The sequence below is a fragment of the Mytilus galloprovincialis genome, chromosome 7 (assembly GCF_965363235.1).
Source record: "Mytilus galloprovincialis chromosome 7, xbMytGall1.hap1.1, whole genome shotgun sequence".
NCBI classification, from domain to species: Eukaryota; Metazoa; Mollusca; class Bivalvia; order Mytilida; family Mytilidae; genus Mytilus; species Mytilus galloprovincialis.
Window position 1 is genome coordinate 9,105,965 of NC_134844.1, and position 71,257 is coordinate 9,177,221.

The 71,257-nt window shown below is 31.9% G+C and overlaps 1 protein-coding gene across 3 annotated transcripts; it reads right to left on the bottom strand.

Moving 5' to 3' along the window:
* Positions 1-1,798: 1,798 nt before the first annotated feature.
* Positions 1,799-46,916, bottom strand: LOC143082263 (uncharacterized). Of its 3 annotated transcripts, XM_076257862.1 has the most exons (17): positions 46,819-46,916; positions 37,390-37,696; positions 36,828-36,851; positions 35,054-35,137; positions 33,720-33,818; positions 32,704-32,802; positions 30,861-30,968; positions 29,717-29,794; positions 25,065-25,110; positions 24,332-24,628; positions 14,732-15,295; positions 13,886-14,058; positions 11,441-12,658; positions 8,862-8,942; positions 7,940-8,020; positions 6,667-7,150; positions 1,799-2,192 (listed from the first exon to the last, which is right to left on the bottom strand). In XM_076257862.1, the coding sequence occupies exons 3-17, from the start codon at positions 36,846-36,848 to the stop codon at positions 2,149-2,151; spliced, it is 3,477 nt and encodes a 1,158-aa protein (XP_076113977.1). In that variant the 5' UTR covers positions 36,849-36,851; positions 37,390-37,696; positions 46,819-46,916; the 3' UTR covers positions 1,799-2,148. The 3 variants fall into 3 exon arrangements, with proteins under 3 accessions (XP_076113977.1, XP_076113978.1, XP_076113979.1); XM_076257863.1 differs by lacking the exons at positions 25,065-25,110; positions 30,861-30,968; positions 32,704-32,802; ... (3 more) ...; positions 37,390-37,696; positions 46,819-46,916 and having other exon boundaries at positions 29,717-30,163; XM_076257864.1 differs by lacking the exons at positions 1,799-2,192; positions 6,667-7,150; positions 7,940-8,020; ... (3 more) ...; positions 14,732-15,295; positions 25,065-25,110 and having other exon boundaries at positions 24,484-24,628.
* Between the last annotated feature and the right edge of the window lie 24,341 nt (positions 46,917-71,257).

A 71,257-nucleotide genomic window follows, 5' to 3' on the forward strand; every position in this document is an offset into this window, starting at 1 on the left:
ATTTATCTGTGTCTTTTCTGTCGCATTAATGTATACCTTTATCTCCTTTTATTCAAAACCATTATTTGCTTGGGTTTAGAAATATTTACATCTCTAGACCTCTCCCGTTCCACAGTATACCCTTGCTAAATGGGTGCGTTCGTTTGGCTTATTGGTTATAAAAATACGCAGCTTTGTCCGATCAAAATATAATAGTAATGTATATCAGATGCCTGGTGCAGTGAGAATTCCAAGCTATCTTAACCTTAAAAAAACATTAGAGGAAAAGATGATCTACACACGACTTGAATGATTGAAATGTGTAAACAACAAGAAAAGTCAGCTTAATATTTTTAAATAATTATAAGTCGCATGGCTGATTTTAACAACATTTTTGTGACTTTTGTTAGAACATTAGTAGATGAAAAAAGGATATAACAAAACCGATTACCAAGACAATATTAAAAAAATGAAACGCTCAAAATAAGTTGAATCTTTTTTATAAATTGTTGTCAACCTTTTTTTTTATCATTTTCCCCCCTTTTATGACAACTATTATACCAGTCTGAGATATAAATAAACTTCAAACAGCAAATGTTGTCACCTAGACGAGGGAGCTTCCATATATGAGTTATTGCTACTAAATGAAGATTGTTTTTCTGATGTAGTCCCTCCCCTGTTAGTTTTGCTGGAAATTATACAAGGTAACCCCTGATGTGTACTACGACAACGGTTTTTTTAATATTAAAAAAAAAGATTAAATGCAAAGAGAAAAATGATGAAAGAAATGCTAAGATTTACGCATAAAAATTCAAATGAAAATAAAAAATGAAATATATAAGAATTGGAAAACTGTTTGAGACTATAATCACCGAGGACAAATTATTATAAATCACTAAATGAAGCTGATTAATTTATTTCTCCTTTGTGTCCAGTAGCAAACATGTCATGCATATTCACGACTAGATTCAAAGTGGATCAATTTGAAGCAAATGTTCACAAATTTAGAGTGGCACTTTTTACAATAAGGCAGAGCGTTCGCTAGAGGTAAAACGTATGCCGTAATAGAATAGATTTGAACAATAATGATCGAACTCGTAAGTTATAAAGCCCCCCTTCCTTTTTTTTTCTCAACGATAGACGAATGTCATATACAAAACGTCATGAATTTACAAACAATAACGGCCACTATAAGTAAATGAGATATGGACTTTTTTATAAATTAATTCCTATTGCAGCCAACATTACAGGTTATTTATTTCCACAAAATACCGCCTGATTATTGATCGAAGATATTTAAGCAACCAAAAGCACTTTGAATCAAACAAATTCTTGAAATGGTAAATTAAGGTATTTTGCTGGGTGTTTTTCCCAATCCTATTTCGGGCCCCCTGATTTTAAGAGGGCGTATCTAATTAGTCATGCCCGATTAACTTTTATTGAATTGAACTTCAACTTAAAGACCTACATCGGGTAAGTAAGTTCGACGTACAATAAGTAGACAATAGAAATCCTTTGTGAAATAAGATCGTCCCAGGTATCTTAGAAAATAAATTTGCGTTGAATAACAATGAAAAATGCACGAGCAGGTTTGTAATAGTTATCAAAGGTACCAGGTTTATATCTTTTTACGCCAGACTCGCGTTTCGTCTACACGAGACTCATCGGTGACGCTCAGATCAAAATAGTTAGAAAAGCCAAACAAAGTTGAGGAGCATTAATGAACCAAAATTCAAAAAAGCTGTGCAAAACACTGATAAGGTTATCTATGTCTGGGATAAGAAAATCCTTAGTATTTCCAAAAAAAATAACGCATTACTTTTGTATATAACACAACAATCGTTATTATACAGATACATGTAATCATAAAATCGACATTACACATGTTACAGTTCTTGACATATGTTATGTTAAAACTGGTAAAATAATACTGATATAAGTACTGACGAATTCCAATATTCATGAAATGTACACTTTAAAACTGATCCCGTTTTTTTGTATTTCCATATTCTTATAACTATAAAAAAATTCCGTTTGAACCAAGTTTCATCTGCAGCATTATGCAAGTCACCTTTTGGTTTTCTGCAAAAATGTAAAATGACTGTTTTCGTCACCACAAAGCATAAATAACCGTTTATTAGAATGATGTTGTTGTATTCACTATTCTGTTTAAACATTCATCTGGTGTTCAATTTCAACTGCAATAGTCAAATCTGGAATAAAATAAATCACCATATCACAGATTAAATACATAAAACTTTTATCGTTTATTTGAAAAATTAACATTTACAGAATTACATTGTTTACAGAACAAAACGTTGTACATATCATCCTTGTCGGGATACTGTCATAGCATAGTTTTAAAAGAAATTTCCTTTTTAAGAGGCGGCTGATACTACAGGAAGACTCAATAATAATTCGACGATACCCACACTTTGCTTACAAGTTCTATGAGTTCAGCCATCCTGAAGTTAATTCTAGAAAAGCTAATTAGAATATTTATTTTGTTTTATATTTGATCCCCTTCAAATGATTTCTGCCAGGTAGAACTTTCACTACCAGGATACTACAAATTGAATAGACTTTCATAGAAGATATTAATGTTCGATGTTCGCTCCTCTTGACTTTAAATTTGATACTGGAGATAATTATTTCTCGTCAAATTTTCAGTGACTTATATCTCGACAACAAGAACATGGACACCTATTTTTTTCTGCTTTTGAATATTCTTTGTTTATATTCTATTTATTTATATAAAGCGTGTTATTTTGAAACAGATAAGCCGACATACTTGACATCCCTTTGAACACCATCCGGTTGTTTTCTCAATAACGACGTAAAGATCAACGTTGAAAACTGATATGAATTAACCAATAAAATGCAACCGACCATTAAGACTATGAAAATTTGCAACTATAATAGAAAAACAAAGGATATGGGGTTACCAATAAATGACACAAAATCATTAAATGCACAATACAAAAGCTAAGGAACAGCGATTTTATTGCAGTTCTTCATCTCAAAGTCACAGCGGGGCTTTCAATAAAGGCAACAGTAGTATACCGCTAGTCAAAACTCGTAAATCTATGGACAAAAAACAAAATCAGGGTAACAAACTTAAACTGCTTTTCACACGGAGCAAAAAAAAAAACTATGACCTCACTGCAAGTTTGAGACGGCCCCTTGCACCGGCTTGAGCAGTTTTTGAATTGCAAAAATGATTTGGATAGACTTTGTAAAATGTAACATCATGTTTACATGTTTACTTATATAATATTGGAATAAAGATTGTGAATTTTTTCGTACGAACTAACCTAGTGTCGCAAACACTATTTTTCTATGTGCAAAGGGATAGTAAGCTAAATGTGTGGTCATCTTTTAAACGTCTGACTGAAGACTATCATTCTTCGAGTCGAATTAGATTGTATACTGTTCGTTAAATCTATTAAAATGTTAATGAGATTTGATACAAAATAAGTTTGTTGGTGGAAATGAGCTATATGCGACTCGTTTTACCAAAACAAAATACGACTTCTAATTTGATTTGTTTTAAGGGTCTCCTTAAATATGTTTTTTGACATCAACTTAACTAATCATACTAATAATGCTCAGAATCAAAATAAAATCACGTTTAAATTTAGTCATACTGCTTTCAAAAACAAATTAAAAAACTAGCTTATGCCAGCAGAAAACTAAAATAAATCGTTCAGATGAACCAAATCGCGTGTTTGAGACAGATGCTTTTAGACGGAGAGATAAAATATAGTGAATAAATCTACAATCTCAGATTTGTATTTTTAACTCTGATAACAAACAAATGATAACACCGAATTGACTTTGAAATATACGGCTGTAAAAAGTGTTACAAATTAACAGTTAATGAATGTTCGTCATCTATTTTTCTAGGAATGTATCCATTTGGCCTTCTTATCATTGAAACAGCATCGAAAATCATTCCTTTATCCTTGGTTCATTTATTGCTTAGTTGCGTTTTTCGCGGTCCGCGTTCCTTATATAAATAGTTGGTAGCTTCTCAGTTTAAGTTTTTTTCCCACCGAAGACAGCAGACTTAACAGATCGGAAATGTTTGCAAGTTAATAGTTTAAAGGAAACATCAGAAGTCTTTTAACAAAGTTAAGTGTTTGAGACAGTTCGGCACAAATTGTCAAAACAGGGCTGGTGCTTAGGTATGAGTTTCACATCTCACACTAGTAACTATTTGCAGTGAGTGTTTAATGATTAACCATGCCTAAGGGCTACCTTGTTGCTCTGACACTTATAGACATATTTTTCAACAAGGTTTTATACGAAAGATTACATAGTTAAACGATGCTTGCTTGTCATGTTTTGAGATTTTTGTCAGATATTCGGAATCCTTTAGTTTTATCCATTTGAATGCCTTAAAAAAATGCCTATTGACCCCCATTTTTATGTCACCCCTTTGTTATTATTGCACCCTCAACGGAGTTGGGGTGACATATTGTTATTCTACGTTTCTTTTTTTCTTCTTATTTTTTCTTATTCTTCCACACATTTTGTAAGTCGTGTTTCTCAGAATTTAATTGACCAATGTTGATGGAACTTTACTATTATAAGGACCCCAATGTAAAGCTGTGCACCTTGGTATGGAATGGTTCAAGATGGCCGCCGTTTCCAAATGGAAAGAAATTTCAAAATGCTCCAAACTTATTGAAATTTCACAAAAATGTTAATCAGCATGTGCAGATGCAGTCTTTGACTTTGGAATTTTCATAATGACTGCTTTTACCCAGGCAATCGGGGAACGGTGCCATCCGTTATTGCTAGCAATTACAAATCTAGTTCTACGAATTATTCTTCCACACTTTTTTACCAGCCGAGTTCTCGGAGATGCCTTGACATACATTGATAAAACTGCACCATAATGACTCCGTGTGCAGATGTGCACCTTGTGTTTGGAATTTCCAAAATGGCCGCCGTAACCATGGAAACGGCAACAAATGTGAAAAACCGAAAAATGGTCCAAATTGAATGAAACTTTCAGACATTATAACTCATCGTTCGAAAGCGTGCCATCCATCTTAAGAAATTTCAAATTGGCTATCGTTGCCATGAAAACAGTCCAAACGTAAACCCTTCATTATTAATTCATAATTTATCAACCGTTACAGATACTACCCCCAAACCTTCACCTGCGTAACAATAGTATAAACTGTAAAATTTATTGCCGTTGAAATTTTTAAGATTGCTGCTGTTACCATGGAGATAAGACTAAAAGTGCAATATTGACCCATATCGAAAAAAAAACACGTCAAAGTGACATTTTTTTACAAATTATAAGCTCATTTCCGGTAAAATGCTATTGAAATGTCATCTGTTTTTGAAATTTTTAAAATGGCCGACGCTGCCATGGAAAAAAAAAACCAAAAACAAACTATAAGCACCTCGCAAATTTGAGGTAAAATTCTGTAATCAAAAATATGTGCATACGATCAAATATCAATCTGTACTGCAAAACATCCTCTAAAATATGCTAGAAGAAAACGAATATATAATTTAACGTGCTTCTATTCTATTAAAAAATCGTGCTTTGAAGAAAAAATCGCCACTGAGAGAAAGAGAAACACGAAGAGTACACATAAGTGACATGTCTGCACTTGCATAAAATTACACGTCCGTTAATCGAACACCTGCTAAAATATTCACATTAGCTGTGTAATTAGATTGTACAAGATAAGATAAATGTATCGTGTGATACGCGAGCTATTGAAGAACAAAATGAACAGTTAGTATGCCGCTCCGTCAATATATATACACATGTTGTCTGTTCCAAGGTCTCCTCTAAAAAGACTAGTCTACGATAATATACTTGAGTATCACGTGACGCCACCTTCTTCTTCGCGCGTGTGTCTAATTTAAGATTCAAAAGAGTTCCCCAACTATATATATACATCAATCTAATTCTACGAGAAGAGAAAAGGGGGGATCAAAGGCATGTATTATGGACGTATCATTTGACTTCGGTACACTCAAAATGATTGCTACTACAGTGACAATGTCTAGTACGGGGTTATATCCTCCGCTGTGCTTGCAATAGAAAATCTAGTTCTTTTTCTTAATATTTTATATGTATAATTATAAGCCAACTGTAAAAGTGTAAAATGTTTGTTATTTTTAAATAGTTTTTGTCAATGATATAGCTATGAAAATTCAAGAGAGAACATTTTCCCGCCAAAATTTCAATGCTTATCTCTCGAAAACAAGCACATTGGCCTCTGTTTTATTTTTGCTCTTTTAGATCCTTTATCAATCATCTATCAATATATACTAGTGGTATGAAAAGCTTGTTATTTAGAAACTGAGTAGCGAACTTCCTTAAATTTGTTTCATGCATTAGATTTCTGATTAGTTCCACACATTTAGGTTTCAGCCTATATCTCCTAACATTTGGTTTTAACAGGTATCAGACTGAAACAGTTTTTAATTTACAAGGTTGGGGTTAGGTTGGTAGCTGTTAAAATTCTTTTGCTGTAGTATTTGTTTTATATGTGGTAGTAGTGTAAAGTGTTGGACTTTTTCATTGCTGTTTAATTACAAGGAAACTGGTACGAACCAAAGGAAAGAAGTACTTAAACGCCCCCATCCGGTTACATGTTAACGTTAGAGAAGGTAAAAAAAAAAAAACTAAACTGGTATAGTCATATTTACCTGATCTGATTTCATTTTTAATTGATTTAACTTCCTCCTCAGAGATAGTTTTAGACAAAACTACTTTTAACTGATTTGTATACAGGTTTGCTGGTTTGATATGTTTATCAAACCGGTCTAAGAGACCAACAATGATAGTTTGTAACTCAATGAATCGTGTATCATCGAGTTCAAATGTCTTTAAGTGTTGTAGCTCATTCCTTGTTAGCCGAATGCGCTCAATATCGTCTCCAATAGCTTTGTCTGTAACCTGAATATCTTGCCAATTCCCTCCCCAGGGTCCTGGTGGACATCGCCTGTGACTGGAGTTGCTAGGAATGCGTTTATTGAGTTTCCTGTGTTCACTGTATAAGAACGTTATATCACAGTTACTCCTAGGAGGAACGTTCAGTTTATCTTGTTTTAATAAATCATATAAAACGTCAGCAAGAATATTCATCGCAATCATTCCCATCTTTGCAAAGTTTAACTCCTCATTGGTGAACTAAAAAGATATATAAACAAAATGTAATTATAATATGTTACAGGTAACCCCAATGCCCGGAGGCTTTATTAAAGAAATTCCATGAACTGGTATGAGTTCTATGTCTTTCATCAGTAAATTTCTTAAATTTTAATAGATTTGTTGTATTTATATACACATACAAGAATATTAAATAAGAATTGAGTGTATTTAATGATTTATAATAGTCACGATGAGAAGTAATTATTTTTCAATGCATAACTATAACGTTACGATAATCGCAACATTTATTTTCTCAAAACAAATCTAAAAGAAGAATAAGGTTTTGCTAGCTATAAAACACAGTTTAATCCACTACTAACTTAATTAGTTTCTCTAGTTGATTGAGAGCGTTTGATATGGACAATTTTAAGGATTTCCCCTTTATCAATTTGCATTGCAGTTCAGTGGTTTTGTTGTACCTTTTGTTCTATTGGATTCATTACTGATTGAATATAACAAAGGCTTCTTGTCATGTTTTATATAATTGGGTCTCTTTGTTTCTCACTAGTATAACTTTACGATGTTTGAATCTGCCGTAAACCAAAAACTGATATGATGGATTTGAGAAGGTTTTGACAAAAGATGAAACAATTGTCAGATCGGGATAAAAAGGTGACAAATAATGGCATTCTATTTGTGTGAGTCGTCTGTATTCTCCCACTCAAAATGTTCTCATGTGTTTTCCTTATCTTTTTTTAAATTTTAATTCTGATGAGCAAATTCGCTTTGTCTGATTGTGTTTGACTGTAAGGAATGATCATTACATACCCTGTTTGTGTTGCCAGTTCTAGTTGTGTCCTCGGATAAGTTTGAAGTTACTGCCATGCCACCATGGACAAGAACACACACCTGCGTTACCAAATTAGGCCATTAAATTATACTATATAGCTAGAAATTGAAACAATGTTGGTTTCCCCACAATGTGAAGAGGCAGTGGGATCACGTGAGATGAATCCCCGGAAAGCATCAGAATGGCCTTTGAGGCTTTGACCCTGAATTTTTTATTTTTTTTTCATCTTGAATATATTCATTCCTCTTACGTTATTTTGGGATTAATTATAACAAAATAACAAGGCAAGTTCAAATCTCCAAATTTCTTTTTTGAGAATTGTTAGTAACAAATATTGTATTGCACTGAAAGAACTAAATCATTATTTATTTCCACCAAGCAGAATGAGACGTTTTCATCCGTACAGGAATATGACGGTTATATCCATTCGTTTGATATGTTTTAACTTTAAATATTGCCATTTGATCACGGACTTTCCGTTTTGGATTTTCCGCGGAGTTTAGTATTTTTGTGAATTTACTTAGTTCAGTGCTCTTTGATTTTTTTTTATCAAGCTCGACTCTCTTATTTTCCGTGTTGCAGATTTTGAGGCTTCATTTGCAAGTTTTAGGATCAATCAAAACTGTTTAAGACCGGACACTTTATATGCAAATGAATTCTTATAATGGGTGAATAAATTTGAATAAAATCTATCACGTATAAAACTTACATCGGAATACCAAAATATAAATGTAGAAATATGAATAGTATTCGATTCAGTAAATTTTGGTTAATATCATTCGTACCTATTTGTATGTTATCTAAATGCTGGTTTGTAATATAAAATCTTTGATATAGTTTTGCTGTAAATTCTTGCCAGCTATATATAAATTAATATTTTCAACGTAAGTTTGTTAATACCTTTGTGGCAATAGTTTTGTGTTGACTGATGCTTCGTGTGTCTGGTTTCGCTCCTTGATTAGATTCAATACTTTTGGACAGCTGCAATAATTTACATAATAGTATCACTTTGATAGAATGGAATGTCCAGTGTTTTTCTAGATTCATTCATAATGAGCATGCATTAAAATATACATGTGGTTAATTGCATTATTAAACATGCATCAACACGTTCAAGTGGGGTTTCCATGTTCACGTATATTCAACATGTGAATATAAGACTTAGTGCAAATTGCTATTCTACAATGGGATGTCTTATCATATTACCATTCCAAAGAATATCGCTATGCTGGGTTCGTTTACTATAGATATGGATTAAACGTTTCTCACGACTATTTTTGTATATTGGTGTTGACGAGTGTTGTGTGAAATTTCGTGAGCCAAGAAGGTAAAATTGGTAATGGAAAAGGAGAATATGTCAAAGAGACAACAACCTCACTAAAGTACAGACAACAGCCAAATGCCATCAACGCAGCTAGAAAAAATCCCGCAACCGGATGTACTCAATCGGCCCCTAAATAAAATTATGCACTACTTCGGTGAATAGACGTCAAACTAAACTCCAAAACATGTAAATGAACTAAAATATAAAAAAAACCTACAAGACTAACAAATGCCAGAGGCTACTAACTTAGGACAGATTAAACAAGAATGTGTATATAATACACGGATGCCCCACCCGCACTATCATTTTATATGTTCTGTGGACCTTGAAATGGTGATCTAAAATATAATTTGGCATTTCAAATAGAAAGATCGTATCATGAGAAAGATGTGTACTAAGTTTCAAGTTGATTGGACTTCAACTTCATCAAAAACTACCTTAACCAAAACTTTTAACCTGAAGCGGGACAGACGGACGGACGAACAGACCAGAAAACATAATGCCCCTCTACTATCGTAGGTGGGGCATACATATCGTAGGTTGGGCATAAAAATGTGGCGGACCTAAACATGTTTTGTGAGACTTCCAGCCTCCCCCTATATCTCTAGTCAATGTAGAATAAATTGTGTATTACTGAATTCAAGGACAGTTCGAAATTCTGAAGCGTATGACAAATAACAGATTTTTGTCTAAAATCGGTTAATGTTTTGCTACTTCAGTTTATACTGTTGAGTTGTTTTTCGGGGTACTGGTTAATGTGTTGATTGTGTGAATTTTTTTATTATTAATATTACTATGCGGGCTTCAAACGATTTTAAATCGAAAATAAATGCTGTAAGGTGAGTTTGTCTGTCTTTTAAAGTACAAACAATGTACAAAATTAATTGCAGGATAAAGACAATAACTGTTTAGTGTCTTAAATACTAGCTGTATTTGTACTCCGATCGAAAATAGAGTAATAGCTTTATCAAGCTCGTTTAAAGCATAATCTTCAATCCTCGTATCAATACAGCTAATATTTGAAGATACTGAACAGTTATTGCCTATGTATTCGGTGGGGTCCATAATTCTTCTAAATGCAAATTATAATTTCAATTTCTAATATTTTCTTGGGAGTCTTATTTAAACTTCGTTATAGCAGTACGTATAATTAAAAGTAATAAAGATGTTACTTTTAAAACAAAAAATTTGATAATGAAAGAACATGTCTTAAAAACATTTTAATGAAGAGGGTAATAATATTCTGCCTTACTCATCGGACGTGGTAGTGTATTTATACATCCTACAACGTATAGTCTTCTATGTTTATTATAGTACATTTATATGTTTCGGAATCTAGTGTGACGTCCATTTTCACGAGTACACATTTTTGTTAAGGAGTCATCTGAAGCCCACCTCTGAGTGCAGGATTTTCTCACTATATTGAAGACCTGTTGGTAGCATTGGGTTGTTTCTGCTCTTTGAATGGATTGTTCTCTCATTGGCACATTCCACATTCTTTATCTTAATAAGTACAGATTTGAGAGCACTCGCAGTTACTGATATATAGTTCTATGTCAAAAACAACTAATGCACAATAATGTATCTAAAGACTAAAATATCAATCACTTTACACCCAGCGTCCAATGGAAATAGTGTAAAGACGTCATTAGCAGTCAGAGACAAACTTGAACTTGTGCATTGTCAACATGTACGTGTCGACAGATTGTACACCCGCGAATCTTAATATGTGTTTAAAAATAATATTTAGTGTGATTTTGATTTACTGATAACAAAATTTATGCCAGTAAAGACAATATTCAGAGATATAATTACAGTGTTAATGTCGTTAGTTTATGCCGTTTAAGTTAGCTTTAAAAAATAATTATTAAACAAAAAAAAAACCTATCAATAACGCGAAAAAGCCATTCTCTCGTTTGTAAAGATGTTGAACTATGACTAAGGGATAAAGTCCATTCAAGACAGAAAATCTGACAATATGCCATCTGAAAACATTATATTGATAATGCATTATTTTTTAATATTAGTTTATACTTTAAGATGTAATTGAAACAAAATGCTGCTCTTACCTCCATTGACGTTTGCTATACAGTAAAACAACACAAACAAGCACATTTTCTATGTAATAGCGACATAAACAACTTACGCAACGTGCTTCATTTTGAAGATCTGACCATTCATCCTTAAACTTGTGTGTTGCCTTACATGTCGCACAGTAATACTTAGAAACCGGCTCCAAAGTAAACTCATGTAATCCTCTAACAGACTCTGGTTTTGTAAGGCCGCACTCCCACATTTTGTCGAAGTTCACATTTGACATTTTGAATCTAGTACTTATAATTTTGATAATTTCATCCGTCACAAAGTCGGCGATATATTTGTATAAACCTCTTTTGATTTTGTTTTCTAATTCCAAAATCTGTATCTGAATGAAATTCGGATATGTCATTACAAGCAACTTTCTTAACTTTGCTGTCTTCTGCAATTCATAGACGGCTGTGTCTTTAAATAGAGCAATGTGTCGTTTATTCTTGTCAGTGTCATACACTTCTGCAAATTCATACTGACGACTCAGTGACGCAATCAAGTGATTGATTAAATTTGGTGGCAGAAATCTGAACTTGAAACATAACCATGTGGATTTTTTCCAAATGTCGGCTGTCAAATTCAACATTTCATTAATATCGCCTTCAGGTTTTGAATGAATCATGCAAGGAACGTAGTAGCTAGGTTCTTCTGTACCGTCCTTGTATGCAGGTATAATAATATCAAACTTTTTCATGATATTCAGGATATCACTTTTATGTTCATGATGTTCATACAAAATGTTTTGTTTATTACTAAAAATGTCTTCTATAACCTCACTATGTAAAATTCCTTTCTCATTCAAATCGTCCAATTTGTTTTTCATTTTATGTCTATTTGATTGAAATTTTGAAGGTGTCACTATACATTTAAACGCATCAGACAGCCATTGTGTATCTAAAACTATGAAATCTGGAAGATCCTCAAAATAAACTAAAGCTCTGATTTCATGATGAAATTTCAAATACAACATCAATTCTTCATCATTTAATGGCATTGGTGTTTCAGTAGTGATGCGTTTAAGATCCCGAAAGGAAATTATAGGAATCTGTAACACCTTCTTTTTGTCTTGAAGACGTTTTTCTAGCTGAATGAATTTTAAAGGATAGTCCTTATTCCATGATCTCGTTGTTCTAGCTAGGTTTAAAATATCCTGTCTTATTCGCCGGAAAACCGTTTCATCGTCCTGGGTATTTGAAATGAAGTATTCCTTTCGTATATGTCTGCATGCATCATCGGAAACATTTTTGACATAATTATTGATCTGCCTATTACACGCATCTGTAATCTACAAAATCAAATATTAAAGATACATCAATCATTTGTACTTCGGAACTGACATGATTTATAACAAACCTTTCTAAAATAGTCCGTTTCTGAGTTTTGAAATTATAAAGAAACTAAGGTTTCAACTCTCTCAGGCAAAGTTTAATTTGGCTTTTTGTTTTATGTATTTTTGTCATATAGCTCTTCAACTGTTTTGGTACTTATATATCTGTCGGATTTCAAATATATGCCTTAAAGTACCTGATGAGGGTAAATCCAGAAAAACCGGTTTGGACGCATGAAATTAAATGTGTTGTGTTCAATTTTTTGTAACGTGTTTTTTTTCAGTATTTTTGTAGTTAATCATTCAAAGGACAACATTGCTATAGTGTTGAATGATGGCGAACAATTATGGTCTTGGCGATTGATTATTCAGCATATTTTCTATATTGAAATCTGCAATTCAATATGCTGAAGACATTTAATGCAAATTTTCGAAATTTTATCATTCTTTTTAAAGAGCGAAAAATCGTCTGTAATGGCTAGTTTGCGTATAGATAATACGACTGGTACATTTACATTCACTTGTTACTTTAAATGTGTAATCCAGAAGTAGCGATGTATCTCCATCATTTTTAGGTCAAAACATAGAATCCATTTTTTTTTCTTAATCAGTGTTTTTAATATGGCATAAGAAGCGGGAAACCATGTTGGAGTCATACGCCAAATGGTTTTAGTTCCTATGTTTTAATGCTATTGCTAAATGTAAGCAAACCAAGTGTATCAATGTCCTGCATTTCTAGATCATTGACATTAAAACACTTAAAACAGGTATGATATTTAAAATAGTTCTCAAGGCTATTTATATATGTAAGACAGTTGAACCACGTAAAGGACAAGACAAAATATGTTAAGTTATATGGTATTAGCCAGCACAATATAAGTTAGGAAGATGCCAATCAAAATGCAAATCAACTGTTTGACATGCATACAGCTGAATAAGGAATAGACGAAATATACTTGTAACAATATCACAACGCTTTTTTTCAACCGTGTGGTTTTAAACAATGGCCATATACGTTTCACTTCTACTTCAAAATCGAACAATTATTTCCTTTACGAATAAGTGTGATTTCGTTTTGCTTTTAAAACTATAGCGGAGATTAAACAATATTTCGCAGGTACCAATTTTGATTCAAATCTCTATTACTTGACAACAATAATCCTATATATTCTTAAAAATATTTACATTTTCTCCCTTAGAGGGCTCAATTTTGTCTTTATGAGAACAAACAAGAACAACTGGTGGATCAAGCATATATGTGTTTACTCCCATACTTTCAGTTATACTTTCATGTTCATTTTTCCGCTTTTCGAGTGTACAGTAGCAATGTATTGAGTTCATCCACAATTGAAACATATCTAAAAAAAATAACGACTATTTAATATCAGCGTTTTCATTATTTTTGCATTAGTATATCCAACAACCGTTTTATATTAACCATAATTAATTTGAATTGAGTCCATAACATGATAAATGTTAATCCATAATGCAACTCAACCAATTTTCACATTTTCACAGATCTGATATTGTTTAAAGCAATTTATAGAGCAGCTTTGTTAAAACAATTATAAGTTTACCTCAAAAACTTAAATTTAAATAGTAGTTGTACCAAAAAGGGTCCAATTTTGAATGTTGAAAATTAGATAATCACTGTTGAACGAATTAATGGGATCACTTCCAGGAGGAAGTGTAAATAACAACAGCGCTTTTACGGAATTAAAAAAAAATACATTGTTTTTTATTTATAAAGTTGTGTAGTAAAAAATACATTAAAAACTTGGAATTTCAATAATTAAGTCTTGCAAAATCATTTGTTTCTAGAATGTTTTAAAACACGTTATTTCTAAGTCAATGGTTGATATCTCGTAAATGCCTGGTGTATATACGTTCAATTATGACAGAAATAGGTGAACAGGAAGTTAAGGGATAAATGTGATATTAAATGCATGCAAGGTAATTTTGTGAAAGGATAAGCAAGTATCTAGCAAAACACACCACAAGGTAAAGCCAATGATCTATATAAGGTATTACCTTGTGAATTCTTTTCCGCAGCCTCGTTGAGTTTTGTAACAACAAGATAAATTGAATCCGGAGACAGGAAAGTTTGATGTGTATGATAAAATTCTTCATCTCCAGCGAAATCCCACAACAACAATTTGGCATATTCTTCTCTTTCATGTAAATTTACTTTTGATTTTAACATGTTTTTAATTTCCTTATGTGCTTGCTGAAATGATCGGTTAGGTAAATGTTCATGATATGTTGTTGTAACTGGTGCAACCTGTGATTTAACAGTTGTTTTAGATTTAATGCGCGATTTAGTTGTTACCGAGGTTGCTACTGGAGACTTTAACTGTGATTTGTTTGTAACGGGCAGTTTCGACTGTGATGATGTTGTTGCAGGAGGTTTAATTTGTATATACTGCTCAGTTACTGCTTTTGGCTTCTTTGATTCGTTTAAACCTGCTGTGCATGCTGGCGTGTTGCTCGCCATAGTCTTGTGTAATGCTTCATTTGTGTCTTTTTTCTGACTAGAAAGTTTTTCTTCGTATGGTTTTAGCAGTCTCACGAGTAGATCATTTTCTTCGTAGTTGCCTATCAAGAAAACAAAAATGCGGATAAATGTCAATAGAATAAAAGAGAGGAGTTCCAATATCCCCGCTTTGCAGATTGTGTACTATTTTTTCTTTTTCTGTGTGTCTTTTTCATTTAAAGCCATGGCGTTGTCAGTTTAATTTCGATCTCTGAGTTTGACTTTCCCTCTGGTATCGTTTGCCCCTCTTTTATCTATCCAAGGTACTTGGATAATGATAAGATAGAACACTGTCACGATTTGTGTTCTTTAAAACAATTTTGTAACTATCCTAGAGAAATGAAGGCTTCCGTTATATTGCATTATTCAAAGGGGCAAAACTCGTCAGAATTGTTTGATCATCACTTTTGTTCGGAAGTGTTAAAGACATTGCTGAAATAAACATAATGACAAACGTAGTAAATTGAACACGTGAAAGCGCTAACAATACCAAAGAAGTGGACGCACACGTATAACCATGCCTCTCGCAAAGGGAAAATAAAAATAAGTGATTGTCATCAGACAAACACCGGTATTACACACTTTATACAAAATTGTCAATCATTATGGGATGTGGTATAAACCAGAGTTTACATCAAGCAGAATAAAGCAAAAATAGTCCATCATACAACTTTGTTTTATGAGCAAAGTCTAACACATATGGTCGATTACGTTCTTCGAGAGTCACTACAGACAAGGGTACAGAAAATACACACACTATATTAACATGACTTTTATTACTAGTATAAAAGAGGGACGAAAGATACCAAAGGGATAGTCAAACTCATAAATCTAAAACAAACTGACAACGCCATAGCTAAAAATGAAAAAGACAAACAGAAAAACAACAGTAAACATGACACAACATAGAAAACAACACGAACCCCACCAAAAACTAGGGGTGATCTCAGGTGGTCCGGAAGGGTAAGCAGATCCTGCTCCACAAGTGGCACCCGTCGTGTTGCTTATGTGATTACAAATCCGGTAAATAGTCTCATTCGGTAAGTCACATTCATGAAAGGGAAGGGGGTTGTAGTTACGACGTAAGGAAAATATCCGATATCATTTGTGAAACGGTTATTTCATAACGGTCAACCAACTCGTGATGGCGTCCGTAAAATTTACGAAGGGATGATTTCAACTTCACCATTTGGAACTCTTGGTTTAATAGCTTCCTTGTGAGCAGCAACCCTCTATCAAGAAAACCATGATAGGAAATGCAAGCACGGGAATATCGTATCAATTGGGAGATATATACCCCGTATGCAGGTGCTGCTGGAATGTTGCTACTTAGAAATGGAAAGTTCACAATTGGAAAGCTGAAATCATCTGTATTGTCGTAAAGTTTTGTTTCAACCGACCCTCGTTGTCAATTTCTAGATGTAAGTCAAGATATGAAGCCGACTTAACTGTATCTGTAGTATCCTTTATCTCTAGTTCGATGGGATAGATGCATTCCACATAGTCACCAAATTTTGAATTGTTTAGTAAAAGAACATCATCTACATGGCGGAAAGTAGAGTTAAAGGATATTGCTAAATTCTTATCTTTCTTCCTAAGAAGTTCCTGCATGAAGTCAGCCTCATAATAATAAAGAAACAAGTCGGCAAGTAGAAGGGCACAGTTTGTTCCCATTGGAATGCCGACAGTCTGTTGAAAAACACGTCCTCCGAACGTAACAAATATGTTGTCAATCAAGAAATCAAGCATCTTGATAATATCAGTTTCAGAGAATTTTTTGTTTGAATCAGAGTGATTCTTTACAAAGTAGGATTTATCCCTCCCTAAGACAAGATACTTGTATCTACGTTGGCCATTCCTTTTTATGAAGCAAAGTAATACCAACTCTTTCAGTTTGTCTTTTAGTTTGGAATGTGGAATACTTGTGTAAAGAGTAGAAAAGTCAAATGTTTTAATACTGTTACAAGATGAAAGAGAGTTAGATTGTATGTACTCTAAAAGATCTTTGGAATTTTTAAGTATCCACATCTGATTCACGCCACCTCTAGAATAGGCAATTTCACAATAACTTTGAAGCCCGTCTTTGATTGCTGATAAAATAGATGTTAATAATTTAGATAGAGGTTTCGTGGAGCACTTGGAAGACCCAGCAATAAAATCGTTGTTTGTAAGGACACTTATGTAGTTTAGGTATCCAATACAGTGATGGAAGATCCAGTTCTTCATCTTTGGTTAAAATTCAAAAGGAACATAGAACAGACCTATGATTATCCAGGATTTCCTCTTTGGTAAGTGTCGTGAGGGTAAATGTTGAGTTTCCAAGTGAATTGTCAATACCTAATTCGTTTATCAAGCAGTTAATGTAATGACTTTTACACACAAAAACGATGTTATTTGGGGCTTTATCTGCGGGGACAACAACATATTTGTCATGGAGCTCGGATAGGTCTTTTGCAACATTTGGGTCTTTAAAGATTGACGTAGCATGGGCATTGATGGACCCATTCAGTTTCTTAATTCTGATTTGTATCAACGACCTCACTGCCTTAATCCATTCGGAAAGAGTGTCTACATCTTCCTTCTCGCGCTTAGCCCATTGCCTGGCATTATCCTCGACTGAATCCATCAAAATTTTAAAGTTGTATTTCCAATTGATGGATTTAGGCTCAGGATATTTCGGACCTTTTGATAACACATTTCGTAAAGAAGTGTTATTAACAATGTTAAGGTCACCGGTAATAACGTGGCCAGCAGGATTATATGTGAATTGGGAACTAGCACACGTGCAATCAGGAGGTTTAGACTTGAAGTCGTCAATATCGAGATCCTGCAAAACGCGTTTGTAATTGAAAATGTTAATTGCAATAGGTTTGGTATATGTATAAGAAATTATTGGTACAGACTGGTCTTTGAAATAAGGAGGTATTTTCGATTGAAATAATTTATGATGAAGGATATTGCCTAAGTTGACGCCATCGAGACCTTTGTTGGCAAAGGAAAGATTTAGAAAAGATCTTTTCTCTTTTTCATCTTTTCCAATGCGAACTGGCTTGAAAAGTCTGTGACTTGCAATATCCGAAATTATAGCTTGAAGTTTGTATTGGTTTGAATGAGGGTTTGTAACAGTGGATTCCAAACATAAATTGAACAGAGAATGAAGTTTTGAAAGGGGTAATGAATAAAGTTTCGTGCGAATGTGATGAATACCTAACGGCTTTTGTATGAATGACAGCAAGTCATTAATAGAGACATCATGCAGAGAAGGTGATGTATATTGACGATGACCATGACTGCGTCTACGTCGATGAGTCGAGTTGAAAATATTTATCACATTCACCGAGTTACACGAAGGACTAGATAGAATACCTATACCATCAATTTTGTCATTGCAGCCAGGTGTTGCAGTTCCCAATTGTCTAATCCAGTAGTCTTCTTTTTGTCTACGGAGAGTCGTTGAAAGATTAGGATTGTTAGAGCTATGGTATATCTTTTCGATAATGCGAACTGTCATAGAAACGATGGAATGATCGGGCTGATTGAAATGCTGGTATATAATGTCGTTAGCATTGAGGTTAATGTCTGATCTATGACCGCACATACGTTTGTTTAGCCTTCCTTTCGTTTCACCGACGTATACCAATCCGCAAAGGTTGCACTCTAATCCGTAGACCACATTTATCGATTTACAATTCATATCATCGTAACTTCTGGTAAAATATGACTTCTTGGTCAAATTGCTAGTGAATTCAGCATCTGTAATTAAAATAGCACAAGTTTTGCAGTCTTTGGTCTCACATTTTGAAATGCGACAGTGTTGTACTGTGTCATCAAAAACCAAAATGTCTTTAAGGAGAACTGAACATGGCTGTATATGTGTAATATTGCTATTGTCACTAGAACGACGATCTGAATGAGTCGTGTTTGAGATATTTGTCATGTCTGGTGATGAGAGGACACTTGCCATATCAGACGACACCGTGTCCATGGTGACGTCTGTTTCGGACCTTTTTTATACTGGGCGACGTCCGAGCCAGTTTCCTGTTTGATCTTCGTAAGTTCATGCAATTGTAGTTTTGCTACTGGGCGGATGATGTCCTCGGGGACAAAATGTCCACCAGCAGAGACATCGACCCAGTGATAATAAAAGAGGGACGAAAGATACCAAAGGGATAGTCAAACTCATAAATCTAAAACAAACTGACAACGCCATGGCTAAAAATGAAAAAGACAAACAGAAAAAGAACAGTAAACATGACACAACATAGAAAACTAACGAACCCCACCAAAAACTAGGGGTGATCTCAGGTGCTCCGGGAACATGTTGTTTGTATTTCTTTTTATACAAATGTAGCAGTATTTTTTAAGTGATCCTTCCCATGAACAAAACGTCAAGGGTTCTGTTTCCCTTTTCAGCAATACCAGCGTGTCAAGAGAAAGCTAATAGTACTTATGGTGAAAAACTTGTTTTGATCATTTATTTTGCTCTCTTTCTTCAACCCCGTCATAATTTGTATTACTGATGTAAATTTTCCAGTTATTTCCCGCTGCAGCGACTTCATTATTGTTCAGACACGTTGCCGTGAGTCGAATGAGATAGTTCTTACATTGTCAAGATTAACCAATAGACAATACTTAAATTTGGAAAACAATTATAACAAAGAGACTCAACTAATTGAAGTAGTCATACTAAATCATTGAAATAGTTATACTACATCAAATGATGAGATTAATATCGAGGTTTACAGGACTTATGGTTTGAATTGCATCATTTAAATTACAAGGAAAATATTTGGTTCGATTCATTTAAGTATCTGTTTGTTATGTAATTAATTACAAATACATTTGATAAATGATATAAATTACAGTTTTTTTTCTCACACACATGCTCATTAAAACATTTAATCGACTTCAAAGATTTAAAACACTGATACGAGAAACATGTATGAACCACATAAACAAACGACAACCACTAAACATCCAGATCCTGACTTATGACATGTACAAACAAATACCGCGGGTTTAAACGTTTCAATAGCTACAAACCGTCACACTTACCGGACAAAATAGTGTAGCACAACAACATAGAAAAAAATACACAATAAAATATTAATTGAAATGGTTTAACGCAATCAAAAGACATACTACCACAAGTTAACATACACTGAATGAATAAATTTGATCTATAATGACACAATTTAAATACAAAAAATATGGGGTGATATGTTTCAGTAAGAGAACCATAACTTTGAACAAAAATGCCACCACAAAATGTATACAGGTAAATGCAAATAATTCAGTTTTAAGGTATACAGTATAAATGAAGAACAGAAATATATTTACAAAATACATATTTATAAAGGATAATTTTCGATGGATAGTACATGCTTTTAAAAATAGGTTTTATCCATGGATAACAGATTAAAGAATGTTGTTTGCCGCATATACTACATTTGCGTAATGGCTACAGTGAAATGCATCGAAGTTTAGCGTTTGATAGTTCATTGATAAAAGAGGGACGAAAGATACCAAAGGGACAGTCAAACTCATAAATCTAAAACAAACTGACAACGCCATTGCTAAAAATGGATAACATTCTGGCGTATCATAAACATACAACTTGTAACGTCTCATTTCATTGGCCGAACGATTCAAACACAACAGCAATGTAGTCAGTGTGCACGTGAATTGACACAGGTGACCGACAATGGAATGTACTATGTCACTACGAACGTAAAACCAAGGATTTGTATAGTTTACAAACCTTTGGTCAAAAGAATGAAATAAATGTTTTGTTAACTTCAAATAGTGGGGTCGAATATTATACTGATATTTTGTATTAAGTAATATTCTAAGTTCGTTATGCATGCAGCAACTCAATTATCTTGTACCGCATAATGAGAAATATAAGGATAAAATAAAATACATGTGCCGCCTTTATACGGATGAATATTTGAACCACTTTTAATTTCTTTCATACTGTCGATAGTTTATAATCATACCAATGTCGTAGTCGCTTATAATAAGTATCTCATAATACTGATCCATTACAATAATTAATGATGGGTTGCACTGACATTCCTCTTTTATTATTTTCTTGCTATAAAACATACACACAAAATCTAAGCGTAGCATAAACGGAGGAAATTGTCCCCCAAAGATAGAAACAAAATAACTTTAATCGTATCATTTGTGCACCTGAATGAATTCAGTGAAGGCATGTTGTTGTAATAAATTGAAATGTTACATCGGCGAAGATTAATTCAATTGCATGTGTTGAACTTAATAATAAATTAATACTTGTGAGAAATGTCGTAGTTTATAAGGAACAATTCTCGTTTGAATTGTTTTACATTGTCATTTCGTGGCCTTTTATAGCTGACTTTGCGGTATGGGCTTTGCTCATTATTGAAAGCCGTACGGTGATCTATAGTTGTTAATTTCTGTGTTATTTTGGTCTCTTGCTTAGAGTTGTCTCATTGGCAATCATACCACATCTTCTTTTTTAAATATGAATATACTGTTTACGATTTTAAATGGATGAACATTTATCTTTTAATTTTATACTGTAAGAATAGAGCTGCATAACATTGTTGAACTATCCGCTAAAGTATATATAATAATAATAAAATTCTTTATTTAACGAAGGTAACACATTGAACAATTACATGTTAATCTTCCGTGAGGCCTTCAAAACTATTAATACAAATAGAAAACAGAAAAAAAAAATACATACAAAATAAAATACATTATACAGTTAAATATAGCAGCTTAAATATTGAATAAGTACATATGCATTCAGTAGAAGAAGAAAAAAGACATTAATTTCGTGCATCTTTATTCTGTTCAGTTAGAAAATAGTTTGAACAGTTGGTCTTAAATGTATCTAAATTATCTATTTCTTCAATATTAATTGGTAAATTATTCCAGGTAATAAGACCAAAATTTTTAAATGTTCTTTTAAAAAAGTCAGAATTAAGTCTTGGTACATGAAGAAGTCCTGATGTTGTCGACCTCAGAGTATAATTATAAAGATCAGCACACGCAGTAAATTTAATAGATAGATAATCAGGTGCTAGACCATTCATACATTTTAACATTAACACAGCTTGAAAATAGTGTATCCTCGTAAATATAGTCATCCATGCAAGTTTTGTAAACATTATTTTGATGTAAAATCAAAATCAAAAGATAAAACTAATCTTGCAGCACGTTTTTGGAGCTTATGTATCCTCTCCAGATTAATGTGTGTGGTAAGACCCCATACTGTACAACAGTAGTCAATAATGGGTAATATATAGCTATTGTAAAAAAGAATAAGACCCTTTAATGGTAAATAACGTTTCAACCTTTTTAACAAATATATTCTGGTTGAAATAGTTTCGCATATTTTATCAATTTGAATTGACCATGATAGGTTTTTATCAATATGAATTTCGAGAAGTTTTTCAACTTCAACATTATCTAAAGCGATATTATCTTGTGATAAAACACATAAACATTCATTACAGTTTACCAGTTTTCTGTCTGATCCAGCAAGCATACACTTTGATTTCTTGCTATTTATCGTCATATCATTTTCGTTACACCATTTAATAACATTGTCTAAGTCTTTATTCAAACATATATTTACATTTACAATAGATTTAGATGATAACTGTAAAGTTGTATCATTAGCATATAGATCAGATTCTGTAAATTCTAAGATTAATGGTAAGTCATTTATATAAATTAGAAACAATAAAGGTCCAAGTATAGAACCTTGGGGAACTCCAAAAGTTACAGTTTTATATTCTGATTCAGTGGTTCCTAACTTAACTTTTTGCATTCTCTGAGAGAGATACGATGGAAACCATTTTACAGAGTGGTCATCACATTTGTATAATTTGAGTTTTGATGAAAGTAAATTGTGATTTACGATATCAAAAAGCCTTCTTAAAATCTAAAAACAGAATAGCGGTAAAATTTCCATTGCCCAATTCTTCTAACCATTTATCAATTATTATAATGAGTGCTGTATAACAAGAATGTTTTCTCTAAATCCAGACTGCTGTTGTATTAATAATTTGTGTGTGGTTAAGAATGAATATAGTTGTTTAAAGACAGTTTTTTTCAAAAAACTTGGACACCGTTGGTAAAATTGAAATGGGTCTATAATTGTTTGGGTCTACTTTATTCCCTCCTTTAAATATGGAAGCAACTTTAGCAGATTTTAATATATTAGGAAATATTCCTGTACCTAAACTAAGGTTTATTATGTGAGCAAGGGGGCTTGCTACAATCGACATTGATAGTTTTGAAATTCTTGGTCCAACTCCATCAGTTCTAGTTGATTTAGTCATGTCTATATTTTTTAGACATATGTAGTATGTATTCGTATTCAAAATGAAATTCAAAACGAAACATGTATGATAAACTGATAAACAAAATATCAAGAAATTAAGGATGACTAAATGTATGTACAAGAAGAAACTCACCTTTTTATCAATACATTTAATGAATGAACACTTCTTTTAAAAACTGATTGAGGGTGGAGTCAATGAAAAAAATATGTGAATTGAGGTTTGTTTTTGTCCTACATTGAACTTTTGATGTCGTCTCTTGATCCAGATGAGACATTTGAATTAAATATTTCGATGTGAAAACTGTTAAGATTTTAAAGTTTCAAATTTTACCATCATTTACAGAAAATTATTAATGAAGTTCACATGCACATTTTATAAAAGCTAGATTTGTGATTGGATAATCAAGAACACAATCATGTACGCGAATACGACAATGAAAGCTTCAAACGACCTTGACCAGCTACGTGAATATTGGTCAGTCCATTCAACGTTATAGTATGTGTGTTCTATTTTCGCAGGTGTGAGGTCGAAGGTTTGAATTGACCAATGAAAACGATCGTTCCTTAAAGAGTTAATCTAATAAAGTTTTTTTGACTGATTATGTCGCACGACCTTCCGCTAAGCTTGTCCGCAATTGGGTGTAAAATAAATAAAAAAATATTGCTTATTAAATCACTATGATTTCTTTCTGAAATTGAGTTAAGCATATTTAATTGTTATTTGATAGTCAGTTAATTTTTAGTTTGAAAATCTTACCGTCTATTTTTTTCCATATGCCATCATCACATTGTGTTTTACATTTTATTGTGTGAATGTCTATTCCATTTGTACTTGGAACAGCACTCTGTTTATCTCCGAACAACCATCTCTCGAACCATGAGCTTATTTGTATCCTTTCTCCAAATAATCGTTTTATCAATGAGGTCTTTCCAGCACCTTTTTTTCCAACTACGACTAACCGTATGTCTCTTTTTTTCTCAGAGCCTGACTCCAGCATTTTAAGGAACAAAGGAATGGATCGTTTATCAGCCATTAGGTTCATTTCACCTGGAACTACACATACATTGTGTCTTAAGACATTTCCTTTTTTGCAAAGAAAAAGAACTACAGATTCTACTAACTAGATACATAAAGATTTTAAAAAGCGTTCATACATTTGTCTTACTGTGGATTCATTTATTTTCGTGGGTACCAATTTTCGTGGTTTGAAGAAAACTTGAATATTCATGGATGTTTATTTTCGTGGTTTTGGCAAAGTCTGCATACATGCCTTCAGAAAATTGTCATAAGGTTGAATATTTAAATTCGTTGTTCTCCTGTACCCACGAAATCCACGAAAATTGGTATCCAACAAATATAAATGAATCCACAGTATGTTTATCTGTATGAAGGTACAAGAATTGTTACACTAATAAAATGGAAAAAAAAATAACTAGAACTTGTTTTAAATATCAGCTTTTAAAAACGTTTGGTAATACCAGTATCTTACCAGAGATTTTCTTTCTGACATCTAGACCATATTTTGCCATATAAGACTAAAATCGTAAAAATAAAGTACTGTTAGTAATGCAATAATTTGTAAATTATTAATCTATATAGATTAGTATTTTTTTTTGTTATATCCTTTTGACCTGGCTCGGACTTATACATCCCGCCATTGCATAATTGTGCTTTGGTATTTTTGGTATTCTTGTCTTTCAGTTTTGCTTATTTACTTTGTGTGGTGTCATCCTGGTTTGTCCACATTTTATTGCAGGTTTATAAAACCAGATGATGTTTTGTTGTTTTAACAATAATAGTTTATTTATGAATTACCTTCCTTTTTTACCTTTATACTACATGTAACAAATTTTAAACGATACATAATTCTACTATATACTTAATCAAGGAAAATATATGAAAATATTTTACAAAATACCAAGAAAATATATTGAAAGACATCAAAAGAAAATTTACAAAAATGTTTCTTATCTTGTTTTAAATGGTTTAAATGACACATCGTCAATAAGATATTAGAATTGTTGGTCCATGTAAAAAAAACTTACAAGTTAGAATTTTATTTTAAGAAATAAATGTACTGAAATTTGAAATATAAGAAAACAATTAATTCTCATAAATAGAATATACATGGAACTTTTCTTTTGATTTTTAGATTGACTAAAGTTTTATCCGCAGTGAAAGAGGGTCTTCAGAACTACTGTGAAACTGTTTACTCGCGTAGTGGTATTAACCATATGTGGATTCTTAAAAATTCTAAAGAACTTCTAGACAATTTTAAATCTCGGTCTATTTCTGAAATTAGTTCTATCAAAACTTTTGATTTTTCAACCCTGTATACCACCATTCCCCATGTGAAATTGAAAAATCGCCTAAAAGAAATAATCCACAATGCCTTTCAACATAAAAATGGTAGCATACGCTATAAATTTATTACTTTGGGATTTCATAAGGCATATTTCGTTAATAGTGACAAACAAAAAGGTAAAACCTGCTACACAAAAGAACAAGTGGTCAGTATGCTGGAGTTTCTTATCGACAACATATTTGTTGAGTTTGGAGGTAGACTTTTTCAACAAACTGTCGGCATTCCTATGGGAACGAACTGCGCGCCTCTACTTGCTGACCTCTTCTTGTTTTCATATGAATCGGAGTTCCTTCAGACACTTGTCAAAAACAAGAAGATCAAAGAAGCCAGGTTATTTAATTTCACTTTCAGATATATTGATGATGTTCTTTCCATTAACAATTTAAACTTTTCTGATTGGGTTCCATTAATATAGCCACCAGAACTAGAAATTAAAGAGACAACAGACACGGCTTCATCCGCCTCATTTTTAGACTTATACCTCGAATTTGACATACACAGTCATCTTAGTACCAGAATCTATGACAAACGAGACGATTTTGATTTTGAAATTATCAATTTCCCCCACCTTAGTAGCAACATACCAACTTCACCTGCATATGGAATATACATTTCCCAACTTATTCGGTATTCAAGAGCTTGCAGCTCCTACTCGGACTTTGTAAAACGTCACCAGTGTCTGAGCAGAAAGTTGATGAACCAGGGGTATGTCAAAGAACGTCTCGTCCTTTTCCTAAAAAAGTTCATCGGAAGGTACCCAGAACTTGTTGATAAATATTCCGTATCAACTTCACAAATAATACACGATGGTCTTGAAGTATAGATTTTGCGTACTGACGTTGTTTATCGTCTTAACTACGTGTTATATTATTCTTTTATTTGTCTTTATTAATATTACTTTTACTGTTGTCTGTTTTTTGAGATATCCTTTTGACGTAACTCTGTGCTTATGTATCCCATCATACTTTGAACGACAAAATTATTTTATGATGTGACTCTGTACCTATGTATCTTGTCATACTTTGAATGACAAAATTATTTTATGATGTGACTCTGTACCTATACTTTGAATGACAAAATTATTTTATTTATTAATATTACTTTTACTGTTAACCAACTTTTTTTGTGATATACATTTTACGTGACTCTGTACTTATGTATCACGTCATACTTTGAACCACACTATTACTTTATTTATTATCATTACTTTAACTGTTAAGTCAGTGTTTGTTATATCTATTTTACGTGACTGTATTTATGCATCCCGTCATACTTTGAACGACAAAATTATTTCATGTCTACCTGTGCGAATATCAAACGCGCAATTTCACACCAGTACCCATACCCTCCTTCCTTGATGGGTGCATTTTACATAGACAAATATAATCGTATAATATAATCAAACTGAGGATGTTAATTTGATGTATGCCTTTTTGTGCTTCTTCGTCACATTTGTTGTTTTTATAGTGATTAAGATGATAACACGATGTTGACTGCTGTACCCCTATTTTTGACATTTTTACCTATTATGTCTGTTTGTTTTGTTCACGCATCGGTGACAATATCATGGAATTTGCGACTGTCATACAAGTGAGAGGTTTAGCTAGCTATAAAACCAGGTTCAATCCACCATTTTCTACATTTGAAAATGCCTGTACCAAGTCAGGAATATGACAGTTCTTGTCCATTCGTTTTTGATGCGTTTTGTTATTTGATTTTGCCATGTGATTATGGACTTTCCGAATTGATTTTCTTCTGAGTTCAGTATTTTTGTGATTTTACTTTTTTCAAAAGCCAAGCATTACGAATGACATAATTTGAACAGTGATCTGCATCGAAGCTAGCATCATCTTCTGACAATAATAATCATACAATTCATTGTGTATTTGATTACGAGACAGAAACAAACAACGCAGCACCAACATGCTGCTTCTTCCATTTTACCCAATGTATTTGGAGAAAGGCAAAGAAATGTGGACTCCTATTACCCTATAAAGAAGATGAAAAAATAACTAGATTTTTTAAAGGCATTGATGAAGCTGACAAAATACCGACTACTTCATTTTTTACTGATTACGATGCTGAATGTAAGGTTGAAGAATAACGCTGTTTATGGAACCACTTCTTTACCTTTAAAACCCCATACCATCAACTTTTGAAGGATGACAAAATTAATTCAGTATGCAACAGGAGGAGCCCACCAACACACACAGAGTTTGAACACTATACTTCTTCTACTGAAATACAGATACAGAAAAATTACTACTAACGGGATAGACTTCACTGAAGCAGCCTCCCATCTCTTTTATTTGAACTATGAAATTGAGAATGGGAATGGGGAATATGTCAAATAGACAACAACCCGCCTAAAAAGCAGACAACAGCCGAAGGCAACCAATGGGTCTTCAACGCTCACATCGAACAGCAAGATATAAAGGACTCTAACATTGACTAGTGTAAAACAATTCAAACGGAAAAACCAACAGTATTATCTATATAAAAACATGAAACGAGAAATACTTATGAACCACATCAACAAACGCCAACTACTAAACATCAGATTCCTAACTTAGGACAGGTGCAAACAATTGCAGCGGGTTTAAACGTTTTAATAGGTAAAAATCATTACCCTTACATTAAAACAATAGTGCAACATCACAACATAAAAAGACACACTATAAAATATCAAAGGAAATGGTTTAACTCATTCAAAAGACATATTAACGCGTGTGAACATATGAATGTATACATTTTATCTATGATACAATGAAGATACAAAATCAATACAATAAGGGGTGAATAATTAAGGTAACAGGATAATACCACTAAATGTTAAACAATTTTAGAAAAATAACAATAACCTTGAACAAAAACCCGCCTTTTACAACATATACAAAGCTAAATGCAAATAATTTTGATGTTAGGTATACAGTTTAAATGGAGATAGGATTTTTTTTTCGAAGAAATGAAAATTCATAGTCATATCCTATGTAGTGCCATTGAAAAATAAGGGTAAATTGAATATAGATAGAAAATTTGCCCCCAAAAGGACACATTCAGAATTTTAAACGAGTTGTTGCAAGGATTCTTAACGTTCAGAGGATAAATGAGATGCACGATCTACATTACGAATAGTCAATAATTGGTTCTGGAGTAATGAGGAAACATTTTTTAAAAGGTCTAATATGATGCATCAACTCAATACTGTTATTTTGATATTCTGTTTTATCTTACCTACTATTTTAAAATGGGATATTTCGACTAGTGGCCTATCAAAGTAATCAAGTAATAAAGAACCTAATTATTTGATAGGCCTATACCACAATTAATGGCAACAATTACCACTTGTTAGGTTAAAACGTCTTCATTGCATTTATGTCAATCGTTTATCATCAATTTATTTTTTCTGTACTCCGTGGAAAAGGTTTCAAATTTATCTTCAAGGCTGTGTTGTTTTTATAAGGGAAAGTATATTGACATGTATTAAAAAGGACTACGCCTACCAACCCCATATGAAGTCTCAATGCGGTCATTTTTAACCAATGATATTCGTATAAATGTTCATAAAGGGTAAGATGATATCGTACAAGTGACCTAATACAATATATAAGGTGCAGTACATTCTATATCCCCCATTTGGAATCGACAGACTCAATTAATATCGTAATAGGTCACAAGCTCATCATGTAACTGATAATATTAACATATCAAATGCAATTTTGAAGTGATATTTGCATGCGTAATTCAGGCAAATATATACATATATATATAAATACCTGCAAGTATTTCACCACTTTTGTGTTATCTTCGTTAAACTCTTCCCCTGCTATTGCTAGGTCAAGTGGAGTATAACCCTGGAATCAGTGGTTTGATAAAACATATTGTTTCGTTCATTTTTTTACATAAATAAGGCCGTTAGCTTTCTCGTTTGAATTGTTTTACATTGTCTTATCGGGGCCTATAATAGCTGACTATGCGGTATGGGCTTTGCTCATTGTTGAAGGCCGTACGGTGACCTATAGTTGTTAATGTCTGTGTCATTTTGGTCTTTTGTGGATAGTTGTCTCATTGGCAATCATACCACATCTTCTTTTTTATATTTACAAAATGTTCAGACAAGTAACACATTCTTGCTACAATGCCATCAAGACTACTTTATATGATGTTGTTGAATATGTTGACTATACGAGTTTAACCAACATAATAACGTCTTACCTTATATATACTGTATTGACCCTATCTAGTAACTGTTAAATTTTCAAAATATATAATGAATAAGTAAACCGAGTTTCCGCTTGGACCCCGATTTAGACCAACTTGAAAAATGGACCGGAAATAATACATGTAAATACGTGTTTAAATTCAGAATTTAAATAAAAAAACATTTACGAAAAAAAATCAAACTCAGTTTAATTGTGGACCCTTTGGACCTTAATTGGACCAACCTTTATATCTCAATGTGGTCCAATTTAATAACGGGGACCAAAATCAAAAGTATAACGATAACTATACAGATAGAAACAGCATACTAAAGAAATATACCCAATAATTCATAACTTAGAATTAAAGCACATTTAAATTGAACAAGAAATAAGCAATAAATAAAAGTATTGAAAAGTGTTGATTTAGACCCTTTTATTCCAAACGGTTAGTCATTTTCATTTTTAGCCATGGCGTTGTCAGTTTATTTTCGATTAACGAGTTGGTTGTCCCTATGGTATCTTTCGTCCTCATTTAGAACCGTTACCTCTGAAATGAGATTTTTCTTTTTTGGATTTGACTATGGTGGTACAATTTCATAGATTATTGAAGTCTTACTCAAGTTATTGCTCATCCTAGATTTAATATAAAATATACCGATTTGAAAAATATCATATAAGATATGTAATACTCAAGTAAACACAAAGCAGATAATATCACCTGGCTTGATACAACCAAGGGATTCACCACTCCTCGTTCAACTAAACATTTTGTGACCTGTAGATGTCCCATCTGAGCAGCAAAATGTAAAGCCGTTCTGCCATCAATCTAAAATAATTCCATATACATTGTTTATACTTTGTGATGTTGCGGCAACTGGGCAATATTGTATAAGAATAATACATGTATCTCAATGAATCAGTGTTAAAAATTATATGATTTAATATTTTCAATCGAATATTTAAAAAGATTCGTGATTCGTTAAAACTTGATCGCATGTACATAAATTTGTATTTACTTAATACGAACGCAAATAATATTGTTGTTATCAGCTTTTTGTCATGTGAAAAAAAAGCAGCATATTTCACTGGACATGCAGCATGATCTTACAAAGTACATTCTAAAATTTCCCAATTTTATTTTGTGCATGCGCTAGTTGTTGATTAATAATAGTGCAATTGAAGCCTTTGGTTGAAGGCAATACGATGTTATATCTACCTAGCGAAGCTAATTATATACCGCGAACTATTTCCTCAGCCCATATGCTTTATTTATGTTGATATAACCTCATACCGATCTCTTACAAAGGCTGGAATTACATGGTACATCTTGCTATAAACATGTTTTTACTGTACAGTAAGTGTTACAGTTTGTATAAGACCTGCAATGTTTCTGACATACGTTTTTTTTATATGTAAAACAATTCAATCAAACGATCTTATAATAAAAGTCGTCACTACATTAATTGTTAATCGTTAACACATATATATTGATATACTTGATTCAATAATAACATTTCTTAAATTATCAATCTTAACAAATTACGTTAACGAACGGATAAACCTAGCGTGGGACGCTAAAATAAATGTCCCTCTTTATGAAATATTTTTATATATTTTTTCGTGTTAATTTAAATGGATGATATGTTACTGTGGTGATAATAGATATGATTAAATTATTGTTTGCAGCTTGAATGTTATTATGCCTAAATTCAGACAGTAACTAATTATTTAATTTTGGATGTTACGCGTCTTTCTGATTGGCTTACGTCGTTTCGTTTATCAGCACATAGACAAAATTTTGTCATGTTACTGTGACGTCATCAACGTTTTACTCTGGTTCAAAATGATATTAAGAATAAAATTATAAGAAATGACTGTAATATTTGTTCTGCCTATTCGCAATTTTTTATGTTTTTTCTTCATAGACAGAGAAAATATTACACTCAATCCTTAAACGAACTGAATGCAAGACCTAAAGAACAGTTTGTGAGTTACTGGTTCTTATACATCCCGTCATTGTTTTATGATATTTTTTGTATTCTTGTTCTCTATTTTTGTAGGTTACAGCAATAACCTAAAGAAAATATATTTATGATTCTTAACCAAACAAATTGCAACTTTAAGTAATCGTTTAATTTTTATCGACCCTTATTTATCGTGAAAATCCATATTTGACATGTCGTAATAATAAGTGAGCAACCATATTAAATAGCTTGAAATAATGTATATTCAATAAATGAAATACAATCAAAAATGGAACAGTGCTTACATCAAAAAATGTTTTGTCATGATCATTCATGAAATTTCGTGGGATTTGAGACTATTATAAAGTTATCCATTGTTTGAGCTTAAATGCATTATTGATATTTGTAATGCTTTGGAATAAGAATAACAGCTCTGTAGTTTTTTTTAGTTTCAATTTTTTAACTGTCGTAAAACCCCAGGATCCAATGCATGTGTATCGTTTTGGAAAGACCATATAAAGTGATAACATAAGGGAATAATTCGATTTTTAGAAGTATTTGACGATATGACTATCCTATATAAACATTCTAACATACATTTGTAGCGTATTTGTTACAACCGATGTCAAGTAACAGCTGTGTGACACGCAAGTGCCCATTCAATGCAGCTCTAATTAATGCTGTATCACCCCTTATCTAAAATAATTTAAAGAAAGTTAACAGAAGGAAATTCATTTTTTTATTTGTCTTCATGCATATTACTTTCACTGCAAAATTTGTTTTTTGTGATATTCATTTGACGTGATAATTTTTGTATTCTTGTCCTCTATGTTTGCTAATGTGCTTTGTCTATATGGCGTTTTGTTTTTCTTAGTTTCATAGTGATATAAGATTATAACACAATGTTGACCGCTGTAATCTTGTTTTTGACATTTTTACCTAGTATGTCTCTTTGTTTTGTTCCCACATCGTCGTCAATATAATGGAAATTATTGCGACTGTCCTGTCATACAAGTGAGATCTAGCTATACAATAATGTTTAATCCAATCATTTTATACATAAGAAAATGCCTGTTCCAATTCAGGAATATGTTGTAATAAATTCGTTTGATTTTTTTGAACTTTTGATTTTGCCATTTTACTTGGTTAGTGACTTGCCATATATCATTTTCCCTGGAGTTCACTATTTTAGTGATTTTACTTTTTAGTACAAAGAAAGTCAAAATCATTCAACAGTTTTTGCAGAACAGTCAAGGTCAGCAGTTCTATTCTAGAATTATCAATCTTCATATTTCAAAAGTCATAAATTATATCAGCTCTTTCTCATAATTAATAATAGTTGTAGTTTGTTGGACTTATTTATACTGCAGTTTAGAAAAAGGATTGATTATAAAAATAAAAACATAGATGCTGGTATTTTCTGTTAATTATCAATGCTCATTTCTTTCCATCAATTTCATGTATAATTATGTTCATCTACATCTCGGTTTCTTTCACTTCGTTTGGTCATGCACAAGTGAAGGTCAACTTGTATAAGTCGAATATATTGTTCATGCATGTTTAAGGGCAACTTAATTTCCTACTGATGCTAGTTGTGATAACATATAACATACTGTTGAGGCTTCCTCATAGCATCCCTTGGTAAGTAGAACTTTTATTACTTCCAGGTGTCCGTACTCAGCAGCAAATAGTAATGCTGTATATCCAATATGCTGGAAAATACAACGGACATCAAAATGAAATAAACTTCATAATATATGTAATAAATGGAAGCACAAGATTGATATATTAGTCTCGGAAAATATTTCCTTTTTAAGAACGCTCAATCGTGTCCATATTCTTAAGGACGCACAGACGTCCCCATGCACCCAAAAGTCTATTGTCCTACCTATTTATGCTTTTGTATCTATTATTATAACGCTTTGGTCCTGATTTCGAAACCACACATTATTAAATCCATGATGAAATCTTTTACAAATCACTTATTAGATTAGTGATAGTAGGTAATTCACGACTAATAATTTTAAGGTAAGTACCAGTGATGCTTATGATACAGTTAAATGGCCACGATTTGGAGTGTAACATATTAATGTAGGACTCTGAACCGCAATGATCACACTAAATTCGATAGTGTAGAGCCCATTGTTTTTTATCACACTGTTCAAAGTGCGATGCTGGGATTGTGACGCTTATTTGTTGATAATTACCCTGAAATGCAATGGTGGTAACGCTGAATAGGGATGAACTACACAAACTTTATGTGCAATGCGAGGAATAATTCAAACTTTGTTAGATAGTTGTCTCATTAACAATCATATCACGGCTCCTTATTCTATACAATCAGTTTCATTATTATTATTAGTCATTTATTGTGTTCCTCAAGTTCAAGAGATAAATAGACAAACACTTGAACTCAATGGATGCTTATACAAAAAAAAAAACTATACAATTTGAAGAAAAACAACCGTTTTACTTTTCCTTGAATGATTAGAGAACGTCTCAATTACATCGTAACTACAATCCCCTTCCCTTTCATGAATATGACCTACCGAATTAGACTATTTACCGGATTTGTAATCACATAAGCAACACGACGGGTGCCACATGTGGAGCAGGATCTGCTTACCCTTCCGGAGCACCTGAGATCACCCCTAGTTTTTGGTGGGGTTCGTGTTGTTTATTCTTTAGTTTTCTATGTTGTGTCGTGTGTACTATTGTTTTTCTGTTTGTCTTTTTTTTATTTTTAGCCATGGCGTTGTCAGTTTGTTTTAGATTTATGAGTTTGACCGTCCCTTTGGTATCTTTCGTCCCTCTTTTACATACTACACAAGAAATTTGCACATATCATTAAAGATCTAGACCGATTATTATCAATGATTGTTCTTCATTTTCAAAATCAAAGATGGAGTAAAACACTCCAGCCAAATTAAAGTATGAGTTTACCTACATTTCTATATTCTAGATCTGCTTTATTCTGTATACACAATTCCACGTTTTTTATATTTCCATCAATAGCTGCCGTAAGAAGATTCTGTAAGATACCAAATTTTGGTTTAAAGTAAATATAATTAAATCGAGTGCCAATGCGTGAGAGTCAGCACTTTAACGCTAAATAGTACTGCTTATTATCACTACACTTTACTGTATTAAAGTAATAAGTTATTCATATATCAACACTATACTTCAAGAAATTAAACTTTGTTTAGAGTTACAACTGTTGTTGATTTACATTATTTGAAACAGTTTACTGACATCGGAACAAAGCCGCAAGGCATTGAGAAGTCACCACGATATTCACCAAACACTAATTACCCGCTACCCTTTGGCATAAGGTTCAATTTTTGGCTATTTCGTGGCGGCAAAGTTTGATTGGTAAAGGTGGCCGGAGTGCCAAGTGAAACCCACCGACTTTTGATAGGGAAACTGCCAATCCTAGTCAATTAGGATTGGACTTTAGTGCATCCGCATGAGCGTGATTCAAACTCATGAGCAAAGAATTCACTGGCTAGTGACCATAGTAATAGAACTGCGTAGACCACTTGGCTACTGAGGCCACCCTTGGCATAACCGTTTATCTACTATTTTGTTTTTCTCTATTACGAAAAACTTGGTATGTTTGTTGGCCATTTATACACAAAGTACTTGAATTTTTAGGCTTTGGTCCAAATATTTGCAATTGTGTCAACGTTTTATATTTTTGTATTCAAAGTTGAATTATAATTAAGGACATTATTATACCTTCTTCAATATAGACAGTAGCGTCCTTCAATAGGTCCGTTATTTATTAAGATCGACCGAATTAGGTGCATTCAAGATAAATACTTTTGTATGGGTAAGTACAAAATTAAGGCACAAATAAAAAAAAACTTTTAAGATCGGCTTTATAAATTTGAAAAACTGATGAGCACAACAATAAAAAATAAATGGTAATAAAACAAAAGCCTGAGATTTTTTTCTATGCAAACGGTTCAACCGTAACTTATGGCAATGATTGGAACACATTAAAAGAGTCACTTTATATTTTCGAATAGATCACTGAAGGTTCTAAAGAAAATCAGAGACCATTGGGATTGATTCTTTCGATTTTTGTATATTTTGATTAGGTATAATACTTGCAAACGTGTTACTATGCTATTATAGTTAGAGTCAGGTTAATTTTCAAGGAATTGCCATATGATCAGTGTATGAGGTGAATAACAACTACATAAAGAATTATGAAACACACTGCATTAATCTTTATAGAATACAACAGATGACTGCGGACCAATTCTTGATTTTGTTATGATTTCTAAGTGTGGAAACGTTAGATATATATATAAGGACCAAAGTGAAGTACCACCTGGAGTTTCTGTGATTGTCAATTTAGAATTGAAAAAGACATACTACATGAACATGAAGTAATAAATGAATTATCCTGCTGCCTCTACTTTTTGCTTTATTTTCTGATTTTGAAAACCATATATTGTGCGTTCCGAGTTGGTTCAGACATTTATGACAATGGGCGCTGAGTTATTATATTCGTGCTTTTGTTAAAGTTGCCGTAGACTTTTATTTGGTCATGATTAAAACTTGTTCTGTTCCTAGGATCTTGTGTTTCGTCTACGGTAGTTATGTTTGTATTAAAAAAAAAACAACTTTGGATACAAATTATGTGTGCCCGGATTTTGATAATTATAAAAGGCACATAATAATTTCGAATTTTCAAACAGTTAACCTCTTACCTTATTTATTAACTCCGTCATATCCTATAAGTAGAAAAAAGTTATAAACAGTTGAATTAATATACAACACATTTATGCAAAACATCTCCTTTTTGTGAATTTGTAAAATGCTGCCTTTCAATGTTCTTTTGCTAATTATTATATTTTTACAACATATGCCTACAATAAAAGAAAAGTTTTACTTTGTACTTTTTGAAATCCATTTATATAATAAAAAAACGCAAAAACTAATCAATTTTCAAATAAATATGACTGATATGACAGAGGGTTGAAACGCTAAATATTTATACAAATGAAAATAACCAAATAAGGTTATTGTGAATATTCAAATATATGATTCAATTGTATGTTAAAATACCTGAACTAGTTTCTTAATCTGAAAAAAAAAAAAAATCTTAAACTAATTTAATTTTGTCAGCAAGATATTTGTATTGATCTGACCAATCAACGCATTGCTTTCATTTGTAATCTATAGTTATATAGAGATTCATACCACCATCGTGGGCAACATTAATTATATTGTTGGTCATATAATTAACTTTATGTTTTACAAATATATTACCAGTTGAGATTATAATACAATGAAAATAGCTGATTGCATCACATGTCATCCAATTGATCGTTTATCATCCTATGGTTCTATGTAGTTAGGGGGGTTAGGTTTGGATGAAAAATTTTGTCCTGCATTTTCTGTAGTTCTAATCACAGTCATGTATTTCAATTTTTCACTCGGTTCGGTCCTGCCTTTTTTCCAAGGTTATCCTCACATAAATTGTCATCTTGCCTTTGGTTTTTGCATGGTTTCTCATACGGCCTTTTTTAATCAAAACTTCTGTCCTGCTTTTTTTTAATAATTCGATTATATCCCACTATAAAAATCAAAAGGTAGCTCTCTAAAAGTGTTTTCGAAAAACATATAATGTTATAAATATCAACGCATTAGTGAGTTTAATGTGAGTTCAATGTATAACTTTAATATACAAGTAAAGAAATATCAATATTGATAAGAGATTAAGAGGTAATGGTCTTGATTTTAATTAAAACATTATTGTTAAGTTATTCTATCTGTTGTTGAACCCGTTTTTTTCGCATCAAGGAAAACAAACATGAATTGGATGATTTCAAAAATGATTTGACTATCATTTACCTTCAAGAAACCCTTACGTTTCCTTTAACTGTACACTATTTGCAAGAATACCCTTCCTTTGTCTTAAAAATATTGGACTGCTGAAGGAAGCAAAATTAATTCGTACATGTAAATGTTAGTTTAGGTACTAATATAAAAGTACATGAATTCTAACTTTCGTTTCTTCATGTGAAAAAAATACAACGAAAGAACAATGACAATAACACAAAGACATTTTATTTAGTACATTTTAACCTGCCTATACAATAATTTTGTAACTCATCAAGAATGAGACCAAAGTCAATAAACCGTAACTGAGGGGAGAGGGCCAACAATTCTCCATGGAAATGAGATATGCCAATGCTTATTCTAATGCAAACCAATTATCATGAACTTCCCACTAGTGGTTTTCCAAAAACTGACCTAATCACAAACTATTATTCATGAACACTGAGCAAAAATTTCAAAGTCAATAGACCATAACTGAGGGGTTGGAGCCAAATAATCTCCATGGAAATGAGATATGCCAATGCTTATACAACTGCATACCAATTATTACTAACTTACCACTAGTGGTTCCCAAATAAACTGACGTAATCACAAACTAATATATGATATCTAAGCAAAAGTTTCAAAGTCAATATACTATAACTGAGGGTCCTTTATGACACTCATTTTAATGATACTTAAGATGTCTCGATTATGCATTAGAAAACGTAGGCATCTGCGTACTTACAGGCGAAGAAAAAGGATTGAGATGTTATTGATCATTACATTTCTCCTTTTTTTGTTTGGTTCAGATGGTTTGTTTTCTCAAAGGAGTATTTGGCAAAGGGAGGGTGAGGTTTTGTTTTGTTTTTATTAATTTCTGAGTGTATTAAACGGATCTGAGTTACTAGATAAACAAAACAATTTACCTTCGCACTTTTTTAGTAATGCATTTATGGGTGAATCGTTGTTTGAGTAAAGACCAGTGACAAATATTTCTGTGTAGGTTCAGTCGATTCGTGAAGACCTTTTTCTAATGAATTATTTGTTGGGCAATGGTGATGCTTTGAGTCTTGAGGGGGTTGATAAAGCTAGAAAAGTGTTTTTTTTTTTTAACAAAACGATATATCAAGTTCAGACAAAGAAAACATTTCTGTAAAGTACTTTATTACTTATTGTAAAAAATATCAATTTTATTAAAAAAACATTTCTACTTTGAATATACATGGTAAAATTAATGTTCTAAATGCCTAGTTTTTTGTACACTTATCCTTCACTAGTCCTACATTGACTATCGACTGCATGTAGAAAAAACATGATTTAAACTACATACAAACATTGCGTTTTATCAATTGAAACTTAATTAGGTCTTTCCACTTTTCTGTGGAAAGACCTATTGTTTTTCTTCTGATTATTCTTTTTTCTTCCGCCTTATTTTGTTCTTGCGATAAATATTTGTTTCGCAATATTCGTTCAGATATTTGGTATATGATATCGAACAGTTGATACGCCTTTGAAATTTACGCTGCGTAACCAAATAATTTTCTTTGAAGGAGTTTTCTTTCAAAATACTGGTTTTTTTTTTATAAAATTGCTCGTTATATCCTTCGCATTGATCGAAGAAATATGAACGCGTCATATGAGAGTTATTTCCCCTTATGCATTTGATATAAGTGATATGCATTTTTATCTTCTATTGTCCACTGCTGGTGGAGATTTATTTCCCCGAGAGTATCACCAGCCCAGTAGACAGCACTGTGCTGACATGAATTATCATTGATATGGTTAGATTTATAAATTAACTGTTTACAAAATTTTGAATTTTGAAAAACTAAGGCTTTTCTACCTCAGGCATAGATTACCTTAGCTGTATTTGGCATAACTTTTAGGAATGTTGGTCCTAAATGCTCGTCAAATTCGTACTTTATTTGGCCTTTGTAACTTTTTTGGATTCGAGCGTCACTGATGAGTCTTTTGTAGACGAAACGCGCGTCTGGCGTATATACAAAATTTAGTCCTGGTATCTGTGATGAGTTTATATAAACAATAAGTGATAGAGACCAAGGATCCTTTGATTTGAGGCCCTGGTCCAAACAATTGAAAATTAGGTCAAGGTCAAAGGTCAAGGTCATATTCTTATTTTTGAATTTGGCTTATTTTCACTTTTTTACTTTCCAAAATCCGTATAAGATGTCAACAAATTATTTTTACTAAATTGTTAGTTGCGACATGTCGTAACACGTAAATTTTGATTGCAAGGGTACGTTGAACTTAAAAGGCGCTTGTATTTTAAAATATGGGTATGGTGATATAACTCACTAACCAATATAATTCAGACCTATGGTCTTTTGATTTGAGGTCCTTGGTTATAACCTTGAAATTGATCCCAAGGTCATAGCTTAATTTGACGTTCTAGATTTTGACCTTTGCTTTTACCTCACATGTATACATGTTAAAGCCATGAGACTTTTGGCAATAGGTATCAAACCATTTAAAAGAGGGACGAAAGATACCAAAGGGACAGTCAAACTCATAAATCTAACACCATGGTTAAAAATGAAAAAGAAAAAGAGAAAAACAATAGTACACACGACACAACTTAGAAAACTAAAGAATAAACAACACAAACCCCACCAAAAACTAGGGGTGATCTCAGGTGCTCCGGAAGGGTAAGCAGATCCTTCTCCACATGTGGCACCCGTCGTGTTGCTTATGTGATTACAAATCCGGTAAATAGTCTAATTCGGTAGGTCATATTCATGAAAGGGAAGGGGATTGTAGTTACGACGTAAGGAACATATCCGATATCATTTGTGAAACTTATGTGTTAACCTTGAAAAAAACAACCGGAAGTGACCTTGTATAAACCGGAAGTAGCTATTCTTTGTACTTTATAAATATAAAAGTATATAGAACCATATATATTTGGAATCAGTGTCAATTAAATATTCAAATATTATCAGAAGTAACATTTTTCAAACCGGAAGAAAAGAATTATCTCCTTTATTTAAAAATATTGTAAAGGAACCATTTTTTTTTGGAATCAGCGTACAATAAGCTATCATTTGACGATTGAAATGACTTTTTAAACTTAATTTTACTTCTTTTATATTAACAAACATTGTTTTTGTTGGAAAGACCTTCAATTATGTTTAGTTTACGCATTAGTTACACTAACACAACACCGAGTTTAGGTCAACGTGAACACGGCCTAAGCTGTATTGCTTCTGGTTGAAGATACGCTACATTACGATACACAATGTTGATGGCTGTTCCCCGAGTTTTGACATAAAAAGTTTTAAATATGACAGTTGTTTTCCATTCGTTTGATGTGTTAAGCTTTTAGTTTGTCATTTGATAAGAACTGTTCATTTTAAATATTTAAAAAACCAAGAAATGACAATGTAAAACAATATTCAAACAAGAAAACTAACGACCTTTTTCATGTATAAGAAATGAACGAAAAACAAATATATAACACAACCACTGAATTACAGGATCCTGACTGGTATGTTTACAAGTCAACCAAAGATACACCATTCAGAAAACTTGCTTAGTTTTACCTTCAACACTTAACGTGTTTTAATAACCTTTGTCCAAATCAACCAAAGATATGGATATTATAAATGTTTAGTTTCAACACACAACACAACACCATTTAGAAAACTTGGTATGAAAAGATGTGGATATTATTATATGTTTACCTTCAACACACAAAAAAAAAAAAACCATTTCCAAAGTGTGGTATGAATTCAGGTCAATCAAAGAGATGGAAGTTATAATTTAATACCTTCAACAATAGACAAATATAACAGTTACACCATTTAGAAAACATGATACATATAAACAAAGTAATACCTTGCATTCAAAGATCAGATTGATTGATTGTTGGTATTTTAACGCCACCTTTGGGCTATTTCATTGCGGCAAGCTTTTCTCAAAGGAGAAAGCCGGAGTACCCAGAAAAAAGCACCAGCCTGTGATTTTTAAAACTGACAATCCTGGTCAATTTAGGTTTGAGTTGATTGCACTTGGATGAACAAGGTTTAAACTCACAACTTCAGTGTTGACTGGGCAAACCAAAATATTTTTAAGTGTGGCCTAGAAGACAAAAATAAATCTGCACAAAATCTTGTGAAATAATAAATGGTTGTTGAACATACAGTAGTGAAAATAAAAATGGTACCCAAAAAGTGAGAAATTACTTGTATTAACCCTTCAGTGGGTCTCATTGGGTTCTAAGTGTGACGCAGGATAGCCGATTTTTTTTGGTAAGTAATTTAGAATGTACTTTTGACGCACGTGCCTTCACTTCACCTTCTTCTTCCAGGTAAGGAACCGGATTCAGGGGGGGTTCCTAACCCAGGACAAAAGGGGGGGTTCCTAACCCAGGACAAAGGGGGGGGGGAGGTTCCAATTACATATCCCCATTCAAATGCATTGATCGTCAAAAAAAAGGGGGGGTTCCAACCTCCGGAACCCCCCCCCCTCTGGATCCGCGCCTGGGATTCAATGTTGAATGTTAATGGATTTTATATAAGTTTTCAACTGATTTCAGTCTATTTTGTTTGATGCAGAAGCGGATCCACAAATTTTCATAAGTGGGACCCACTGACTACCTAAGAGGTGGCCTGGTCCGGTCATGCTACATAGATTCCCTATATAATCAACCAAATTTTTCACAGAAAGGGGGGCCTGGTCCCCCTTCTTAACCTGCCACTGTGATGTACGCTTTCAGCACACAATTTATATACTACTAGTATATTTTTACCTATTTGGTTATTTCAGGTGCCTTTTAGGGCCTCTTATATTTTATCATTTGTAAAAATAACAATTTCATGTTTAAACTATACTTGATTACCATGGTAACCAATACGCAATGGCAGCCATTTTTAAAAGAAAAAGTTGTCTCGTACTATGTGATATGATATCTTTAATAGATATCATATTATTTCTCACTATGGGTATCTGTAAAAGGCTCAAAATGAAATTTTACCCAATTTCACCATTTTCCCGCCAAAATTTTTGGTTTCAATGCCAAATAAATTTTTTTCCGTGTCCGTGACCTATATTTTTTATTTGCTTATTCTTTTAAGCTATATTTTAGCTTTATGTATTACAGATTTGGACAAAATGTCATAGAACGTTTTTTTGATATTTCGATAAAAATATGTCAACACCTCTATTTTCCCTATCATTTCATTGAAAAATGGTCCCTTTTACATACCTTTTTAAAAGTAAAATTCTGGGCTTAAATGGTCCGTGACCCCCTATTTTTTTTCGACCAATTTGATTCACTTTCTGTAAAGAATAAAATAACAAAAAATACGGCACTTCTGATAGAAACTTCGAATAGTCCCGAGCCACCTTAATTGTTTTTTACGTGTTACTTACAATAGACTTAAACTAGACTAAGTCATAAGATACATGTTTCAGTGCCAATTATACCACATCCTCTTATTGCTTATTGCTTTTTGTTTGTTTGTTTTAATTGTTTTATTGACTTATGTCTTAACTAAAACAAGCATGGAAACTTTAGATCAAACTTTTAAAAGTGAAATAACAAAAATATTGAACTCCTGGATAAATTCAAAACGGAAAGTTCCGAAACAATTGGCAAAGTCAACAGCTCGACCATATGCATCAAACAAATGGATACCAACTGTCTCATTCTTAACTTGTTACAGTATGCATGCATTATGAATGCTATTGTAGCAGTTAGAGGGCTGTTATTTGTCACCAACATATAACAAAACAATTGATGCATCATAGTTACCAACAAAATATTTGACCAATTCTAATTTATTTGGTATAATTACTAAAATTTTAATTCGGGCTAATGCTTATTACTAATCTGAGCAAAACCACTTATTCAAGCTCCATTGCATTCAATGTTAACTTCTGCAATTGTGTGCTTACATACCTAATTTGTCTTGAACACAAATAAAGTGAAAGTCATTCAATGTCAAAACAATTGTGTGATGAAAATTTAACATACCTATATAAAAGTGTATTCTAATGCAACAACGTTTGTAACGTTCATTTTGATTGGATAACGTCACTTTCTTACATGGCATCAATTGACAATAGATGCTATGGGACGTACGCGCAAGCGCAGACGGCATATGACAGATTTTAAATACATGTTTTAACGTTGTTTTCTGTCAGTTTCATTAGAATGGAGATAACAATATTGTATTTTAAGCTCCGACGGCATCAATTTGGGATTTGATGGTCGCAAATACCCGTTTACTGTCTCCGCTAACGCGTCGCCAGTAAACTTAATTTGCGACCATCAAATCCCCAATTGATGCCGTCGGAGCTTAAAATACAATACAGTTATCTCCTAAGTGTTGCCAGTTTGGTAATACAAAAAAACAGGCTCTTCAGATCTGATCAACACAATGAATGTAACTAAAGTCAAATTTCATAAACTTCTTCTTTAAACATCTTTTGGCAAGGATTCTACAGGGATTCAAGTCCTTAAGCTTTTTTTTTTGTAAAGCACAACACAGATATACATTTGACAAATTATACACAAAAAACATCTTATGTGCTTTGTCTATATGTCTTTTTGTGTTTCTTTGATACATATGACGTTTACATGTACTTATCAATCCCTTTGTTACATATTTGTTTGTTTTTATATTATAATTGTCTGCTGTAACCCGGTTTTATGACATTTTTACCTATTAGTTCTGTTAGTTTTGTTCACAAATTGTTGTCAATATAATGAAGTTTGATGCAACTGTCATACAAGTGAAAGGTTTAGCTAGCTATAAAACCAGTTTTCAACCACCATTTTCTACATAAGAAATTGCCTTTACCTCTGAGTTCAGTATTTTTGTGATATTTTTCTTTATTCTTATATTTGTTTCTTCCATAAATATAATTCTGGTTTTGAATAGTTTTATGGACCCTCAATCCACTCTAGGCCACTAGACTACATTGACCAACGACTGCATTACTAAAAACTTAGTTTTGATAACATTGTTTTTACCAATGGGAATGTAGTTGAGTTAAGGGCACTGACACCACAAAATGTGAACACTGCATGGACGGTGTGATAATTTTGTTAGAACAATGCTTGATGAGTTAACTATATATTGAGGTGTATTGTATTTAATTGTATTTTATTAACACGAAAAAAAGTCTGATAAAAAATAAACTTAACAAAAATATCGAACTTCAATGACAATTCAAATTGGAAAGTCCCTCATCAAATGACAAAAATCATAAGCTTAAACACATCAAACGAACACGTAGAAAGTTGTGGATTAAACCTGATTTAATAGCTTGATATACTGTCACTTGTATGAAAATCGCATATAAATCCATTGTTTTGACAACAATGTGTGAACAAAACAAACAGCAGTATTTGGTAAACATGTTAAAAGGGATGCAGCAGTTAATATTGTGTTAAAATTGTAATCACTCTAAATCAAACAAATAAATTTAAAGAGAGAAACAAACTTACCTATAGACAAATCACTTTTATATCCAAAAAGAAGTACAAGAATATACAAAATTACCACAGTGCAACTATGTTAACAGAAAAAAAGGACATATATACATTTGTAGAGTACATAAGCCAAAATGAAAAACAAGAATACACTAAATGAACACTGTGCAACAACTCATTGGCGAGATGAAAAGGATATTATCACAACTGTACTAAACTGTAAGTATCATTTATATACTAAGACAAATACAAGACTATAGTTCGTTATTACGATGATAAACAACGTCTGTATCTGAAATCTATATGTCAAAACCTTCACGTATTATTTGTGAAGTTAATACGAAATATCTAGCAATAATTTCTTGGTATCTTCCGATGATTGTGTAAAAATGAACAGGAATCTCTATGACATAAACCTGGCTAAACTTCTTTCTGCTAACTCACTAGTGACGTTTCATAAAGTCTTCTTTGCTGATGCAAGTTTTGGGATAACGAACTAGATGGGGAATGTATATCTCATATCCAGGTTAAACTGGTTAAAGACTGATAAAGGGAGGTAAACTGATAAATTTAGAATTAAAATTGTCTCGTGTGTCATAAATTCTGCAAATGAGATGACCGCTTATGTCTAATTCGAGGTATAAGTGTAAAAATATCCATCTTCCAAGAGGAAATGCAATATGTCGATCTTTATAAAAGGTTGTTTTGTAGCAGTATACTTTAGCTTAAATGAGGTTTAAATGTTGTTTTCTTAAATTTCCTGTACCGAGTCAGGAAAATGGTAGTTGTTATCTTATAGTTCGTTTATGTGTGTGTTACAATGTCGTATTGGCTTTTTGTTGCCCTTCAGTGTTTCTGTTGTATCTTTGTTTTTCTCTTATAGTTAATGTATTTACCTCAATTTTAGTTTAAGACCCGAATTTGTTTATTCTCAATCGATTTTTGCATTTCCATTCAGTTAAGCTGGAGGCTAACATATTTGAAAAAAACAGTATAAAAAACCTATTGAGGATAACCTTTTATGTCTGTTTGGGTATCCAACACAATTTTTGTCAATACTGAAACTGTTTTAGAAACATTAGGTGGGAGGTTCAAATAGCTATGTAACCGGTTTGCCTTTGTTAAATACCAGAATCATTACAGTTGTGTTCATCCGTTGTATGAACCCCCCTGTTTGAATTTGGCTTGGCGTTTTTTTGTTTCTTTCTTTGTTTTTGGATAATCATGATAAGAGCAAGTAGTAAATGTTGTTGTAAATTACATTTTTTTTAAAGTACTAAATGATCTATTGAAATTCTGCTGTATCATTGCATAGTAATGCAACTTTAGATTTTTTCACATTTTTAATAAATATTGACAACCAGATATCAAATCTAAACTTTGAAAAAGAAAAATAAACTACGTATTATACTTACTCAGAGAAATATTAAATATCAGTCAATCATGGATCTATGAGAATCTAACCATGCAATCTTTCAGAACACTATTAGGTTACTTTTAAAGTCTAATGTACACTACAACATTCACAATGACGTCTTGTGACTTTTTATCTATGCACACACTATGTGTCCCTATTTAAATAAACTGCGTTTAGGTAGATATAAATTCTTCCTCGTTACCTTGCGTATGACGTATTTAACATATTTTCATCATGATAATAGTAAATAAATTATCTATTTCCCGTCTGTTATCTTATCAAGACATTCCGATATGAAAGGGATTTGTTTGTCTCGACGAACATTTATATATTTTGTATTTTACCTGGTTGACTGGATGTCTATATCATGTATATGCTGTGTGTCTATTTATATGTGCTGCATTTTTTTCTATTTATAATACTCTCACTTTCGTTTTCTCTAAAAACATGAAAAAGTAAAAACACAGCCGATAATGTCTGTTGTGCATTTTCAGTACAATACATGAAGTCAAATAAATTCTAAATGAATTTTCATCTGCTTTTATATTTTATTATTACATTTTACCATTAACTGGAAGATGTGGAATATATCAACCAGGTTCACGCAAGGTAATGTCCAATCAATCATCAAACTTGTCGTGTACTATTATTATGTTTATAATGATTTTAACGTCATTTGCACAGTTTTCATATAGTTTTTCTTATCTGTCTAGAGATTGTTTATCAAAATTAATCACACTAGTGAAATAAATATTCACGTTTATAGAATTGAAATGTCAAATAGTTAAATTAAAAATTTCGTAGTAAACTAGGGGTTTTTAATTCCCAACTTATTTTCTGTGTTGCAGCAAAAAAAAATGAGCTGTGCCATAAGTGTATGATACACCAATGACGTTTTGGTTAAAGTGTGTTTGACTTAGTTGTAGATTTGTTTAGTTGATTACGTTTACTTTTAAAGGTTTTATTTACAAATAGTAACGTGATTTGCGTATTTATTAACTAGCTACAACATATTTTAAACTATATTTTTAGATAAACGACGAGACCAAATTAACAGAATAAAATTTTGCTAAACAACAAAGTTTAATTGTATATATATATATACACACATAGCTTGAAAGGGGGGCTAGATAAAATGTAAGTGTACTTGTATTGTTTAAATCTGTATTCTCATTGTTTGACCTCATGATGTCATTAATGAATCCAACAAATAACTATCAATCAAAATCACTAAAGAAATTAGGTTTTATTTGGCTGTAAATTTGTCATGGCATTTATTGCAAGAAAGAAATACAATCAACTTGTCAATCAAAACTTGATGACGATTGAATTACTGAAGGGCGATCCAGCAGTAACAAAGTTATATCAGGAGCCACTGGGTAGTCCATAGCAGCTTAAAGTAAATTCCGCCTGTCCATTCACAATTATACAGAAAAGCTCCAAACTCAGTCTGGTATATATGCCATGACGCTGGTTCTATAATCATTCTTCCAAAACTGAAACGATAGCTGAAAAGCAGCAGAAAATATTCATAATGGGGAAAAGGGAGGGCGGGTAAATTCTATAGCTTTGGTCAAGCTCCGTGTAAGGTTTGAATCCAAATGACCAAACCACACGAGGTAAATTGCACGGACTAACATTTCGCGGGCTAAACTAATTAGCATATTAAAGTGACCAGTATAAAATGAATCGAACACTCCGTCAATTTAAATCAATAATAGGCATACCAAGTTATATAATTACAATAACTGAATTTAATTATTATTGAATTAAATTCTATTATTGTATATATATGTATATATATATATACAAAAAAAGTTTCTTTTCAAGCGGTGTACAGAATTATATATTAAAAATTAAATACACAAAAAGAGTTTTAAAAGCAGCATTGTCTAGCGCTTTCATCCATCTTGAAAGCGCTAGACAATGCTGCTTTTAAAACTCTTTTTGTGTATTTAATTTTTAATATATATATATATATATATATATATATATATATATATATATATATATATATATACACACACATAGCTTGAAAGGGGGCCTAGATAAAATGTAAGTGTACTTGTATTGTTTAAATCTGTATTCTCATTGTTTGACCTCATGATGTAATTAATGAATCCAACAAATAACTATAAATCAAAATCACTAAAGAAATTAGGTTTTATTTGGCTGTAAATTTGTCATGGCATTTATTGCAAGAAAGAAATACAATCAACTTGTCAATCAAAACTTGATGACGATTGAATTACTGAAGGGCGATCCAGCAGTAACAAAGTTATATCAGGAGCCACTGGGTAGTCCATAGCAGCTTAAAGTAAATTCCGCCAAAATTACAAGTTGAGTAACTAGTTGCACAACTTGTAATCCGCCATAAAATTTACCGAATGACAAATTTAACAGCAAGAATCAACATCAATCAACTTCAACATCATTATCAACTTCGATGTCATTATCAACTTCAACATCATAATCAATTTTAACATCAACAATATTATCAACATCATTATCAACTGCAACATTATTATCAACTTAAATATTACCAACTTCAACATTATTATCAACTTCAATATTATCAACTTCAATATTATTATCAACTACAACATTATTATCAACTTCAATATTATCAACTTCAACATTATTATCAACTTAAACACAAACATCAAAAACTTCAACATCAACTTAAATTCAATACTTTGAACTTCATTAAATTGATATTCATGTGGCAACATCAACATAAACTTCAGCTAAAATGCAATACTGTCAACATCTAAGGTATTTTATTCATTGTAAGGGAAAACCAAACAATGAGGAAATTTAAAGAAAATAACATTTTCAGAGCTCCTTGAATCTGATTTAGGAATACACCCAACTATCTATAATCCGAACGATGCACCTATAAGCTTAATATGACAGCTCCTATGACAATAAAAGAGCCAATTACCCAAATATCTTTCAGGTACCCTGAAATTAAGTGTTTCAACTATACAAGGTTTGTTCTTACATAACCTTTTTTTAAAGTGTATGAAAATGTCCATAATCTTTGTGTCTCATGGCAATGTAGTCCGACATCAACCGAACAGGAAAAATAGAACTAGTTTATTGTTTTCCAGAATTGTCGTTACTGAATTACCCAGCTTATCTGTTTTCTAAGAAGAAACTTTTATAATAAGTGACCCTGAATAAGCATCAAATTATATCTTGGATCGTTTTACAATAAGATATTCATTAAAACTTAAATTTGCAATTTCTTCAAAACTAAGAAACCCAAAATTCTAGCTGAAAATGAAGCTTTGAATAAACATGTTTCATATACTGAATAACAAACTAAATTCAGCGCATCTAAAAGTCTAGTTAATATACCAATAGTAATAGGCTTACGACAGACGTGTCGCTTATGTCACTGAGCATCTTTTGAACATTACAAGATTGAGTGTTGACCAATAAACCATTGATCTTATGATTAAACCTAATGCCTGAAAGGTACGCATTCCCAGTGGAATAAGAATATTCATCCTTAAACATGTCCGCTAATATTAACTAAATGTGAAACGGGGCATGGTCATACGTCATACAGGTTTAGTTTATGTTTAAAGTTTTGAAATTAATTTAGTCCATTTGAAACGTAAGCCAAGTATTTGAATAACTCTGGCACTACCGATAAAGAGATTTAAAACAGAACTCGACAACCACTTGTCACCCAAAATATAAGAAATGCCATAATGCATTATAATTTCTAAAATTATTTTCCAAACACGTAGATTAGAAATAGGTCGATAATAAAAAGGCCCCGCAATTGTACCATTTTTGAATTCACTCATGATTTTTCCAAGCTAAATTTGGATCTTGTAAAACAGACTTTAATGTTTTGCTTGTATGATGTGCTCGAAAACCATATTTAAAACCACTATATAATAAATTTGCCAATATTTTAACGGGGTACCTAGACAGTCAAAATATTTCCTTAAACCGTAGTATTAACAGGGGTACAACCAAAAATACCAAATATCATACTGTGATTGCAAGCTGTAAACAAAATTATAAAATTTGAAACGATTAAATTGCATCCGTGGAACATTTGCCTGCTGACAGGGAAATCTTTAATTATTTATCGAAAAACGAGTATTTGGGTTAAAATTTCCATGTGTATTCAAAAACTTGTTTGACTGCGTTGTAGCTCTAGCACTGGACTGATAACTTGGTGCAAAATTGTTTGCATCAGGTGCCCTAGGGTAGTTTTGATACCTAGGAGCAGAATAGTCCGAAATTACAGAACTTCGAGGATTATTCTTGTTATATGAATAATTTGTACAGAACATCGAAGGATGGAACTGGCTACATCTTATAAATGAATTCATGGCTGTATACACAATTCATACGAGTACAAACGGCCTTAATATTATAATCGTAGCAAGGACTTATAACTGTGTGAGAAGTATAAGAAGATGTCTGTGGAACATGATTTATGCCTACTGCAATAAACTAAAGCCATAGCTGCCCATCAATGACGTCCCATGCACGCATATGATCACGAGCTTTTCTAAGTGGAAATTGCATGTCAAATTTATAAACGTTCTCAAAAGGTACACCCCCTTATAATCGTCATGTAGCTAATCAATTCATTTGCCAATTCCGGGAATCTTTGCAATAAAATTTTCATATAATTTAAAAACCCTTCAGTCCACTCACCTAAGTTAGATAATGATTTACTTTTGAATATTTGTTTCTGTCAATTAAAATGTCCCCATCTTAATTCATCAAAACCGAGCACTTGTTTCGGTTGATCAATATTTGAAACAAATTCTTTTTTAAAGTAATTGTGCCAAATCAACATATTCTAAATTCCATACTAGTATTTGGTTTATATTTTTTTGTGGTACAAACACATCAACATCATTACTAGTAGGTATAACTAACATCTCACCGTTTTGTACAGAATTACGAGCTGTGGGCTGCCCTGGGTGTACACATCCCTGATCAGGAACTTGTTGTTCAGCGGGCTGCTGAGGAAGTTTGAAGTTCAAATGAGTTGTGGTTGTAGAATTGGCTGTAGTGGTACAAACGGCTGTTGTGGTAATAACTGCTGTTGTGGTTATAACTGATGTGGTGGCAATAACTGATGTGGTGACATTAATGGCTGTTGTGGTGGCATTAATGGCTGTTGTGATGGCATTAATGGCTATTGTGGTGGTATTAATGGCTGTTGTGGTGGCATTAACGGCTGTTGTGGAATGGCTATATTTTGTCTTATAATTTCAGCTCTCCTTGGGCATAGCCTTCTGTTTACCGGTAGCTGTATTTGATTTTGCCTACGTACAGCACGGTTTGGCAGCACCCTCTCCCCTTTTCCTCTCGGCATACTGGCTTAAACAAATAATTACAATGTTAGTCAATGCATTAGTAAAATAGTATATCATTTGTCAATGTTACATCCCTTAATTAAACAATTGAATCAATGTTGAAATACAAATATTTCAATTTTTACCATTGACTAATTAGTATTAAGATATAATGCCAATAACCAAAGTAGAAAAAAACCGTAAATGCTTGATTGTGGCTGTCAATGTCCAGTGGCAGATATTTCAAGTATATTCATAATGATAATATCATATTGATAACGAAAGTCATAAAAGAAATTAATTATTGTATCTACCGAATATCAATTGAAGTGGCCTTCGTTAATGAGAAATATTCCTATCCTATAATCGATTATAATACATGAAAACTATGAAACAATTAAATCGAAAAGTATATATATTAAAATAGTCAACTAACATCATTGATGGCTCGCAAAAGTTTACAAAAAGTAATGATTCATTAGGTACGGAAAGTGATTTTTTTTTTAAATCAACTGATCTAAGAAAACTTTACCTCATTCTAAAGGCATTGTGAAGACATTTTCAAAACCGTTTCACTTTTATCAACACACATAATAACAACGAAGAAAAAGCAATTTTGTACTACTCTGGAAAAAATGTTTCCTCTCTTTAAAAAATAGTAAAATATATATATCTTTTTTTTTTATCATTTAGGTTATAGCTTTTGCATCTTGTTAGTCAATTTCAAATCTCCATATTAAGTTTTTTGGTCAAAATAGAAGCTTAAACCATAAAAATTCTATCGTCCAAAGTCACATAACATGACGATTTTTATATATTCCTTTTTTCAGAGCATCAGTTGGTATATTGAAAATGTAAAGTAAAACTTTATTAACATTTGAATGTAAAGAAACAAAATATGAAATATTACTCGTTATATACAAATGTATATGTTTGTGTGTGTGTATAAAAAGGAAGATGTGGTATGATTGCCAATGAGACAACTCTCCACAAGAGACCAAATGATACAGAAATTAACAACAATAGGTCACCATATAGCCTTCAACAATGGGCAAAGCCCATACCGCATAGTCAGCTATAAAAGGCCCCGAAATGACAAATGTAAAACAATTCAAACGAGAAAAACTAACGGCCTAATTTATGTACAAAAAATGAACGAAAAACAAATATTTAACACATCTACAAACGAAAACCACTGAATTACAGGCTCCTGACCTTGGACAGCCACATACATACAGAATGTGGTGGAGTTAAACATGTTAGCAGGCGCCCAATTCCCCCTGACATGTGACAGTACAACATAAGAACAAACTATAAAAAAATCAGTTGTACCATGAAAGACAAGAAAAGTTTTGAAATATGTCATCTGTCTTTGTATTGTCATGATAGTTTTAGAATGTCCCCTTTTCATTAACATTTAATGAAATATTCTTATTCTTATATAGCATGTTTAGTGAATGCTTATAAATAAAGATAAACAACAACCTTTTAACAATTATTCTACTGGACTAAAATACCTGTTGCACTGAAAAACAATGAAAATAATATAACATTATTCTTATTCCAGAAATTTCAAACAAATAATTATGTCAGATCACTGTATTAAAATACTTGTATGTATAAGAGTAAAGTAAATTCATATCTGTATATCGGTTACAATATTTATACAGTGAAATCTGTAAACCAATCTCATTCAGGACTGAAGTTCAAAATGCATTGAATGTGAATAGCATTCGTTGCCATACCTAGATTCAAAGATTGTTTTCTTTATGTCCAGTGGCACCTATTTCATGCATATTGAGGACTTAAAAGAATTTATATATACATTTATGTTGAAACTAATATGTGGCTTACTTACCGGTTACTTCGCGCTGCAAGATTTGGATTTGGATTAAGAATAAATAACATGGTAAATATTCATTAGCGTATTAAGACAGTTAAACAATTAGATATAACAACTCGCACAATAACCATCTACTCAATTTACAAATATAAATATAAAATAATATCCAAGAAAAGATTGACAATTTACGCAATGATAGAATTCAAATTCAGTTATAACACCAAAGAAAAAGTTCACGACTATTTAAAGCATTTAACAAAGTTAAAATTATTTAAGAAAGAAAAACAAGATTAACAGTTTAAATTGTTAAGCTATTATTTTTTATAAAATGTTGCTTAATTCTAAAACTAAAAAAGAATACTCATCTTTTCTGCTGTGTTTTAAATTATATAGCTTTGGTCAAGCTCCGTGTAAGGTTTGAATCCAAATGACCAAACCACACGAGGTAAATTGCACGGACTAACATTTCGCAGGCTAAACTAATTAGCATATTAAAGTGACCAGTATAAAATGAATCGAACACACCGTCAAATTAAATCAATAATAGGCATAAAAAGTTATATAATTACAATAACTGAATTTAATTATTATTGAATTAAATTCTAATATATAAATTGTTTTGTTTTCAAAAGTCTTAACTATAACTTTTATTTATCGTTAATACACTAATTGATTCCGTGATAACAGCTTATGCTATAAACACATTTACCAACATCAACCAGTCGACTGGCATATATATTTCTGGTAAAAAAAGGTATGATACCAGCATGTGCGATAGATGTAGAATGTAGAAACCAACAAATTCAATAAAGGGATGATTTCAACGTTTTGTTAATGTATTGTTCAAACGGGTAATTTATGATGAATTACAATATTTTCTTTGCTTAAACTGTAATTTTGTCATAGTTTTCCATTTTATAAAGATATTATCAAAACATCAGGGGCTATTGATTTTCTTCCGACTACTTTTTGTTCTTGCGTAGCATTTTTGGTTTACAAGATATCGCTTAGATATTTGATATATGGTATCGTACAGTTTGTACGCTTTTGAAACTGACACTCCTTAACCGAACACCTTATCATGTTTATGTTGTAAGAGTTATCTCCCCATTTTTATTCTTGTGGCCACTTCTCCTGTGCAACCGTAAAAGATTACGAAAAATTTATTTTACCATATCTTCAGAATGAGGTTGAACGTTAGGACCGAAGCTATCCGGAGACTTCATATGAGAGTTATTTCCTCTTATGTATTTGATATAAGTGATATGCATTGCAACTGGTAAGTCATAAGTGATAGAGACCTAGGGTCTTTGAATATGAGGTCCATGGTCCAATTTTTTAAGGTCAAGGTCGAAGGTCAAGGTCATATTCACAATTTTTGATTTTGGCGATTTTCACTTCTTTCAGAAAACCGTATAAGATATCGACAAACTATGTTTCCTTAATTGTTAGTTGTGACATGTCGTAACACATAAACTTTGATTGCAAGGTTACGTTGACCGTAGAGGAAAGTGTTCTCCCTTATTATATTTTAAATTACATGAGTTGTGGTATTATTCATTTAGCAAGTATAATAAAGACGTTGTGTAGTTTGATTAAAGGTCCTTGATTTAAAACCTTAAAATGAGCTCAAGGTCAAAGTTGAAATTGACGTTCTAGATTTTAACCTTGCCTTTAACTTCACATTTAAACACGATAAAGCCATGGGACTCTTTTCATTAGGATGCAATTGACATAAGCTTTTTGATTTTGTTTTTCCACTCAAATCATACTGTTTTAAAGTAAAAAGACTGTACCATAATGCCTTAAATAGTATCAGACAAACGCCATTCCGTTTCCACGAGGGATAAATTATTAGACGAAATTATGACGAAATAATTAGAATATTTCAAAGTTGATTTATTTCTTCTTTATTTTTGTGATATACTATGTTTTTATTTGGAGTTTATTGCTATATATCTGAAATTAACAGTTTATATAATAGTTATCAAAGATACCAGGATTATAATTTAATACGCCAGACGCTCGTTACGTTTTCATAAGACTCATCAGCTGTGACGCTCAGATAAATCAGTTTAACCACTCTAACAGTTGCATTATCATTACTTGTAAAAGCTCATCAAATTATTAAGCAAGTTAAAAATGTTTAACATGTTAAAAAATATGCAAACCACAAATATGAACAAATGGAAAAACAACGTTCTGTAATCGGTTTATACAAAAACGGTTGCTGTTTCAAATGACAACGGCAATCAGAATACAAACTTTAACAAAAGAACATTAATACTTGTATTTATTTAAGGGCCACACCTCCGGGCGGTAGATTGTTTCGCTGTGTTGAAGACCTTTTGGTGGCATTCGGCTGTTGTCTGTTGTTTGGTTGGGTTGTTGTCTCTTTGACACATTTCCCATTTCCATTTTCAATTTTATGTATCAACTGTTTATGAAAGTTTATTACAAGAATTGATTTAATTGAAAACAAAGCGACATATTGATGCCGAATTTGTTTTTGTCTTTACCATACCTGTTGCTGTTACAAACTATTTAAATATGACATACTTTTTCGCATTGTACACAAAGCCGTTTTTTAATCAGCATTAATATGTTTGACACATGCATACAGACTTACATGTACGTTATTTTCATTTTTATCTTCATAAAAGTAATATATTTTAATATAACATTTATTGTGTATGTCTGCAAAACATCATATCTTTATCCTCTATTAGTCTATAAAAACTTATTAAATATGAAAATGACTGCAAGCAGTGGCGTTCTATACGTCCATTTTGAAAGCGTCCCACGTAAATGCAAATGTACAATGACTGATCATATACTCTCAAAAAGAATATTACAATATCTCCATTGAAAATTGGACTAATGGAAGAGTTTTACTTGCAATTTTATAAGACTATTGACCACTTTTTGGAACAAAATCATGTTAGGCAGTACATTATTCAATCTATGACTGATGGTGAACCAAAAATGGTATTCAGGTATGAAATTTATAATGCAAAAGGTATTTTTTATTCTCAAAATTGACAGAGGAGATAAAGATAGGTGTACGTCCAAAATACGACCAGGGTTTACTTTTTTGTAAACTATTACAGCAGCCAAAGCATAACTTGCCTTAACATAAGAAAATGTTACTGCAACATCTTGAATAACACTAGACATGTGTTAATATGCAAACCTATAAACTAAATATTATGTCTTTGGTCTAAAACAATAAGATTAAATAAATTGTACAGTGTATTTTTCATGCTGTGTTTTGAGATTGTATATGAGTTGGTGCATATATATTGTAAAGCGAATTCAACCATGAGAAAAATTTACATTTTTCTTTTGTCGGGGGGATGTAATTTATATAGGGGGTTGAATACGCGTTTCCGGAAATACTGTTCAGTCCGTATACGATTTTGTTTATATACACGTATGTCATCGTAATCACAGGTACTGTTCCTTTTTCGTTTTGCAAGCGTCATTAAAGGATGTAATTTTATGAGCTCCTAATATATTGCCTCTTGTTTCCCCACACAAGGTTCTTTCATGGTCGAGGACCCGGGCAACTTGTCATGAGATAAAACTTAAGGACTAAAAGGTTCGAAATACACATCCTCGTCAAGCATTAAAGTATAAAAGCCTAGGTACATGCATTTTATAGTGATATTTTTGGTATAAGTCTATAGCTAATCTATGCACAGATATAGATAAGATATATTTATGATTTATATTTTAATTGGTACAAATAAAGCATATAGTTTACTAGTTAAGAGATATATAAAAAAATCTAAAGTATTATGTGTTTCTGTTCAATCATAATGAAAGTGAAATAGTGAAATAATAAATCGCTATTAGCAGCCAAAATGGTTCAATGTTGTCAAATTAAGCTAAATAACTTTGATAATGTTTTGGAAGTTTTGTCAGATTTTCAAAATCCTCTTGTTTTATTGATTTGAATGCCTTTAAAAAATTTCCCCATAAACCCTTTTACATGTATAATTATAAGTCATTTTTAAAAGTCTTATAAAATTTTATTTATGTTTTAATAGTATTTGAAAATTTTAGCTGGTCAATGATAAAGATATGAAAAATGAAGAGAGAATATTTTCCCGCAAAAATTCCAAGCACATTGACCCCTATATATTTTTTTGCTTTTTTGATTCGTCAATTTATTCCCTATCAAAACATACTAGTTTTATGAAAAGTTATTTATTTTGAAATCGAGCATCCAGCATCCTTAAAGTATTATATCTCTAGAATAAAAAATAATAAAAAAGTAATTAAAGATTAAATCCTCTGTTGATTCTTTATTTCTGTTGTTGTTTTGTTGAAAAACTAATACATTATTCGTCTATATATGTTGCTCATTTTTAAATAAATGTTAGTTTATTTTTTCATATGAAATGCAAGGACGTGTGTTAATTGTATACACACAAAAATGTTTGATATACATTTTATCTTAAAATGTTGTAAACCCTTTGTGAAAATAATTATCGTATTTGAAAATTAGAAACGGAAAAATCTTAAACGTTACCTAAAAAAGGAGATGTTGTCTAATTGCTAATGAGACAATCCACAGAAATGAAGCGAAAGAAAATTACCACATGCGTATTTTCGTTTTAAATCGTTTTCTGTTGATATGTCCTACTTTACTATTACCGTTGGAGCTGTTTTTTTTTATTATTATTTTCGTGCTAGTTACATTGTTAAACTCAGAAACGATTCTATTACCATAGCTTTGTACTTTACAATATATCATTAAACACTTATTTATTTTACACAATGCGTCTAAACACCACCAAGATCACCATAGTACATGAAGCTGATTATGATACTGCATTCATTCTGTGTCGAGACAGTGTTAAAACTATAAATAAAGTACAACCGTAGAATTTTTTTCATTCAATCAATTAATGTATCCTGATGATTTTTTGTCCATCCCATGATATCTATATATAGAACCAGTGGCGGATTAAGCGGGGGGCACAGCTTTTTTGAACATCTTTGTTAAATTTGTTTGTTTACATAGTGATAAAGATGACAACACAATGTTGACTGCTGTATCCATATCTTTGGCATACTCACCTACCTGTGTCTGTTTGTTTTATTCACGCATCGTTGTCAATATAATGGAATCTGATGCCACTGTCATACAAGTGAAATATTTAGCTAGTTATAAAACCAGGTTTAATCTACCATTTTCTACATAGGAACATAAAAGGCGCATCTGGCGTTAATATACAATTTTGATCCTGGTATCTATGATGAGTTTATTTCTAAGGTATTCTTTAACGCTTCAGCCTGTAACAATACCGTATTTGTCCTATTAGAATCGAAATAACGCTAACAACGACTATTGTAAACTATCGACATATAAGACAATATCTGAAAAAGTCTAATTTCCATGTCCCGCATTTCACCAGCAATTATTTTTTATTCAGGCATCTTTTGGGGACATTAATTTTCAGTATTAACTCATGTATATAATTCACCAACTGCAACCAATTAAGCATTCTTTTTGATATTTCATCTAATGAAATATTATAATTTAAATGGTCAACCCCCCAAAAAATCATGATGTCCCCTGTTATTTTCTGAAAATTAAATCATTCAAAGAATATCTAAATTAAGTAAACAGCCTTCCGATTTTCACAAATCTGAAAGATTATGTAAAAAAACTTCTCTATTTTTTTAAAAACTGAACTCCCCAACGATCAGAATTTGGAGGAAAAAAATTGTGTTGTTCTCTTCACTCTTGCTTGTGTACCTTCTGAGAATATTTCATTGTCAGCACTATAACAGTACATGTGTTTTTATAGTATCTTATCAAATTGATATGTAGATGAAAGTAAATTTCTATACAATTCGAGTAATGAACAAAAACTACTGCGTAATTCCTTTCTGTTACGTTCTGTCATGTTACCTGATAAAAAGTAACAGCATAACCATAATCAATAACAGGAAGGATGTTCTAGACAATTTCATTTATGAATCAAAAAGTTAATCTACTATATGTCAACCATTTCATTTTATATAAGTTATCATCACCATATTAAATAAATTTCAAAGTAATATACAGTATATTGAATGAAAAAATAGGTTTTTTGCTTTTGATAACAGCAGAGAACATTGTGCAATTTTAATATAGTAGATAGTAACAGGAAGGAATTTATTTTTAGAATTTTTCATTACCTAGGCAGCTTTTTCATCTGGCAAATACAGTTTCAAATGATAAATCACATTGTTTGCTGTTATCTTTCAATTGTAACCACGCTGAAATGATGTATTTTTCTTAAACTATAAAATAAAGCATTTTTTGGATAAAAAAAAATCCTTTCTGTTACCAACTCTGTCCTGTTACCGTTGTCCTGTTACTCAAGATTCTTTCATGTTACCGACATCTCTGACTATATTATAAACGCTAAAATCGATAATTGGCATTTACTAAACTATTGCAGGATATACTAGTAAACCACAAATAGTGTCTTAAACTAATTCCTTATTCCCATTAGAAACGTTTTAAAATTGAATCATTTTGGTAACAGGAAAGAACTGGAATTATTTTGTACCATTTTTGAAATTGCAATTGTTACCACATTTAGCAATTGTTTGAATTACAGACAATATTTCCGAGATCCCCAATGTGTGTTCTTCGATTTGTGCTATTAAAATACCGCGTCTAAAATCTTTTTTTTTTTGATTTTTTCTTATTGCCAAAATTAGACTTTTTCAGATATTGTCTCATATATATATATGTAATATGATTGAACATGCGACAACTCTCCAACATAAACCAAATGCCATAAAAGTTAACAGCTACAGGCATGGCGAACTGGTTAAATACATAAGCACCATAAGACGGAGACAAATGAACATCACCTTCCAACAAAAGGAAATTAACAATAGTGAAAGAAAATTGTCCCTTATGCCGTAAATGATTTTTGTAGAGTTTCCCATGCAAAACTAAAATATCTAAATTCAGAAAATACATGTATTGCTGTTAATAGCGGATAATAGACTTATATCTTTTGATATTTAAATGGTATAAAATATTCATCAATGAGATTGCAAACAATTTACATGATACTAAGAATACACGTACTTAAATAATTGTCCAAGCTCTTAATCGCTAAGATCGAAACATTTTGCGAACACTTTAAACATAAACCATCGACTAATGGGGTAAATTTAATCAAACTCGTACAAGCTATTCGAAGACCACAAATACTTCCTGCTTTTCAAAAACAATTGACTGTCAAAGTTATATATATCCTGAATATTTATTTTGGAATTTAAACAAATATTTCCTGATTTAAAATATTTTATCACATCATGACGTTACTAATGCATTTTCCATTTGCAGTTTTTCTTTTGAATATTTGTAATTCGTTAGACGGTCCTCCGAGCTCAGTTTGTAAAAACATGTACAAGTAAGTATTGTCTTACTGGTATATGATACAGTTTTGAATAGACAGTGGTGTATTGATGACAATTTGCATACATGCTGTCATTTAAAAAAGGGGTACATGTAATCGAATTAGGGTTAACATTCAAAATCAATTGAAAATCAATCTTTTTCAAATATATATTATATTTCGATATCGCAAAAAATTACAGTTTATTTTAGGATGACATTACGGTACTGGCATGATACTACGCTTATTGTTACATGGAATTGTTCAGATTTCAAATTTCGGAAATATTTCGAAATTAAAGAAGATATCTCCATCATCAAAAGATCTAATTCCGTGTAGGCTTGAATTAAAATTCTAATTTTACAAAGCATTACGATTCAATTCAGCGAAAAGCCGTTTATTGATTGTACTGATGTATATACTGAACCGATGGTTTTTAATAGAAGCTGATTATAATCAAGTCTAAATATCTACTCCAAAAATAGAATTCAATATATTAGCTGATTATTTGTCTATTTGTGTTTCTCTTTTTTATGCTTGGCGCTGTCGGTTAATTTCTATTTATGAATTTGACTGGCCCTCTGGTATCTTTCGCCCCTCTTTTAAATTTGCATTTACAAAATTTACCAACATTGTGACGATACAAGATTTTTCAAACTGTACTATTATAAAAATAAGGACATGTTGTATGATTGCCAATGTGACAGCTATCCACCACAGTTCAAATAAAGTGGAATGAAGCAATTAAATAAAACCGGACGACTATCAACAATGAAAAACCGATACCTTATAATCGGCTTTAAAGACATGGCGAAATTAATATGAAAAACTTTCATTGAGAAAAGCAATATAAATCATAACAATTAACAGAAACAAAATTGACTGACATGAACCAACGACAGACACTGAACCTCCGATGTAAATAGACTCATCATAGATACCAGGAATAAGTTTTGTATTAACGCAAGCCGCGTGTTTCGTCTACAAAAGACTCGTCAGTGACGCTCGAATCCAAAAACTTTAAAAAAAGCCAAATAAAGTACGAAGTTGAAGAGCATTAACACATAATTCTGTGCTTAATTTGCAATTTATCTTTGTGAAAACGCTAAAACGTTAGGGTGTGCAATTCACCTTCTTGTACTTCAGTTAACAATAAGATTTGGTTCTGACTTTTCTTCCTTTTCAAAGACGATCTTTTCAGGCAGAAGTCTCTAAAAAATGTTTTGCAAATTAGTTTGCTTCAGTACGTTTGAAATCCTTTTCTATGATGAAAATCATGATGAAGTTATACATACAAGTTAGTTAATAGGTTGTATGTGTTCAATTTGAAACATTAACCATTACCTAGTGACATTTTTGATTTCAATACTGAAAACATGAATTATCATACTTAATGTATTATCCTGGAAAATTTACTTCATCTAATCACACATTTACAGGAATATATCTGTTGTTTTAAACTTCGATATATCAACTGAATATAACATTTGCTACTCAAGATTCAAACTTAAATTGCATATAGTTTAATCATTATGGTCGAAGATAATTTCCATTTGGTCCTTTCCTACACTGTGTATACTTCCCAAATTGTTTATTAGGAGTCGGTCTGAGATAAGATTCCTATGAAACTATGCACTAGTATAACTTGTTAGGCAAGATCTTGTAACTTTTAACGACTTATAACCTTAGCTAAACTATTTCATAGATACAAACATCTGCATAAGACGTTTGACTTTATCTGTTGTAACCTTATTACCAGCAAGCTAGCACATACATGAATTTTCGGTTTGTTGTTTACAGGACATGTAAGTTAAGATCCGATCATTGTTGATATTGAGATTATAGTCCACGTATTGTTTTTTTGTTGACTATTTTATAAAAACTTAGGCCGTTTAGTTTGAATTTTGTAACATGTAGACATATCTGTGTTTTTTATATATTCATTGTATATTACTATATGGTATGGTAGGTTCTGCATTTTGTGAAAAGCATCTATCATCAATAATTGCTGATATTCACGTTCTTTATGTAGGATAATTGTCTAACTGATAGTCATATTAGATACCGGTAGTTCTATTAAATCGTTGAATATGAATTATAAATAATCCGATTAGATCCTTCAATATTAAAACCTATCGTGAAATTTTGATTGAAGATTCACATTTGCTGCAATACCAGTCGATGCATGTATATCAGGAATCTCTTACCCTTTCTACGCATCCAGGTCTTTTTACGTTCAGAGTTCACATTTAAATGTATTGCTTATGAGGGTTTGTTGTTGATGCTGGTCAACTAAAGACATGCAGTTTATAATGCAATGAATATTTGCATACTTGAAAAAAAAACACTAAATGAAATAAAACTAGTTTCCTCTATTATCTTAAAGTTGACTAGTTGCATATCTAAATTATAAAGTAAACAATTTTACTGCCAGGAAAGAATATTGTTGCTACAGTTATGGTGAAGAAAACGGAATCTGTATAAGTAAGTATTTTTTTTCTGCATCATTCGAAATAGAAATGCAAAACACTGATTTTGCTATGATTATATAGCATTACAATGTATGTAAAAGAAGGAACATATCTAACAAAAACACGTTTGTTTATTTTTTATTATTAAATCAACTATTCAAATCTTTATGAGTACATGTACCTGTATATACATTAAATTTTCTATTTATTCATGATAAGTATTCAAATATGTGTGAGTACATGTACCTGCATATATATCAAATTTTCTATTTATTCATGATGTATACATTTTTTTAACCGGGCAAGTATTGAACCGATAATTCGTTCCTGGTCAGAAAATCTCATACAAATGATATAACATATTAAACTGAAACTAATTTCGAAGAATAATTTAACTCCAAAAATATGTCATTTGTAATTTCGGAAGGAAATGAACACTTACGTACGGAAGCCAACTAAGGACCTTCCAACAATATGATTTGATTTCGAAATCACGGATTGAAATCGTTATCACGAATTGTACAATTTAGAATGAAATTCATAACAGTGTAGCTATGGCCATTCATTGACTGGGGAAAATTAGGTGAACATTCGTCTGTAATGCCCACTGTTCACGACGTACTTATCATAGAAATTTAAACTGTGAGGTCACCAAAGGTTCTAAACGCCTAAATAAAATAATTAAAAATACTAATCAGGAATAACCTTTGTAATTTGAAAATAAATAAAAATGGCCTTCAACACGGAGTCTTGGCTCACACCGAACAGCAAGCTATAAAGGTTGAATACTTAAAATTCTTTACTTGATTTTTTGTTATGGTTTGATCCATCAATTTTCCTAATATGATATCGCACGTTCTGTCTGATTATTTTTTTTTACTTAATTGGCTTTAAAAGTTACAATGCATGATGTCGTCTGTTTATGTAGTTCATATGTGTTTTTCGTTTATCGTTGGTTTTCCCGTTTGAATGGGTTTACACTAGTAGTTTTGGGGCCCTCTATAACTTGCTGTTCGGTGTGAGCCAAGGCTCCGTGTTGCAGGTCGTACCTTGACCTATAATGGTTTACTTTTATGAATTATTACTTGGGAGGAGAGTTGTCTCATTGGCACTCATACCACATCTTTCTATATCTATCTATATCTATACATTTTTTTTCAACAAAAGAATACATCACAAGAATATAAGTTTTGTAAGAAACGTGAGAAATTGTGTTGGACTTGAAGATAAGGCAAAGTGACAAATATCTGAAAGAATAAATCGTTTTATGGTATTAAACAAAGAAATCAAATGATTTTTTAATTATCCAGAACTCTTCACAAACAAAACCCACATGTATACGCATCGAATAAATAGTAGGCCATTCTCAAATGATCACACCGTAGAAGTAGTTGTGCTCTTAATCAATGAGATATTTTGTGAATTTACCCCATCAACTTAATAGTTTTTTTTACAATAGATAAACCTATTTTTTTATTATTATTAAATAATATCATCACTGAACATTATTGTTCTTATAAATGACACGGTTGTATGTGATGATTATAATAAATATTTAAAACAAATTCCTTTCAAGCTTTGTAAAAAGAAAGTTTCATTTTATGTATCGGAATGTGTAACAAGTGAATATTTCAATCCCCACTGGAAGGCCTCTGACAGACTGGGTGAGCATAAAATCATAGCCGTTGACAAACAAGTTACAACCTACAAACGTTTTACTGTCGACCACACTGTTATGCAATTAATTCTATTATAACAGATTAAATTTGTGATAATATATATAGATCTTTGAAATTTTTAAAATATTAAATATTAAAATAGTAAGATCAACTCACTAAGTTATCGGGATTATTTCATCTTCCTCAGTTGGAACACATGGTTTTATACCTTATCTGTCAGCAGAAACCTTCTAACAAGCAATAGGAAATCATTATAGAAAATGCAAGCCCCGGAGTATCATACCAACTAGGACATATATACTCCATATGAAATTGCTACTTGAATGTCGCTACATAAAATAAAAAGTTTCCAATTGAGAAATCATCTGTTTTGTCGGTATCATTACATATCATACATGACTAGTCTGACAGAAATGTTCTTTAAGTAAGAGTTTTTGATGTATGTGAGATCAGGATGAATGTTTTATTTCAATACAGAACAAGTTATAAAGAAACCCGAAACAATTCATTATTTTAGCATTGACCTTAAACTTTGAACGAGACATAATTGTGTTTTTCTTTATAAGTTTTCCCTCTAAACAACCATCTTCAGTTACTCATCTTGGCATAATATAATCTAGTATTGTGTAATGGCGTGATAATTTATGTAACTAATTTTCTTTCATTGGTCTTTTCTCCCCAAAAAGTTAATAATTTTAAATAGAATAAACTATTTCGTAAATATTTTGTCAAATATATTGGATAATACATATGTGCTTAAACCAGAGGCATACACTATGAAATGCAGCGGCCGCTGACCTAGGCGCATTTTACTTGAAATAGACTCGATATGTTATTGCTTCCTGTTTATTATCCTTTTACAAACATTTGCTACACACGACAATAACCCTCCTGAAAAATTCCGTTCGATCAGTACTGGAGAAACAGTTGATGCCAAGGGGACAGAATGAAAATACCATTTATTCACTGGACGTGGTATGGTGTATATCAGTCTTGTGGAGGAGTAAAAATTCTATTTTGAATTGCTTTAAACTTCCAAGTTAACAAAAATATGCTAGCTCGCCTATTACAAATGTGGTGACCATTTATTCGTATTTTATCTTTACCAGTGATCTCCAGGAAAATATATACCATACAAGGTATAATATTAATGCATTTTACCTAATTTCCAGAATGCACAGTTGGGTCGGAATCGAAAAACGGTGGTCCATGCTTACCGTGCAGTTCGATGATGTACGGTGAAAATTGTGCTTATAATTGTAATTGTACTGAATATATAAGGTATGATAATCTCATTTTGTCATTAAAAAATAAGTCATATGTACATTCTGAAAGTAGTTGTTATGTATATCAAACTTTATATGCGTTTGCTATTTATATACCATATTGTTGGCAATCCATGTTATTTTTTTCCACGGCGTATTCATTTACAAGCTTTTGAAAGATTGGCATATTATACGGGCAACTGTTTTTTTTTCTTTTAGTCGTTTAATTGTGGCTATTAATATAATTTTGAAATGTTTTATTTTTAATTTTGTTTGTCTTAACAATTGAGATGAAACAAACAGTGAATGAACGATATCTAATTCATCAAATAATTGAATGAACAAGTTAGAACTTGTATACACGACATTACATATAAAAACTAAATGTCACATAAAACAATTAGTAAATAAAAAAGTCAAATTACTGTTCTAGTATATAAGGAACTTATTAAACACGTTGTTAGTTGGTTGGTACAAATTATTATCGTATCGGTCAATCAATTTTAGATAATGACCATAAAACTTATAAATTGTAGGTGTCATTCGTTTTTCTTCATTAAATTGTTGGAGCAGGTATTTTGTCAGGAGCACATACTATTTATCAATTCGTTGCAAGTGCTTGAAATTTTGATTTTGCCATTTGATTAGGGACTTTCCTCTGAGTTCCGTAATGTTGTGATTAAACTTTTACTCTGCTTTGGCGATTGAAACCTAACAATTGATAAAGGTCTACCGGTTTCCGATTTGACAGACGGTGAAATACTCCAGAGAAGAAGATAAAAGACCGTTTGAAAATTAAATCGTCATGTACATGTACAAATGAAGTATTCCAAAAAAGAAATAAGCAGGCAGCTTCGGTATTATCATTAATCTAAATTTCGCATACCAGTAAGGTAATTTCTAGTCTACGACACATATGTTTATTGTGTTTGGGGTTTTACTTTGTATCAATCTGATGAATTAGGCCTGTTTCAACTGATTTGTAATGTTTTTTCTTATGTTATGGTGTTTAATCAATGTCTCAGGTTAGTGGGATGGTTGAGCGCTCACAATCATTCTAACCCCGCCACAATTTTTAAATATCAAAGTCAGGAGTTTCACGTCTGTCAAAATTTGGTTTTTCATACATTGCTTTGTTATAAATAATAAGGCAGTTTTTCCCCAATTGAATTGTTTCATTTTTTTCATGTGCCGTGAGGTTGTCAATTGTTGATTAAATCCACTTTATTTGAACTTTGGTAGATAGTTGTCTTATTGGCAATCAATTTTTTTTAGTGTAAGGATATTCCGATATTATATAATATATGCCACGAAAACTTAAATTGTGAGTCAAGAAAGATTCTCAGCATTCTTAGGTATTTTAATTGAGTAAACTCTTTTGGCGCTTCTTGATGAATTTTCGTTTAAGATATGTTACACAGCGACCGCACACCAATCTTAAAATTATGGTGTGGGGATGCCTTAAATGTAATGAAATTGATACATTAGCTGTAATAAATGGTGAAATCTGTCAAGTATATAAGAAACATGAGAAACACTGGATAATAATTAATGTCAAGTTGAAACAATCTTTTTGCAATGAACCTTTAAGTTATCTATTTCAAGATTATAATGCAAGCTACCATTGGTCAATGGTTGTAGAAGAATTGAAAAGGAAAAATAAAATAACGCAACTTACCTGGCCTGCATAATCACCAGACTTACATAAGCCCAATCGAAAAAAAAAACTTCATCTAGTTTGTAACGTTGAGGACCTTTAGTCTGAATTATTGCGTGCCTGGTACAAAGTGCCATTATTTTATTTGATATCTAGGACTTTATTCAAGCCTTCTACGTCGCTACAGACAAATTCTAGTTCAGACGGGAGGGGGTCATAAAACAATATTAAAAGAAAAAAACTTGTTTTGTTAAGTTAGTTTTTATGAAAAAATTTTGTTCTTTATTGCGTTCTTTAAAAAAGATCACTAATTTGTAGCAGTATGTTAAAGATGTATTAAATACTTTGAAATAATAACATTTGTACTAAAAGTTTGCATACATGTATCATTTGAGTTTATTTACTATTTCAAATCATACAGATGCGACAGAATGACTGGAAAATGTCGTGGGAAATCCAGTTCAACACAAGGAAGGTCATCAAATCATGTCGGTAATATATTGTTCATAAGGAAATGTTTGCTTTTATATCTAAACTAAAAACCTTGTAGAAATCAAATTTAGAATACTGAACTCCAAGGAAAATTCAAAACGGAATGTACCTTATCAAATGACACAATAGAAACATCAAACACAGCAAACGACTGTATTCCTTACTTAACACTGGTATTTCCTTATGTAGACACATTATGGATTAAATATAGCTTGTTAAAACTCTCAATTGTAGGACAGATGCATAAAATTCCATAAATTGATAACAATGTGTGTACAAAACAAACATACATAATAGGGGAAAATGTAAAACCTATGGGAAGTGTAGTCAACATTGTGTTGATATCGTATTCACTATAAAAAAAACCCAAATATTTCAACAAAGAAAAGAAAGTGACACATAGACAACGCACTTAAGCAAAATATGAATACAAAAAAAAAAAATGGCTTATTAACACAATTGAAGGATATATAAGAACTGAGTCACAAAAAAATTATGAACAACGCAAATACCTAGAATCTATACTTCAAAAACATCCTGCATCATTTGTGCAGTTGATGCTGAATATTTATCAACAAGGTATTGGCATTTTCTGATGAACTTTAGTCAAATTCAGACGGGACGTGTTTTGACATAACCCTGGTTCGTGAACTTTTCATTATTAATTAATAAGTGGATAACATAGTTTACTAATGTTCAAATATATAAATACTTTAATTATAAACGTGACTGTCATTGATTTAGTTGATATCTAAACAAAAGAAATGAAACATGTCATTTGTTATCTTCATTTGTTTATACCATCCGAATATATAGTTTCATTGCACCATTTATTTGTCGCATTGTTCTTGATGTGACTGTCGTAAAAGTGAGAGGTTTAGCGCTATAAACCCAGGTTCATACGAATATGGCAGAATTTTCCTCGGAATTCGGTATTTTGTTATTTTACCTTTTTTCTTATGTTTGTTTGTCCTTGCCTCTAGCTATCGGTCCGTTCATATGTTCAAACCACATAGTGTCCGAACATTAAATTGAAGATGTGAATACACAACAAATCCCTTTGGCAAAGGAGTAAGTTCGGTAAGGGCCATATTTGGCCCCAATTATAAACTTCAATGTTACCACACAAAAAATGTTTTAAGTTGACTAAGAGACATGTTAGAACTTAAATAGAACAATTTTTTTTCAAAGTTTAATTTAAACACATTGATTTTTACATCTGAAAAAGGTCAAGATAAGAGATTTTGTTGAAAATTTTCTTCAATCGGCTGAATTTCAACCAAATTTAGAACCAGGAAACATAGAGCGCAGGCGTCGACAAACTAAATATTAAAATTAAAATTAAAATTTTTTCACAAACATTTAAATAAAAATCTTTGTTGTTGACGTATGCGCTCTATGTTTCCTGTCCAATAATCTTAGGAAATTTAACCATTTTCATTGATTTTTTCGTGGAAAATCAATAAGAGTACAACTAGTGACGTCATAATAAAACGCAGGAACGTAAATTTTCAACACAATGGCCTATTTCCTATCTGGTCGCTGTATTAGCTATAAATTATTGTGATATTTGTCAGTCATAGACAATCATAGAGTCTTGTTTTCAATTTTTAAAAGAAGATATCTTTATGTATTTTTTTTTTATCATTTTCTAAACGTATATAAAAAGGTATGTCTAGTTTATCAACTTGTAATTTTATTAGCATTGCGACATGACCTGAAATACTTAGATATTATGTATGTTTTGTAGATTATATCAATAAGTCTGACTATCATAAGCAATCGACAGTGCAGGTATCACATACATCTCAACTAGAAACAACAGAAGGTAAAAAAAACCTTGATGTAACATTTTCTTGAAAGATGAATAATTCCTAAATACATGTCCAATACTGGACAATTAATAAATCGTTGTCCCAATGGCAAACCATTGTTTTGTCTTGTGACCTAGATATATGTAATTGTATACACACAATGAAAAAAAACTCTAAAAAATCTACAAAATGATACCAATAAGATGTTCAGTAGACACTTATCTGGTTTTTTTATGATTTTGAATCTAGCTCTGTATTTGCAGAAAAGCAAAATCCTAACAAATATTTAGTATTTGGTAACTATTTAAAGATAAACGTACAAAACTAGGAAAAACGGGCGAAATTCTACTACGAGAAAGCTAACAACCCCAGACCAACTTTCGAACCAGACTGGCGATTGGCGGAAAATACCAAGGTGGATAACCAATTAATCTAAAGCAACAAAAAAAAAAAAAGACA

Excerpts from the sequence above, each read along its gene's own strand:
- LOC143082263 (XM_076257862.1), bottom strand. The coding sequence starts at position 36,848 with ATGACGGAGTTAATAAATAAG. Across the intron at positions 8,943-11,440 it reads GGTCAGATCTTCAAAATGAA|CTGTCCAAAAGTATTGAATC; the intron begins GCACGTTGCGTA and ends AAATTATTGCAG. Across the intron at positions 7,151-7,939 it reads GAACTGGCAACACAAACAGG|TTCACCAATGAGGAGTTAAA; the intron begins GTATGTAATGAT and ends ATATCTTTTTAG.